We start from the raw sequence: 72,089 nt of genomic DNA, 5'->3' as shown, positions 1-72,089 counted from the left end.
GGTAGATAGCATGCCTGTAAGCCCATTCTTAGATGTGAGATAGCAGCGTTATTTTACTGAAGTATAGCCTGGGTTAATAAGCCAGCATAGTCTTCCTCAAAGGTTGAGGAGCAATCGTGGGGAGCAACAGAGTAAGTATTTTTGTGCCAAAAAAAAAAAAAAAAGGACTCCAAATCAAATTATTCCCAGTCTGTGGTTTGTTCTGTCCTTCATTTTAAATTTCCTTTTTCAGGTGAATTTGAGCCAGCCCTTAATGTTATTTTCATTTAGTTTTTTGTATGTAACACACGCCCCCATCAGGTGAATGCACTTGTCATGATTGAAGTCAATAGATGGTAATGACCTTTTATCTTTATTGCGGAGCTCTAGATCACGGGAGGCAGAGCTGGCTTGAGTAGCTCCAGATTGGGAACGGGCTCTAATTGAGTCTGCATCAATCTTTAATGACAGCATTGTTATCGTTGTTGAATGCGTTCTTCCATTTGCCTTTCCCCCTTTAGAGCAATTTTAAGCCACTTCCCCGGTGCTTGAAGGTTAAAGAAATGGTGACCCCTGAGCTTCCGCCCGGGAGACAGGTGCCATGCCACGTGGGCCACGTCCTCTGACGGCACTGGCCTGGGGCTCTTCCTCACGGGGCGGCCGCCGGCGCCCGGGACTGAGCCTCCGTGGTAACGGGGTGAAGGCACGGACCCTGGGGAGCAGCCCGTGCTTTGGCCGCTCACAGAATGGTGGCCAAAAGCAGGCAACGGGGCTGAAAGAGACCACCGACATAACGACCGTAATTCTCAGATTCAGAAAGAGCCCTTGGCTGGTTTTGATCTTTCGAATTCTCATTTGGGTAAAACACCCAGACTGCACAAAGTAATAGCGGTAAGTGTGCACTTACTTATACAATCAGACCCGTGTGTTTATAAGCATGGACGTGTACATTTGCATATCTATGGCCATAGTGGTAGGGCATTTTGAGTTAAGTAAGATTTCTTGGATTTTGAAAGCAAAGACTAAAAGAAACTCTCATCAAATTTGTGGCAAGCGTATCGGGGATCAGAAATGTTTCTGCAATGCCCCTCTGTCCATCGTTGCTTAACACGCGGTCCAGCAAGTGCGCGAGAATGCCTGTTCTCTTTGTATTTACAAATTGCAACGTTGTTTTATCTCTGTCCGTTTGAGTTTCCCCATTTCTGCCATTTGGCTGCAATAAATATTTCTGAAAGTCCTGCTCTCGTGTGCGCGATGGTGACCACTCCATGCAACGGCAAGGCAGACGTTTCCATTGGTGGCGATTAGTGAACTTTCTAAATCTGCAAACCTTCAGCAGGCCTAGGCTTCCAATAAATGCCAGTGTCTATTTTTAGACGCCAGCCCCTACTTAACAGAAAGCCAGTGCACCAACCTCAGCTGCTAGTGTCGCCGGAGCCAAAAAAGGGATTTCTGTCCTACCTACCGTGTCGTAGGAGGGCCGTTTTGTCGCATCATCTCCAGATTGTTGTTTACATTTTCTGTTCGATATTCTTACAATAGGGAGGGAGAGGCAACGTTTTCCGGAATGACATTCTGATGCCTGCCGGGTTCCTATCGCTGGGAAGGCGTCAAGACGGAGTGGAGAGGGTCAGGGAGTCGTGGGATGAACAATGTTTTGTTGATGTAGTTCACTTGCCCGAACAACAAGCCTGGTTTTTCATAACGAAGCGCAGATTATCGTGGAGAATTTCTGCACAGTGTGCTCTGCTCTGGGGAAGCGGCTTCCCGGAGAGCTTCCTCTGGCAGTGACAGATCTGGCCTATAGTTTTATATTTCATTGTACGGGGTGCGTGCATCCGACTCTGAAATCCCTGTAGTGGAAATCAGCAGTAAATTTGTAGAGGCGTAGATTAATCTGCTAAAATTACTAATCATGTAAAAATTATTAGGAAAATTAAAGAATCCCAGCTTTAACATTTGAGGAAGTGACTTTACGAATTTTAAGCCCCTGTTTTCAAAATTTAATTTAAAATGTATTTTTAAAAATTTTTGTAATGTTTTATTTATTTTTGAGACAGAGACACAGCATGAGGAAGGGGAGGGGCAGAGAGAGAGGGAGACACAGAATCCCAAGCAGGCTCAAGGCTCTGAGCTGTCAGCACAGAGCCCGACGCGGGGCTCGAACTCATGAACCGTGAGATCACGACCTGAGCGGAAGCCAGACGCCCAACCGACCGAGCCACCCAGGCACCCCTAAAATATATTTTCTTTAAAACCAGAATGAGTTTCTTAATGAGAAGAAGGAGTTTACCTTCCATGGTAAACACGTTCAGGGAATGATGTGATCGGGAATCATGGGCCCCTTCACGATTACTAGTTTGAATGAAAATATTCGAGGATTTGGAAAGTCCCAACGACAGTTACTCAGTCAGAAGGCCATCCTACAAGCGATCTGTCGGCCGTGCTCTTTCCTCTTCACTGTACAAGGGCGCGTCTCTGCTTTTCAGGGTCGTTTCTCACCTTTTCTTTTCTGCTCTTTCAATGTGATGATTATTTCAACAATCTGAAGAGGTAAACTTTAACACGTCTCTCTTCAGACTACCCACGTGGACCAGAGCAAAACAAAAGAGGACAGAATCACGTATCTGGGGCCATTTCAGCCTGTAACAGGATTGTACAAATGAGTCGGTGTCTGTGTAAATTCTGCCGACCAGTTACACCGCCCCTTCCTGTCCCGTAAGGTCCCCCGCCGTCCCAGGACCTGCCCCGTTCGTTGCCCGTGCTGGTCCCGGACCACGAAGCCACCTGGGGAGTTGCAGCGAGCCCCCGGCACCTGGAGCACTTCGTGACGGACCCGCAACCCAGCCTGTGCACCAGCTTCCCCCGTCTGCTCGGGGAGCTCCTACTTTTCTGCCTGGGCTCCACCCTCGAGCACACCCACACTTGGGATCTGATGACGGTCAGTGTGAATCCCGCCAGGGGTTCTGGTGTCGCCCCAGCGCGCATGCCTCTGATTGGGCAGGTGAACCCTTTCTCGGCTGCCCGTCCATAACTTCCACAGCCCCTAAAACCCGGCTCTTGGCCCGTGTGCCTGCGGGTTCGGAGTTGAATTCATCAGTCCACCCACAAGCTCAACCCAAGGCTTCCCGTCTCTGAGCACAGCCCCTTAATTGGCTCTTATGAATCTACTCTGTTTGCACCGTGATCTCAAATTACCAAATCCAGCTGACTTCACTCAGCCTATTAGCCTCTTTATAGTTACATTTGACTTTCTGAGATAAAGGACATATAAGTGCTTTATAAACTCTAAAGCACTCACTAAAAGTAATAGATTCTTTGCCAATCGGATGTTGTAATCAACTACTTAAATAATATCCCAGATAACGTCCTAGACTCCTGGGCCCACTTGACTTTTGTCCTGTTTACTAAATCAATGCCCTAGCAATCGGCCGGCATTTAGTATCTCAGCTCTTGGTCCCCATTGGACGGCACCTCACTGGGACCCTGCTGGCAATCGCACTGTGCGCAGGGGTCCTCGACTCCGCGGAGACAAGGGCTCCCTAACTGCAGGAGGCACGATGAATTTCCCAACACGGAGCCCCCTCTCCGCTCGGCACGCAGTAGGTCTGTGGTGAACACCAGTGCTTAAGGCACCTTCTCCCTCCCGCTCTCCGCTGAGGGTTTCTGGCTGGCTGCACTACCCGGCGGGCAGGTAACCACACTGGGCACTGCAGTCATCCTCCCTCTGCGGGAAAGTCACTAGGCACCAGCCAGGGCATTTAATCCTTCTATCGGCCTTGGTAGAAGAATGTCTGTCTGTCTGTCTGTCTGTCAATGGCTAACACGTCCATCGGCACTCTCTCCTCTGCACACTCTTGTTCCTACACTACCTGTACGACATTGAGTAACCGATTCTCCAGTTCTGTCCCCTTCAGCTTTAAGTTTGGCTTCAAAGCTCCATCTTCCAGACTCGGGAAAAGTACAGAGAACCCATTTTCCTACCCTATTGATGGAGCTATTGATCCTTGCTGCTACTGGCTACTCTGGCTCTTTCCCTTGGCCAACAGGTGTCTCAGACACAGGGCCAACCCCATTTTCCCATTCACACGCCCCCTGAGGGTCCCTAACTCCATGCAGTCTGGCTCTCTTTCTCTTATTTTATTTTTATTTTAATGATTGTTATTTATTTTTGAGAAACTGAGAGAGAGAGACAGAGAGACAGAGAGACAGAGCAGGAGCAGGGGAGGGGCATAGAGAGGGAGACACAGAATCCAAAACAGGCTCCAAACTGTCATCACAGAGCCCGACGTGGGTCTCGAACCCACGAACCATGGGATCATGACCTGAGCTGAAGTCTGACGCTCAACCAACTCAGCCACCCGGATGCCCCACTCCATCTTTCTCTTAAAGTTTCCTCCCAGAGGTCACCAGATGGCAGAGTGAGCAAATTAACGGTCTTTCTCAATTCCTACACCTCTTGGCTTCTTTCTAGGCCTGCTGGGTCGGGCCGTGCACCCTCCTGCGGGCACCTCCACGTGGACCTGGGGCCCGCAGCCCACTCCCCTCCTTCGCCTCAACCCTCTTCAATTCTCCAGGCCTCAGTGGTGCTCAAAGCTTCCCTGTCTTTGTGAGAGAGAAGTGTCCATCCTGAAGGTTAAAACCGTCACCTCAGCGCGCGTGAGTGCCAAATCAGGGTTCCCACCCTGGAGGCCCTACGTCCCCGTGGAGCCTCCGCTGAGGCCAAGTCCCTACCACTGAGGCGCACAGACTCCATGTATCAAGTCTGGACTCTTATTCTTATCCTGAACACCAACACTTCTTCCAAATCACTTAATTTCAGGAGAAGCTTCAACTTCCCATCAGCCACACAGGGGCCAAGTCTCATCAGCTACGACTCCTTCTTTTCCCACGGCCCTTGTCCCCTGTTTGGCAGCAAGTTAATTCTGAGAATCACCAGGGATTTACCCTCTTCATGTCATGGTACGACCATGTAATAACCTGGTTGAAAAAAACCCTGTAAAACCAGGTTCCTACAGGAAAATTTTACGTGTCTCAGCTCAGTGCTCATCGTCCCCTGCAAGCATCACACCCCTATCTCTCATTATTTCCGAACGAAGCCATTCACTTGCCCCAGAATGGACCTAATGTAGCGCGATCTCCTTCTTTTGGTCAACCAAGTCCCATCGATACATAAGTGGATAAAGACGCAGTAGACGTGTATAGTAGAGTATCACTCATCACAATGGAAAGAATGAAAGCTTGCCATCTGTGACGTGGACGTCCCTGGAAGGTGTTATGCTAAGTGAAATAATTCCAACAGAGAAAGACAAATACCGTAGGATTTCATTTGTGTGTGGGATCTACAAAATAAAACAAACGAAAAATAAACAAACAAACAGTCTTAAACACAGAGAGTAACCGGGTGGTTGCCAAAGGGAGGGAATAGAGGGGTGGACAAAATAGGGGAGTATCACTTCCAGTGACAGAATAAGTAAGTCACAGGGGGGAAATACAGTCTAGGGAATACAGACGATAGTATTGTAATAACATTTTGCGGTCACAGACGATGAGTCCGCTTCTGTGATGAGCACCGTGTAGAATTCCTGAATCACTATGTTGTCCACCTGAAACTAACGGAATAGCATCCTGTCAACCACGCTTCAACAAAAACATTATCAAATTCAACAAAAACATTATCAAATGGATACTACAGTTGCCATTGTATTGGTGAAACCTTTGCTATAGTCTTAAAATGAAATGCAAAGCACATTCACCAAAGGAGGGAAAAAGTCTTCTACCTGCATGGATGCTTCTCTGGGACTAGCCTTTGGTGTGAAGTGGCTCCACTTTAGCCAATGGCAGTCTCTCCCAAAAATCCACTTGAGGATCTGTCTAAACAACCACTTGGGTATTATTGTCTCTATGGCTATTTAATTATTCTATTTTTTTAAAAGGAGTAGGATTATTCAATTAGGACAGATCTTGGTTTGAACTCTGGCTTCGTTATTTATTACCTGTGTGAAGTTGAGTAGATTATCTGACCCCATACAGTTTCCTTTCCAAATCCACAGCAAGAGAGTTTCTAACCTCATGGTGTTATGGACAGATGGGTGGGTGCTATCTTCAAGGACTCAGCACGTAGTCCCAGCTCCTGAGCCGCGTTCCTACCTGCAAGGACTCAGCACGCAGTACCAGCTTCTGAGCTGAGTTCCCTGCCTCATCTGTGGTCTAAGAGCCGAGTTACCGTATTTCTCTTCATATCCATACCACCTGGACCAGGCACAGTGCTTACATGTTGAGCACAGGTTCACTGGGAGCAATTCCGAGCAGAATCCAAAGGAATTAAATTTTAGTCAGTGTGTCAGTCTGGGTGCTTTTGCCCAAATGGTGAACTTAAGAAGCATTTGGGGAAAAAAATACACACACACGCACACACTCATATGCACACTCACACATGCACTCACTCACACCCAGCTTAACGAGTATATAATGAATAAAACAGTACTGTTATCTAATACAACATTATCCACGTTTCTTTCATTCGAATGACTCTTCAGAACACCAGCAGATTTGTAGGTAGATGCTGATATTTATAATAAAAATAAAAATAATAAACATGTTAGAAAAATATAAAAAGAAGCAAAAGTAAGGTCTCTAAAACATAGGGGATTTCCTCTTAGGGTAAAGTTTGGTTGATGATTGTCATTAAAACTCAGACCTAATTTTGTGATGGTGTAAGTTGAGTTCACTTTCATAAGGAAGTTTCATACATGCATTCCTTCCCATCGACAGTGCTCCAGAAGGAGCTAATAATTATGCGCACAAATGTGATATTTTCATTTTAACCTGATTTGGGTGTTCTTCTTAACCTTTCATTAACATTGAAGCCTGAAAGACCGTTGAAGTCGCTACTAACCACATCCAAGTACATCTTCAAGAGCAGTTAGCTCTTTCTTTCTTTTTTTAAAGTTTATTTATTTTTTAGAGAGAGAACACAAGCAGGGGAGGGCAGAGAGAGAGAGGGAGACACAGAATCCGAAACAGGCTCCGGGCTCTCTGGGCCATCAGCCCAGAGCCCGACGCGGGGCTCGAACCCACAAACCGAGACATCGTGACGTGAGCCAAAGTCAGACACTCAAACAACTGAGCCACCCAGGTGTCCCCAGAACAGTTAGCTCTTAAAGGACATGCCTATCAATGAAAATCTCATTTTGAGCAAAACCATTCAGGCCGCATGTTAACCAGACAATAATTTTGCATACTTGAATTTTAAAATCACGTAGACCGTCAGAAGCACGGCGGCCCGGGACAGGACTCTGGCCTCCTCTGAGATGACCCCTCACATCAATTATTTCTACCTATGTCCACCCGCTGGACTGCTCTTATCAGCAGTATAGTTTTCTGCCTTTTAAGCATTCATACAATTTGATGGGATCCACCGCCATGAAAAGTCAGAGTTGGAAGAGGTCTTTTAAACAAGTTTGTTCACGCTCCTCACTTTACAGATGAGGAGACAGAAGTCTGGTTAAGTGTCATTGTTTTGTGTAAGAAAATCTGTCATCTTTCTCCCTGGTTGGTGACCTGAGGGCAGGGCTGCGGCCAATCATCTACACAGGACCTTAGGAAACAAAGCCTTTGCAAGTCAATGGAAATGTTTTTATATCTGGGTCGAGGAATATAAAAGGGCAAATCAAATGTGGTTGCATCCAACCACAGCAATGACACACAGGTTCTAGAAAGTCCTATTTATCCGAGTTATGTTGGTTATGAGTCGAAGCATCTCTGTATGATGAACATATGGTGAATTTTAACCAAGGGGCCTAGTGTTTCTCTGATTCCTAAGAAGTTCATGGATTGATTTCGGGACTTCCAAAACTCCTCCGAAATTAGATTGGAAGGGTCTGTGTGAGACTGTGTTTCCGAGGTCCGGTTCTGTTGCCGTCATGAGGTTTTTGAAAGCGTGTGTGAGCCAAAACACGTCAAGGATCCACTGATTATGAACATCTATTACAAGGAAGAGAGGTCGCTTGAAGACAACCAGGGCCTCTTTGTTCTATGAGGAACCCTCGCGGGCACATGTCTGACAGACCTTCACCTGCCTTTCCAGCTGCAAAGCCACAGAGGACTGTCGGGGGGCCGCAGAGGCAGGACGATGCTGAGAGCAATCGAAATCAAAAGGTAAAGAAAGTGTGGCAAATTCCAGAGGAAGAAATCCGATAAAATTAAGGTGTAATAGACACTTCAAACTGTGTGATCTGACCTAATAAGTTATTAATAGGGAACCATTACTCCTCATGCATTTTTTATTAGGAAGGCATTGCCTTTTTGTCAAGATTAGTGGATTATAAAATATTTGTGCTACACAATATAAATGACCCTACCTATTAATAAGTCTCTAGAAAGATATGCTTAAATTGAATTACATTAGGAAGAAAAGTGCCAACAGAAAATTAGGCATAATTAATGGGAGCACATAAATAAACCAGATATGGGGGGAAAGGACATTCTGCCCATCGATCATTTTGAGAATTAATCGCCGATATGCTCCAATGACATACTGACTATTACTGTTTGCATAAGAGCTGTATCACGGAAGGTGAAATTCCCGTAACTATGAATAGATATTATAATTTATAGCTGGGAAGTAACAGAGGATCACATGCCTCTAATTAGCGGGCATAATTTCGAAGAGCTAAAAGCTCCCACTTAAAACACAATATTGTAACGAGGGCTCATTATACTTTGTTCCACTCCCGCAGAATGCTGGTTTCCCTGGAATCCACAGCGGCTGCTCCTTGTGAGCCGGGAGCGAGGCTGCACAGGCATTCCTGACGAACGCGGCCGCGCGGGTCACATCACCTTATTATCTTCCGCGGGCTGGAGCCAGCAATCCACTTAGTGCCGGGATGCCCCGAGATAGAGGAAATTATTTTTCACATCTCATTCCCATAATGGGCAACGTGAATTGAGTTACATGGTGGACGAGCTCTCTGGATCATCTCCATTTGCAAACATATATAAGGTTTCCCGATGTCACAGGCCACGTCCAACAGGCTGGGAAGTAAACGGTCTCACGTTCCCGTTTCAGACGCGAGGCCGTCACTCCCTGCCCTAGTTCAGACAAGAATCTCTGGGGCTATGACGCGCTGATTGTATCATCGCCTGTATTATTATTTGTTGTGTGTTTAACGTAGTCAACATCATACAGTATATCTTCCCTTTGGTTCACAGTAAGCAAGTCTAATTAAAAAAAAAAATGCCCAACATCCAATTTAAAATAATTGCCAATGCTAAACAAATACAGCTAATCACCTCTTGCCTGCTGGTCCATATTATTAGTGCAGAACAAATGCATTAAAGCGACACTCTTGGCCAGACAGAGTACCAGATAAGCCAAGGAGCTCTGAAGCCCTGACGCCCCATGAGACTCTTCCCAGGGGAGCCCACGGGTGGCGGGGGCTGGGCAGCACGGAGTCCGGAACGGGCCTCGTGTGGAGGTTGGGGGGCACTTCGGGTGGAGATCCACATGGACATGGTGGGGGGCACCAGCAGGGGCCCGCTGGCCTCCTTCTCTTTGTGGTTTGGGAGAATGTACGTTTTAATAACCCTTTGAGTGTAACAGCCTCAATAGAAGTCCTTAATTGTGTCACAGCTACTGTTACGAGGTTTGAGATGATGTCTTTCCTCCCGGATGGACAGAGTCCACAGACACATGTGCAAAGCCCTCTCCATCGGCCTCCCTGGAAATATGAGTGACCCTCCCATGATACCGCAAAGAAGGTCAGACAGGATGAGAGAGGTCGCTCCGAAATTTAAAAGAAAGAAAGAAAAAAAAGAGCTGAATTCTTTTTCTGAGGTTGATGGAGAAAATCGCATTTTGGGGATAAAGATTAATTATAAGAATTGTTAGATATACTTTGGAGAACACTGAAGTTTTGCATTCCAGTCACCGAACCGCATTTCTTCGCCATAGCGGCTTTCCCATTTAATTTTAGATTTATTTGCTTATTTTGTTTCATGGCTTCTGGTGGTCCCATTCACAAGTCCTGGAGAACGCCCTAACTTTGTGTTTATGATGGGAAAGTCAAGGTGGAAATGTAATCACTCATCATTCATGCGCTTTCTCTTTCCTTCGAGGTCTTGTGACCTGACCCGAGCTTTGGCCCCGCTTTGGGATCAGTCACCTGGCCCTGGAAAACCCCTTCCCTCCCTGGACCTCACTTCTCTTCTCTGGAAAGCAAGAAAGTCGGTGCTATTATCCTCCTCAGTTCGGAACCTGACTCCTTTTGGCCACAGCCTTGCGTGTCCTTGGAGCCGTTACTGAAGGAACACAGGCCTACGGCCTCGCGAGCGGAGGTAAAAATAAACCAACGTGCATAGATGTACAAATGTGCGCTGTGGGAGACGCCGTGATGAATGAGCACATACCTTGGGGACTAGAGCGTGCTGAGGTTTCCCTGCTAGCTGGGCCTCATGCAGCAGGTGCAGAGACCAGTCTGTAGAGAGTTTTCACGGGGCTGCACCTGCTGCCAAGACGCTTCCTTAGCACCCTAGCACACGAGCCCCTCCATCGGACGGCGTAGACATGGTCCACGCACCTGTGCCAGCTGCCAGCTCCATCCCACACGCACACTTCTGTGGACTGGGTGCCCCAGTGCCACCAAGAGCCTGGCTGGGCTGTGCTTCTTCACTGTGGAGCAGAACGTGGCTGAGGGTGCTTACCGGCCTCCCTGAGCAAAGGACTGTGGTTCTAACCGGGGCGCCTGGGGGGCTCAGTCGGTTGAGCGTCCGGACTTCGGCTCAGGTCATGATCTCGCGGTCCGTGAGTTCAAGCCCCGCGTCGGGCTCTGTGCGGACAGCTCAGGACCTGGAGCCTGCTTCGGAGTCTGTGTCTCCCCCTCTCTCCACACCTCCCCTGCTCGCACTCTGCCTCTCTCTCTCTCTCTGAAAAATAAACATTAAAGAATTGTGATTCTAGCCAAAAAAAAAAAAAAAAAAAAAAACAAACAAGCAAAAAACCAAAACAAAAACCCAAATCCATTCAATCTGCTCTTGTGCACGTTGTTACAAATGTTTCTAGGATTCTATGGCAATATTACTAGCTTTGTCCTTGAGGAATTTTGATTAGCACTTGGAAAGAGTGGGAGCATTTGGTGAAGCCAGCATGGTGGGTCCCCATCATCACTGCCATCTCTGTGGAGTGCGAGGCTTGCCCAAGCTGGAAGAAGACAGAAGACCTGGGCCAGCCCTGCCAAGGGCATGGGACTGAAGAGCGTCTTTCCCGCTGGGGACAGGTGATCACCTCAAGGGGTGTTCGCAGCTTCAGCAAAGCGAGGAAAGAAACGAGACAGCATCCATAAAATGGAGTGCAGATTAGTGGCGAGGAGAAGTCAAGTTACCTGTGGAATTGGAAAATCCTGAACAGAGGTTCTGAACGTTCACTCTAGGAAAAAAAACATGTCTCCCACTGTCCCTAATGTCCTGAACACAGGCTCTCCTTGCCAACAGAAAAAATCCAAACCACTCAAAATCCATACATAACCCATGACTAAACCGTTTCCTTCAACGTTTCCTGAAAAATCTCCCCCGTGCTCAGCAACCCCGTCCTGCTCTGTAGATGTTGCGGGAGGCTGGGGACCCGACCCTATGGATCCTTTAGCTGCTGTGCTGTTGACTGATTCTCGTATTTGTGTCTCTTACGCAAAATATCCATTTCCCCCCATCAAACACAGAGTTCCACGAACGCAGCCTCGGTCACTGATTTTATGGAGGGTTGTGTTTCTGTTTCTGTGGGTTGTGGGGCACAGTTCCACCTTTTGGAAGGATGGAAGAACTCACCGCCTCCCGATTCTCTCCCGGGGAAGGAAGGGATTTGACTGACTACTTACCTTCAGTGCTAATACTGCATGAGTTTTAAAACACAGCTCGTTCCTAGCTACATAGGTATTTCATTCCTCCTTCCTAATGGTAAGACACAAGCACTGTTGTGTTGCAGAAGTCTTGTGTGTGGTTCTCTAGCCACAGGTAAGAAAAGTCTCCAGTAACCACAATTAACGTCATTGTCTTTTTTTTTTTAATATTTTTTTTACATTTATTTATTTTTGAAAAACAGAGTGAGACAAAGCGTGAGCGGGGGAGGGGCAGAGAGAGAAGGAGACACAGAATCCGAAGCAGGCTCCAGGCTCTGAGCAAGCAGTCAGCACAGAGCCCGACGCAGGGCTCGAACCCATGAACTGTGAGATCGTGACCTGAGCCGAAGTCGGACGCTCAACCGACTGAGCCACCCAGGCACCCCTTGTCTTTTTAAAAAATTTTTTAATGTTTGTTTATCTTTGAGAGAGAGAGAGAGAGACAGAGTGCAAGTGGGGGAGGGGCAGAGAGCATTTGACCACAAAGAAATGCTAAAACCCAGCGGTTCGCTTCCTTCTGATCCCTTTCAGAAGGGAAGGGATGCCTTTCCTCCTCCAGAGCACATCGTCACGCTCTGCTGTCCACGCATGTGTCCACACGGACTTCTGCAAAGATTCACGTGGCACAGTTAGTTGAGTGTTTTTAAGAACCATTGGATGGATTGCTAGAAAAGATCCCTTTCAGACAACATCCAACTGCAGACGGTGGAAACATGTTCTATGTGGAAAACACCAAGTTCATCTTCGCCAGTTCACTGGGCTCACAGGCCGACGAGAAGCACGTGTACCCACAGGCTCGGGCCCACGGCCCCCAGCCCAGCAGCGGTGTCCCCACGAGAGGCCTGCGGCTGCCTGACAAATGGCACAGGCCCCGTGGCCGGCCCAGCGGAAATCTACTCTCCCACAGTTCAGGAGGCCAGAAGTCGGAAATCAAGGTGTCCAAAGGGCTGGTTCCTCCTGGGGGCTCTGAGGGAGAATCCAGCCTGCCCCGGGGCCTGCGTCCGTCTCCCCTGCACCGCGTGTCTGTGTGTCTTCTCTGGTGAGGACACCAGCCATTGGATTCGGGCCCACCCTAATCTCAGCTACATCCGCAGGGATCCTACTGCCAAATGAGGTCGCATTCCAGCATCCCAGGCGGACACGAATCCGGAGGCCCCGTGTGCCCCGGGACAGGCCACCAAAACTTCCATGCGATCGTTCTCAGGGCCGTGGCCCTCTCTTCTTTGTGCAGCACTTACCCAGAAATTTCTGCTGGTGTCTTTCACTCGTGTGGGTTTTTTAAGTTCCCTCGCCTGTGCCTTGACGGTCCAGTTCCCATGGAATGAGGCAAGCATCTTGCCATCCCCCAGCCAAAGTCCACGAGGTTTACAGCGTTTCCATGGGGTGACCTTGTTTGAAATTCTTTAATGGGATCCACGCGAACTGTTACATATTGCAGACAAGATGTCCCAGAGGAGCCCATTAAAACGAGGAATGAATAATGCACCTGGAACTGCAGACTATGTCTCTCCATTATTGTGCCATATTGGCAAGTTTTAGCCCCAACCGCATCAAGAAATGTCCCGCTGTAGACTTTCACTTGTAACGCAGATTTAACTTATCAGGAAGACATTTGTTTTTGTTACGTTAGGGTAGGTCTGAATTTTACCCTGTGTTCTCCAGAGGAAGAAACGGAGCGTCTGAATTCAGTGAGAACGCTCTCCCTTTTACGAACAGTTTACATCCGCTCTGTCTTAACCGGTCTAAAAACCCTGTGATATGACCTCCTGTCTGGAAGGCATGGGCATTAGGAAATTCCATACCCTTGAGAGAGATGACGGGGTTACAATCAGCGAAGCCCACGCTTGTCGGGCTCCTGGCTTGAGACAGTTCCTCCTCGCTGGACGTCTACCATTCGTCACGGTATTTGTTTGGAGAGGGGACAGGGAAGCCGTTTGATGGGTGTCTGCCAACCTTGAAAACCAAGCTCTGTATTGTTAAACTTAAGAAATAAGAAACTGGGACACCTGGGCGGCTAAGTCAGTTAAGCCTCTGACTTCAGCTCAGGTCACAGTCTCACGGTTGGTGGGTTTGAGCCCCGAGTCGAGCCCTGTGCTGACAGCTCAGAGCCTGGAGCCTGCTACGGATTCTGTGTCTCCTCTCTCTGCCCCTCCCCTGCTCGTGCTCTGTCTCTCTCAAAATTGAATAAAAATACATACATACCTACATAACATAAAAATCAGCTTCAACAGTAAAGATCCGGAAGAGGCGCGGAAGACAGAACACATTTTAAGAGAGTTACCTGTGCTGAAGTCACACCTGATTTTTATTTTCTTCTTCCGGCTGGCCTCCGTGTTCCAAAGCTTCTACGCTGAGTCACCAGGGCAGAGAGTCAAAAACAAACAGGAACTCCAGAACACCCCCGGGGACCTTCCCTACCTCGTGGGGCCTGCAGGTGGCTCATGGTTTCCACGTGCACCCCGCCCCCGCCCCGGCACGCCTGACCCTTTGGCCCATCCACCTGCCGCCAGCCTTCTGGAAGACCTGGGCCAGCGCCCCGGTGCACCTGGACCAGGCACGCGTGCGCACCAGCAGCAGCGGCGGGCTGACCCCCTCCCTGGGGCCTGCGACCGGGTCAGGGCCCCATAGCTGGACGCGCGCCGCCGGGGCGCATCGGGCTTTTTCCGCGGAGTCTGACGATTGCAGAAACACCAGAGATAACTATGAAGGAGTAACTCCGCCAGAGCCCTGGGAAAACGAAGTGAGCATTCTGCAGCTTTCCTAATACCCTCCTGTCCCTGCTGGCAGTGGTCGAGGCCCAGTGCAGGAGCAGGGACAGAGGGGACAGGCCTCTCCAGGAGCTTTCCGTGCCTGATTGCCAGGCACACCTGGGCTTCTTTATTTAGCCCTGCGCCTCCCTCTGCTTCCTTCTGCCTTTCTATTTAGGTGGCTCCGAGTGGCGAAACAGCATTTATAAGCCTCCATCAAACACACGCATACACCGTTCCTGGGAAAATATCAATTTGTGGGGTTTTTCTTAACTCTTTACAGAAATCAGTACATACAAAAATAAATTTATACCAAAAAATGCAAATGTAACTTTTTTCCTCTACATGCACCTTTATCAAAAAAAAAAAAAAATTGAAGCTGGTATTTAGTAGCCCCTATTCAAACTTGTTTAAAAAAATAGGGAATTATGGTAATTTCCGGCTTCGAAACGATGCGTACCTGCTCCTTGGCGAAGATCACTGTAAATTCTCCAATTTAAACGCTTCCAGGTTTGAATCCTCCCTCCTCTTATCTTGGGTCTAGCGCCCTCTGGTGGTAGGTCCCTGAAGTGCACTCCAGGCCCCTGCACGCAGGGGTCTGGGCTGGAAGTTTTGCCCTCCGCTGGCCTTCGCTCTGAGCTCTCTCATCTCTCTCTAGATGTAGAGGTTGGGTTCATCTTCTTTTCTTACACGGACTAGGTGCTATGGAAACCATATAGAAAATGCTGCCTTTCAGCTGCGAGTCCTCAAGAATGGTAGCCTGACTGTATTAAGATCATTTTCTCGGCAAAAGAATCATTCTCGGATGCTACATAAACTATATTAATACAACATATTAAATATTGTATTTAATATTTACTGGGAAAATGCAATCCAAGGTGACCTCCGAAAAAGTCAATCAAAATTGTTCATTAAAAATGTCGAAAGAGATATACACTGGGAATATGGCACATTGCAAACCCATTCCCCAGTCTGATGATTCCAACTCTTCCTTGGAAACACCGCTTTCTTGGCGGTAATTCTTACGGAAGACTAGACGAAGACAATTGCTTAAGGAAGAGAGCCGAGAACCTCTCAGGCCACCGGGGTTCTGGCCACTTTATTGCTAAGAGGAGAGCAAAGGAGACAAGGCCCAGAAGATCTGGGCTCAGAGAAGGAGAAGAAACAAAAGATCCATATTTAAAGGGACTTGTGTGCCCAGACTTGCACATGGGGAATTTGAGGGACCTCTTGCACAGAATCTGTCTCGGTAAGCACTAATTAAATGGGCAAGTTAATCCATGCGATCTTTTGAAACTCTGCTAAAGAAGGTGGGGCTCCAGGACTCAACTTTTTTTTTAAATTTTTTTTAATGTTTATTTATTCTTGAGACAGAGACAGAGTGTGAGCGGGGGAGGGGCAGAGAGCGAGGGAGACACAGAATCCGAAACAGGCTCCAGGCTCTGAGCCATCAGCACAGAGCCCGATACAGGGCTAGAACTCATGAACTGGGAGATCATGACCTGAGCCGAAGTCGGACGCTTAACCGACTGAGCCACCCAGGCGCCCCATCCAGGACTCAACTCTTGATTCAGCTCTGAAGGTGCTAATCCAGGCATGGCCCATGGAGGGAGCCGCTCCTGTGGACGATCGGGATCTGGACTCTTCCGTTGTCAGTGGGCCCAGTTTGGAAATGAACGCATGAAACGGCACTGGCTCTCACTGCACCTCACTTTATGGGGTCTGAGAACCTTTCACCCCTGAGGGCAAATTAGACTTGATGGCTCACTGCCTTGTGTGGTGGCCTGGTTAGAGACGTTGCCAAGATGATGGCTCGGGGTGGGGGGGGGGGGGTGGGGATGGGGAGGCCTGATGTCTGAGACGTGTGACACGACGTTGACCAGCACCAACCATAGGCTGTGGAGTCGGAATAAGTTCCTGTGATGATTAAATTACATGCTGCAAACAGAGAGCCTGGCGAAGCCAAGGAATCGTGGTGAGTTCTCAATAAATTCTAGACCTTCTTTTCCTGTTTTCAAGATTTGATTCGGAATTCCACATTCTTTCCTCCACTAGCTCTTGTGCTGTGCGTCTGTTCACCCATCCACATCCAACCCTGTCTTGCTGAGCTATGTGACATCCACTGCTGCTCCCTCATTCATCTTCCGGGCCATCAACTTGCTGCCCTTGCTCCTACCAGGACTTGTGGTGTCTACATGCAGTTCCCAAGTCCACTCAGGTCAGCCTCACCCGGGGAGTCTTCCATGTGGCCTGTGCACTCCTCCCTGGCTGCCCCAGCACCCGGGCTTCTCCGGTGGCACTTTGGAAATCAGGCACCTCTCTCACCATCTTGTAATCCTTCAAGGGCAGTGTTTGTGTTCCTGTTGGTTTTTACGTACCTTGAGATTAGACCAACGCCTTGCTATGGTAGGAAGCACAGTAAAAACACACATTAAGGACCCGACAAATGGGCAGACTAGATATATATCCTAGATATAGCTGTATATGTGCATTAGGATATATATTTGTGTATTTATGTATAGTTGTGTGTATGTGGGTATTTCCATAGGTAGACAATAGATAGATAGATAGATAGATAGATAGATAGATAGATAGGGTTTAAATTTAATGACAGAATTGTTTGTAAGAGCCAAGGATCAAAACAATTCAAAAGTTTAAATGCAGACAAATCAGAGAATAGATACGTAATTTGTGTGATAACAATTTCATACTCTAGAAACATAGGCGTAAACTGGAATCTAGATCTATCCATAACAACATAGATGAGCCTGAAAAACAGTATTTGCAAACTAAGAAAGGCACCAAATAATACAGTATAATTCTGCTCATGTCAAGTTAAGAAACAGGTGAAAAGCACATTATACACAGTTCAGTAAACACGGACGTGTGAGGAGATTATAAAGGAGAGCCAGGAAATGGCGGTCCAGGCCCAAGGACTGGCCGAGGCCCCGTCTGGGAGATGAAGGCACCGGGGACACCGATGAGGACGTACTTCTTCACCCAGACTTGGATGGATGTTTATTTTAGGTCTTGGAGAACCGATGCTATTGCTAGTATGAGCTTTCTGTATCCCTGAGAATGTTCCTTGGCCCCTGGTCTCCTCTGATATTAAAAGCACGACCCTGCTTTCTTTTGTGTTTGCAAGACCTGTCTTTCTCCTCATTTTTCTTTCAACTTCTCTTTGTCTTTATGTTTTATGTTTATTTATTTATTTACTTTGAGAGAGAGGGAGGGAGCGAGAGAATTCCAAGCAAGCTCTGTGCTGTCAGCACTGGCGGGGCTCGATCCCACAAGCCCTGAGATCATGACCTGAGCTGAAATCAAGAGTCGGACACAGGGGCGCCTGGGTGGCGCAGTTGGTTAAGCGTCCGACTTCAGCCAGGTCACGATCTCACGGTCCGTGAGTTCGAGCCCCGCGTCAGGCTCTGGGCTGATGGCTCAGAGCCTGGAGCCTGTTTCTGATTCTGTGTCTCTCTCTCTCTCTGCCCCTCCCCTGTTCATGCTCTGTCTCTCTCTGTCCCAAAAATAAATAAACGTTGAAAAAAAATTAAAAAAAAAAAAAAAAAAAAGAGTCGGACACAAACCACTATGCCCCCCAGGCGCCCCATCAACTTGTTTCCATCTTTATATTTAGGGTGTGTTTCTTGTGGGTGCAGGGAGCCAGGCTCTGTAGTACAAGCTCATGATCGTAGTCTGGAGCGTTCTGGCAAAAAGTTCGCATCTGACGTGACGAGTAATTTGACTGCAGTCTACCATCTTGCCATTCGTTTCTTTCCCTCTGTTCTCTTCTCCCGGCGTGAGGTCTTCCCGGCAAAGTCAGAGCCCGAGTTGCAAACGTTGGCGGACAATGTGTAAATTCAGTCCTGGGACGTTCCTATTCTTAACTATCGAGTGGCTCTGATGGAATAATTTTTGTGGCGGAGAAACAAATGATTGCTCTTCACCTACAAGATGCCAGTGTCCGCGTCAAGGTAGCAAACTTATCAGAGTTTCTACGACCTTAATCGCTTTTCTTCCCGAAAGGTATGGATCCCTGGAATTCTGCCTGCACTGGCACGTGATGAGCAGGTACAACAAGGCGGCCGTGCGCCTCCATGTTGATCTCGATAGCATTTCCCCTTCCAGATGTGTGGTCGCTTCTTGCATCAGAAGCAAAAGGCAAAATTAGCTCCGCGCACAAAGTAGCTTCTTGATCGTGTGCAATTTAAAGTCAGTTTGACAGTTAAACATCAGTGTTAAAATGTTTCTCTCCCAGGACGCATCCTTCTGCCTACATACTTCATTTATGGTCAATTTGGTAATTTGGGGCCAGTTCATCTTTTCTTAGCTGTTCCTACTTCTGTGTTTTGTTTATGCTAATTTCCTCGTTCACTTGAACAGCACTTGCTAAAGTTCCGGAGCCACTCACGGGATGAAACCATTGTGCACAGCCTTGTTATTTTCCACGTTCATTACCTCCACTGTATGATGCCTTTTCAGTGTTCACCCCTTTGATAAATTTACGCTGCTTATTTTTTTCGGTCAACTTTTGAGTAGTACTTGTGTGTTTACACCATCATTATAATACCATTGCCTTATTAGTTAATTGTGACTTCAAAGCTTTACAGGAGTCAGAGTTACTAGTTTTATTTTAGAAAGACCCCGTGAGACAGCAGTGAGCCCCTGTTCACACATTTAATAGCTTGTCAGATGACACCAAGGTTGACGTGACTCATCACACGGTGAGAACCGTCAGTTCAGATTCCCAAAATAGAACCCACAGCACTAGTTCCCAGATCGTCGTTACCTTGTGCGATGGAATACAGGTTACGTGACTGTATCGTATGTATCATCCACCCGTGTCGTATGCACGTAAAATATATATGGCAATGAACATAACCAATGTCACTAGGATCTGTATTCTGCATGATCTCAGAGTCTCCTTCAGTGGATGAGAAGAGAAGCAGCAGCCGGCTTTCTGCCATGGGGTTAACTCAGGAACCTTCATGTGCTTAAAACATTTACATCCGGGCACCTGGCTGGCTCAGCTGGTAGAGTATGTGACTCGTGACTCATAATCTCAGGGTTATGAGTTCAAGCCCCGTGTTGGGCGTGGAGCCGACTTTTAAAGAACGAAAATAAAACAAACAAACAAACAAAAACAGAAAAACCATTTGCATCAGAGCACAACAGCAAAAGCCATTTTTATTCCAGCTCTTTGCTTTGACAGGGTCAGAGCCAAACCCTCAGCAGCTCAGTATTGTATCATTGTTTCAAAACTCTAAAGAAGGAGATTCTAGAATATCCTTCAATAAACCACTCCAGTGACCGTCAATGTCTTATCCATATTCCAACTGGAAGCCCTCACACTATTAACCAAAGACGTTCTCTTGTTGTCTTCATGAGTACCAAATTACTTTGAAGTCTTTAAAAAAACGTGTCATTTTAAACCACCGAACTCCCCTTCCAGTGCCAGTCAGACCAGCCACCGCCCTGAATTTTGGTCCGTCTTGTTTCCCATTGTGCAGGTGTTTCCACAGTTGGTTGGAGGGAACGTGATCCTTCCTTTCCAGCACTCAGGCTGAGCGGGTCAACGCGGGGCTGTTTCCAAGTTTGTTGGAATTTTGAGGAGGTCTCGCCGAGAGCCTTGCAGATTTCAGAGAAAGGACTCCAGTGAACTCACAATGGTCCAGATTCCTATCAGAGACTCTGTGTTAACGGAGTTATGTAACCTGTAGACCACAAGTTCATACAGGCATAATCAGCGTCTTTATTCAGTTAACGAAGCAGGCGGGGTCAATACTGGAAAGAATCTTCCTTGGTTCTGTTTTCCAAATTCTCATGTCTATTAATGGCAATTTCAACTAAGTGTAATTTTTATCATTATTTCAGTTGGTTTAGGTCCCTATAATTGACTTTTTTTGTCCCCCCAAACAACATTAAAGATCAGCTTCAAAATGTATGTCCCTTTAAGGATACTGTGACTCTATTCTCTAGTGTTTTCTGAATTCGGTTAACCCTACTTTGTCTCACATGGAGCATTCTCGCACATTACTTTAAATAACTTTGATGAAAGCAATAAAGAAGATACAATAACCATACGATGCAGAAAACACGATAAGACACACCCCAAAACGTCCATGATATCTTAAGCTTACGTGTTTAAGGTTTGGGTGTTTTAGTTCAAAGAATTGGAAAATATGTAGATTTTACTATAGTTTCACCGATCACTTCTCAAGTGATTTTAAGAAAGTCAAGACTCAACTACATACCAATGACAACATTTTTCATAAAAGGTGAAAATCTTTTTTCTAGGCAACAGAATGCTCCAGCAAACTATTTTCCTTCCATTTTTCTCATTGAAAATCGTTGCATTTTTATAGCTTAAAATGGAAGCCATCTATGATGGGCCCCTTTAGCTACTTTGAGGATAATGCGATTCTGTTTTATTTATGTTCTTTCTCCTTGTTGATGGGGAAAAATGTCTATGTCACAACAATCCCTATAAAATCGGTCCAAATCAAAAACTCTATTTTAATTTTTTTTAATGTTTATTTATTTTTGACAGAGAGAGAGAGAAACAGAGCATGAGCGGGGAAGGGGCCGAGAGAGAGGGAGACACAGAATCTGAAACAGGCCCCAGGCCCCGAGCTGTCAGCCCAGAACCTGACACGGGGCTCGAACCCACGGACAGCGAGACCATGACCTGAGCCGAAGTCGGACGCTCAACCGACTGAACCACCCAGGCACCCCTCAAAAACTCTATTTTAAATAACACACTACCTAATTGTGAGAAAAAAAAGTGTTCTTCTACTAGCTAAATAAAAACTGTTTTAAGTAGCATATTGGATAAGTTAGAGAAAAAGAGGCGCTTTAATGTGATCTGAACAGCTTCTTGTCTGATTAGTTTAATGGGATCTGATGTATTCTTAGGCTCATCAATCACATTATATCTGTGTCAAGATCTGTGCTCCAGATTCAGGACATGCTGCTGACATGTGAGAGGTCAAACAGGTACCCTATGAGTGATTTCGTTTCTCAAGCTCCAATTCATGCCCTAAATCTGTTCTATTGAAATTTTGACTTAAAAAATAATAATAATTGATAGTATCTTCCTAATGACAAAGATCTGATTGTATGGGGCATTATTTCCGTGGGTTCTATGTAATTCTAAATACGGGAGGATGGTGCACGTCTATACGCTTTCAATGTATATTGTTGGATAATGCTAATATTTAGAGTGTGGTATCTTTGAGTTTGTTTTGTTCATCATCTGAGAGTCACTGGACAGTCTCCGTTTCACCAAGTGCACATTTTAATCACCTCACTGGCCCCCCGCAGGCTATTTGTTTTCAAGTCAGATGAAACTTCTCCCTGGCGATTCCTATAACTGCCTCCATTGACCTTCTCTGGGGTTTTCAATCTTAGCTGCGTTTTGGGGACATGGCCCTATTAATTTGGACTTTATACAAGTGTTAGATTATTCTGTCCTTAATTATACTCTGTCAGTTTCCTGGCTCAGTGATCTGTAATTATGGAGGTCTTTCCTTATGACTGGGTACCATGTTGGTATCTTTCCATTCTTGAGAAACAGTTTCTATTCTCGGAAATGCAGAGCCACTTCCTTCAATTTCTGTTCCCTCAGGACACGTGGGTGACTTCCTCTTAAACCTAGTAATTTAATAGCCGTAACTTACACCAAAATACATGCTTTAGAACTTTTCACTCCGTAGGTCAGCTCGCAACGTGCTATGTGACAGGTGACAGCTACTCTCAGAAGTTGTGTGGTCGTATATTTCCCATCATCTGACAGGCCAGCAGCGAAAGTCTTTGCCTTTTTTGAGGGGTCCTTTTCTCTTTGGTTTTATTTTATTGTATTTTAGTAGGAATCAGGAGCCTGTTTTCTCTCCCAGAAAAATGCAATGTCACAAAGAGAGGTCTTAATCCAAATAACACATTTATTTTCTTTCGGTTCAAATTACATTACAAAAATTGGTTTTATATTTAGGAATTTAAAAAAGGTAACTATTTTTTGCTTCTTAAGCTTCTCACAAGGTGTTTCTATGTGATAATTTCCCTCATTCGATGCTAAGTGATATTCAAACAAATCGATGCCCCAAAATGTCTTAAAACATCGTTTTCCCTTTTAAAGATGGTCTCACAGGTATCCTAATTTCTATCTCACATCAGGAAGGACTTTATAATGCCTTTGATTTTTGCCTTATATTTCCTAGTTAATGAGTTGTATAAATATTTTTTAAATAAGTTTTGACCACTTCACATGATGTACTTTCCTTCATGAAATGGTGGAATTATAAGTACATCTCCTCACATAAAGAAAGGCACATTTTAGGACACGTTAATTTTTAATTCATTTTTAATAAAAATAACTTCTAATTTATTTAACATTTTATTTACTTCTTTATTTTTGCGGTCTTTACAAATAATGCCCCCCCCCCTTAGGAAACTGTACCAATTCTTAAAAAAGATAAAGAAAGGAAAATTATCTGAAGAGTTCATTCTCTTTCATTGCTGGTACTGAAAGATTAGTAATTGATCATAATTTTTATGTGTTTTTCAAGATAAAGTCATATGATTTGCTGCTTTTAAAACTCCGTATTTATTTTAAAGGTCCAGTTTGAGTTTTATCGGTTAAGTAAGTGAGGGTTAGTCTGGAGTGGAAACGACTTTACTCAATATGTTGCATGAAATATGCTTTTTTCTCTAACATCTTACATTTATTTTTTTCCTGTGTCCCAATTTACTATATTTCAAGGTGTTCTATTGGCTGTGTTGAGATGAAAATGTCTCCACAAAGCACATTCTTCAAGCGTCCTGAACTACTCATGCACAGATGTGGTAACCCAGTGCCTATAAAAGTGCAACAACATTATAATTTTTTCTGTGCATCAGTGTCTGTGCCAATGACATTGACTCTTTTTTTGTATAAAATGGTTTTATAGAATATTCTAATGTTTCCTCAGCCCTAGTGTTACCTCTGTTGAATTGTATTCATTAACCTGATCTTCATGGAGTATGCAAGGATGTGCCTTCTTCTTTGCTTTAGAAAATTATTCTCTAGAGCGTCATCAACGGGCATGATGCTTCACACTGAACACAATACCTTGAACTAATACTTATCTTGCAAGGAGCTCCAGCTGGGAAGCACAACTTGCCATTTATATTCTCAGCAGGGCCATGCAAAGCTTTGCAAGTGAGAAGCTAGACATGAAACGGCTTGGTCACTTCTCCAAGGCAGTCATGGAATTGAACTTTCCATTGGAATATTTCAAGAGTGAATTTGTGTTTGGGCAAGAGGTCCTGCAAAGCACGGATTTGCACACAGAGGAGAGCACACCCAAGTTTCCAGCTGTCACATCCTGTTGAAGAGCTGAATGAGACAGAACTGAATGTTAGATTCATTCCTTAACCAAATGGAACGTTATTCATTAGGAATCTACTCATTCCAAAGCTTCCTTTAGCTAAGGAAGGCTGATGCTCGTGTGATGCCTGTTGACTCCTTAAACTGTCTATGGAATGACATCTCAAAACATAAGAATTTTGTTTTCAGATACTTTGAAATAGTTCAGAAGCAGAGAAAATAAAATTTATAAATTTCCTATCCCTTTTGTGTTTATTCATATGGAACAGCCACCAAATGACATAGTTAGCATAGCTTGGTTTATATTTGACCAGAGCTATTTTTGGAACTATCCTGCAATTTAGAACTTCCTAATTCAGTTCTGTTTTCCTTTACATGTTTTATTATTAAGGCCAATTCATTTCATTCACCATTTTTATCAACCTTCAAACAAATACTCATCCTCACCAGGACACAGTGACAAATGTCCTGGTGTCACTCTTGGTCACACAGCGGTTATCGAGGAGACCTTGGGTTATTCTCTTAAACTCTCTGGCTGTCTTATCTTCAGCTGTAAAGTAAGAGAGATGTTATCTGGATGATTTCAAAGCTTCTCTGAATTCCAAAATTCTATACAGTCATACTTCCTTGTGTGTCCCCGATGTTGGATTTTGTTTTTGTTTTTGTTTTTGTTTTTGTTTTTGTTTTTGTTTTCAACTCTTCTAAGGTGACATAGAGGAAGGCTACAGGAATCAAACTGGAGATTAAGGAAAAGTCATGTTTTTCTTGAAAAAAAAAAAAAAGCAAGGAGTGCCTGGGTGGCTCAATCGGTTAAGCGTCCAACTCTTGGTTTTGGCTCAGGTCGTGATCTTGCGGTTCGTGAGATCGAGCCCCATGTCGGGCTCTGCTCTGATGGAGTGGAGTCTGCTTGGGATTCTCTCTCCCACATTCTCTGCCCCTCCCCTACTTGCTCTGTGTCTCTCTCTGTCAAAATAAATAAAGAAACATTTTTTTAAAAAAGGAAGCAGAAGGAAAGAGGGAAAGAAAACTGAGCACAGAAAGGGAGAGGGAAGAAGGGCTGGAAAAGGGAGGGAGCAGCTGCCTGTCTGCCAGGCCGGGGCCCTGCACCTGCTCCTTGGGGACGTGATGCCGCACAGCATCTATCTACCCCAGTGCCACTTGGTTTCCCAATGCCAGCCAGGTGGAGGAGACCTGTGAGCCTTGCAACCAACAAACCTTGATAAGAGCGGATGGAACCCATAAGAAGGTGCATTGTGATGAAGACACAGAGCTCTGGGTGCTTCCTGCATGGATGGCATCCATGTGGGCAGCGTGAGCCCGCCGACCCGCCGACCCACAGACCCACACGCCAACAGTGTCGCCCATCATGTTTGTGTTTCCTGGGACATAAGGCACAGTCGTTAACCTGATAACAGAATTTGTAGTGGGAGGATACATTACAGAAGTGTTTCCTCGATCATAAGACAAATCAGAGCCCAGGTCCCTTTAATGTACAGAGAAGACCTTCGGGGCGGAGACACGGGCACTGTGGCTCTCACAGAACAAACAAGCGTTTCGATTGACACGGATGGCACTTTTTTCATTTCTTCGTTCCTTGAAGAGACTTTCTGAAATCCAAGTAAACATCTTTAAACTGCATCACACAGTTGGTAAGACAGCATTGCCATCTGAGACGCTAAACCTTCTAGGTGTTTCTCATGTTTCCTCACTGCCACCAAAGTCTAGCTGGAATTTGTGGAGTTTTACAGCGGCTATTAAACCAACCAGGCACCAGCGTTGAGTTTAACAACTGTTCAGTAACCTTTCTCTGCGGAGAAGCGTTTCTTACCTTCTCTTCCTGACCTTGACCTCTCCACAGACCTTGACGTGTAAGGACACCTGTGGTCTGTGGTTGTGCTAACCACAGAACCCGATCTCCGGAGCGGGCGCAGTCCTCCAGCACTAATGGCATGCTTGGAATCATGAAAGACAGGCTTTACACAAGCTCTTTGTTCTGCATTTTTGTCGCTGTGAATAAGAAAAAGTAGATGGAGAAAGTGAGATGTGTCAAAGGACCTCAACACAGAACTCAGACTCCTTGTTATTGTGTATTTGTCTATGTGGGGTGTCTCGCCTTAGCTCAGGATCAAAGATCAACCGAGTCCGTGAACACTGTTGCTTTAACATAGTTGGATCCCTTGATTATGGTTCCAGTTATTTGATATTGGCTCTTTGAAATAAAATCTCTCTTTTTTTTCATTTTAGAGAGAGAGAGAGCACATGAGCAGGGGAGAGACAGAGAGGGAGAGAGAAAAATCCCAAGCAGGCTCCACTCTCTGCACTGAGCACGGAGCCTGATGTGGGTCTCCATCCCGTGACCTAGGATCATGACCTGAGCTAAAATCAAGAATCAGATGCTCGGGGCACCTGGGTGGCTCAGTCAGTTGAGCGTCCGACTTCGGCTCAGGTCACGATCTCGCGGTCCGTGAGTTCGAGCCCCGCGTCGGGCTCTGGGCTGACGGCTCAGAGCCTGGAGCCTGTTTCTGATTCTGTGTCTCCCTCTCTCTCTGCCCCTCCCCCATTCATTCTCTGTCTCAAAAATAAACGTTAAAAAAATTAAAAAAAAAAAAAAGAATCAGACGCTCAACCAACTGAGCCACCCAGGTGCCCCAGAATCCCTTTATATGTTAACAACTGAGGAGTAGACAAGCATCGGTGACCCTTGAAGCGAGGCTCAGAGATGTTGGTGTGCACAATTTTAAGAAATACTGCACAAGCACTGTGCATGGGGCAGTTACATAGAAAACAAGGATGTTCACGAGTCTGTAAATGTTCCTGGTAGGAAATAGTCAGAAGTGGAAAGAATCATTATGGACATGCCAATTGATTTCATTTATATTTGTGTTCCCTTCTCTCTCTCTCTCTGTATACACACACAGAGCCATAAAATATATGCATGTATATGTGTGTGTGTGTGTATATATATATATATATATGTATACACACACACACATATATATGTATATGAGATATATATATATATATGTACATATACACATATATTTATATGTATATGTATACGTATATGTACATATACATATACATATAGGTATACATATACATATATATATATATGTATATATATACATATATATATATACCTCAGCATGATGTATTATTTTAAGAAATAGATCCAGATAAGTCTAAGTAAGCTCTTTCAATAAATAAGTGAATAATTAAATGAAGAATTGCAATCAATAAAAAATCTAATAAGGAAAGATCGCGTTTTCCCAGAATTTTCTACTCATTAGGCACATCTTACTCCCTTTTGTTGTTGTATTCTCCCCTTGAAACTTGAAACAGCAGCGAATTTTGTTGTTGCCATTTGCCGTATATTGGCTGCCAAGGGGCTTGTTACGAATAGGGCCATGTGCAAAGTAGCTGCTGACTAACTATTTGAGCGAATAATTGTTTGAAGATGTTAGTTGATGATACAAATTTTAAACTACGTAAGCACAGTTGTTGGCGGGAATGCACACTGGTGCAGCCACTATGGAAACAGGATGAAGGGTCCTTAAGAAATTCAAAATGCAACTACCACGTGATCCAGTAATTTGACTCCTGAGTATTTATCCAAAGGAAACAAAATCCTTGTCTCAAAGAGATATCTTCATTCCGACGATCACTGCAACATTATTTATAATAGCCAAAACACGGAAACAACCTGTGTGCATAGATGCGTAAAGAGATAAAGAAAATGTGGCTCCGTCGGTTAAGCGTCCAACTCTGGATTTCGGCTCAGGGCGTGATTTCATGGTTCGAGAGATTGAGCCCCGCATTGGGCTCTGTGCTGACAGTGTGGAGCCTGCCTGGGATTCTCTCTCTCCCTCTCTCTGTCCCTCCCCTACTCTCTCTCTCTCTCTCTCTCTCTCTCTCAAAATAAGTAAAAATTAAAAAAAGAAAATGTATAAATACATGTATATCTATCTATCTATCTATATCTATATATAGATATAGATATAGATAGATAGATGCATATATTTTATGGCTCTGTGTGTGTATACAGAGAGAGAGAGAGAAGGGAATAGTACTCAGCCATAAAAAAGAATGAAATCTTGCCATTTGCAACAACATGGATGGACATTGAGGGCATTTTGCTAAGTGAAATAAGTCAAACAGAGAATGACAAATACTGTATATTCTTAATTATAAAAGCTTGGTGGTTGCTAGAAGCACAGCGGTGGGGGAAATGGGTGAGGGAGGTCAGAAGGTAAAATCTTCCAGCTGTGACATAACTAGGTCCTGGGGCTATAATGTTCAGCATGGTGACTATAGTCAATAATACTGTGTTAGTTCCTATTTGAAAGTTGTTCCAACAGTGGATCTTAAAAGTTCTCATCTCAAGAAAAAAAAATAATTGTAACTATGAGAGTTGTTGATGGATTCTAATTAAACGTATTTTGGTGATGATCATTTTGTAAGATCTAGATCTATCAAATCATTATGTTTTATACAAACTGATACAATGTTACATGTAGATAAAACTGGAAAGATACCAAAAGGACTATATAAGCACCATCCAATCAAATAGATGTCCTCTCGATGCACATACGCTCCTGGTTTTTATTTAGTTAGGATTATTCACCAGAAAGAAAAATCTCTATGTTCTCCAGGATGAAGTTAAAAGAGTTGACTATGCTGTCATTTCCTACTAAAGCTGTATTTTGAAAAGGTGAAGCTTTGCTGGAGGTTCTTTCTCCAGAAATCACATACTCTGATTTCATCAGAAGAAAGATATTTTGAACTAGGAGATTGTAGAATTAAAAAAAAAATCCTTTCTCTTTCAATACAGAGTCTCGTGTACATAAATTTTGAAGCATATTTCTCCGAATAAAGAACCCATAGTCTGATATCAGTCCTCCCGAGAACAAAACCTCTAAGCCAGTAGTTGTGATAAACAAGGAAGGTGAAATTTTTACAAATGCAAGGAAATTGAAGGGAAGAAAACTAGGAAAGAAATCCACACCAAACATAGATAACAGGCTGGATACTGGCCATCCTTTACAGACCTATTCTAAATAATTGATGAGGAACTAATTAATAGTGAATTTTGTGTCTCTTATAATTACTAACATTGGTTAAACTGAACCCTAATAAATATCACATTAGCTATTGAAAAGTTCATTTTAGTCAGTATCACTAATCCTGCCCTCAAACATCCACATAAATTATTTCTCTGAAGCTGAAAGATTCTTGCTCTCTTTTCTCCTGTAAAAGGGGGCATTGATTGATTCTTACCACCAATAATTTTTACATGTTTGTAGAAATAACACAAAATCATTCTCAGTATTTGAGGTCGCACTGTTTAGTTATAATTAGGTGAATCAAATCATATCGATAATGAGTTTTTCAAATGACACTTTACATTTAAAAGGAGATTTGTACCTTATCACAACACCATCCTTTAAAAAAAAAACGCAGCTGAGAAGTACCTTCCCTTTGAGATGAAGTTTGAATTGACCTACAGGTAACACTACAATATCAATCATCCGTTTGCTGCCTAATTTTGCCAGGACGTCTATTGTTGATTCCAGAAATAGATATTTCCAGGTTCTGATGAATTGTATTCAGTAAAGCTAATCCCAATAGCGTATCGTTAAGCACCTCATGTATGTGACATGTTTCAAGCCCTGTTAAGGTGCTCACACTCGGTTCCTTTGCAGGATGAGGTATAATGTCTGGTTCTGGCTGAAATAAATCTTCAACCAAACTATCCTCTAGAAACTAGTAAGTTGGGATTATATAAAACAATAAAAACGTATCTACGCTATTTTTCTTCGGTAAACCTCTAAACAAATTACCTCTTCAATGTTTCAGAACCGTAATAAGTCTAATTTGGCTCATCCTGTGTGATGATCGTAGCGATAGTTTTGTAATACGTTGAACACGTGTGTTTTAAACGTGAATTCCATGAACCACGAAAGGGGTATTGGTAAAATTTTGTGAAGGCTCTTCCGATGCTACCAAAGTTGTTCTTGGGCTATTTCTTTATCCATTATGCAAATATTTCAGCTTATTAATAATTAAAATGGCAACACATTAATAATTAGGATCTCCATTACAAATCTGACCTTTAATTGAATTCTATAAGAATAGTCTGAAAAATGAGCCTCTTGATTTATGCTCGGAATAAAGGTTAAGCACCGTTTTGCCAGGCACTGTAGAGCTCTTTCTTGCTGAACCAGAAACACGGAGACAACTTGCTTTCTCTCCGTTATGCTCCGTTTTTACTAATGAGCTAACAACAGGGCAGCATATAGAAGCACATCTATTGCACGTTCGGGCTCCCTTGCCTAGAACGGATTGGGAAGCTCCCCCTTTCCAAGGGCTTAAAAACCAAAACCAGATATGAATTGTGTCTACACAGAGCTCTCAGTGAGGCATTTTAAATGAGTTCAGTCAATTCAGACACAGGCCTGGGGAATCCAATCAATCAATGTGACTGCATTTTTTTCTCATTTAATTAGTCATTGAGGTACAGTGATTGACTCGATCCCTTGTATAGACACAGCTTTTGTTACATACGCAAATTCAGGCCGGCAGACCCTGCGGAATGGGCTTGTAATCTGAACTCAGTCATGCCCCTACTTGGAGGCAGCATCTGGGACCTCACATCTGTGTGGACGTTGGGGCGGGGGAGGGGCTTGTGTTGTGACAGACAGAATGACAAGGAAGGGCCTCGGATTTCTTTGTCCTCCACTTAGAGAAGCATCTTGTCACAGCCCTGAGCCTTGTCCCTGCCGTGCGTCTACACGGACACCTCACCACCTGCAGGCACTGTGCTGACAGTCAGAATCGAGATAGGGAGGAGGCGACTTCGTACGTGGGAGGAAGCATATGTGCTGAGAAAGAGGTGCATCCAGAGGAAAATCAAGGATGGGGCGGGACAGTGCACAGCAATGTTCCCTCTGATGACTTCTGTGGACTCCGTGTTCAGAGGGACCCAGCAAGGCGGCCAGTGATACCGCTGTGTGAACGGAAACTAACCGTGGACTGAGGTTGTGTTAAGGAGCTCAGATCTGGGGCGCCTGGGTGGCTCGGTTGGCTAAGCACCTGACTTGGGCTCAGGTCACGATCCCGCGGTTCATGAGTTCGAGCCCCGTGTCGGGCTCTGTGCTGACAGCTGGATCCTGGAGCGTGCTTTGGATTCTGCGCCTCCCTCTCTCTCTGCCCCTCTCATGCTCTGTCTCTGTCTCTCAATAATAAATAAACGTTAAAAAATTTGTTTCTTTCAAAAAAGGAGCTCATATTTATGTCGTAAAAGAGCTAAGGAAAGGGGTTTAAACATCGTCGACTCACAAATATGTCTTGTTCGGCCTGCTCAGTTCTGTGTATATTTTAAAAAATTAACCACCGATGTTTCAGTATGAAGATTACACAGTGATGATTCTTTTTATTGTATCTGTTTTTTAACTTTTAATCTGGGGCTGCAAGTGAATTGACGACACAGCACCACTATGATATTAGGGAATCTGCCTGGACAGTATAGTCACCATTACCAGGGAGTTCTACACAGTCCTATGCTTTTGTGAGGTTAATTCTCCTCCTTGTATTTCTGTTTTTGATCCCCCAATTCCACTTTTCGGTTTTTATCCCAAGGAAATAAGATCAGTATCTCAAAGAGACGTGGGCCCTCCGACGTTTATTGTGGCATCATTCACAATAGCCAAGACATGGGAACAACCTAAGTGTCCTTGACGAAGGGATAAAGAAGACGTGGTGTTCGTACACAATAAAATACTACTCAGCCATGAAAAAAGGAGGAAATCCTGGTATTTGCGACAATGTGTGTAAAACTTGAGGGCATGAAGCTGAGTGAGATAAGTCAGTCAGAGAAAGCCAATGGCTCTATGATATCTCATTTGTATGTGGATCTGAAACAACCGAATGCAAAGAAACAGAGGCCAGAGTGGGTGGTGGGGACATTAGGGGGAGGGGGTTAAAAGGTGCAAACTCCCAGTTATAAGATGAGTAAGTTCTGGGCGCGGTGACTGTAGTCAGTAATATTGCATTCACATTGGAAAGTTGCTTAGAGAGTAGACGTGACAAGTCTCAGCAGGCACCTAAACAAATCGGAACTTCCGAGGAAAGGGAAGGAACTAACCCTATTGCCGTAATCCTTTTGTGATATATGTGTGTATAAAATCGCTATGACCTTAAATGATGCAAAGTTGTATGTCGATTACACCTCAATAGAGCTAGGAAAAAACCTTTAAAAAAAAGGAAAGAGAAAGATTATGTAGTGAACTTTGGATTTCTGCATTCTTTGAGAACATTCGGGTAATTTAGCAACATTAGCACCCTCGTTTCTGCACGTAACAATCGACCCAACTTGGGTGGAGGTGTGCCTCTTCTAGAAGGTTCGCAGTAGGCCCTCTGGGTTCATTTCATGCTGTCTGTCTGCCTTCCTGAGATGCCTGGATTTGGATCTTAAAGTACCTGCTATCAAGCTCACTGATCTACTACAACGCAGACCTGTCCGAAATTGCGCACGGCCACTTTTGGTGTCTCCCTTGTAAAATCGGCTGGGCACAGGTCACTCCTGACTCCCTTCAAAGATGATCCAGTGGCCGTGGGCATCTACTCATAAAATGGACTTTAATTCGGGGGCGCTGGGTGGCTCGGTCGGTTAAGCGTCCGACTTCGGCTCAGGTCATGATCTCGCGGTCCGTGAGTTCGAGCCCCGCGTCGGGCTCTGGGCTGACCACTCAGAGCCTGGAGCCTGTTTCCGATTCTGTGTCTCCCTCTCTCTCTGACCCTCCCCCGTTCGTGCTCTGTCTCTCCCTGTCTCAAAAATAAATAAACATTAAAAAAATGTTTTAAAAAATGGACTTTAATTTGCATCTCCGCCCCGAAAGTACTGCATTAAATTAAATTCTAGGAAATGCAGTAAATTAGTTTTCTGCATGTAGAAAAATGTAGAAGATGTAAACAGTCACAAAAGTAGTTACGAAGAACATTGTGACTGATCACAGCCAGTTCTTTCCTCACTCGAGGAGGTAATTCTGGAATTTATCTGAACAAACGATTTGTTGGCATTGCTCATTAAGGGCGATGAGGAGAGTTACCATCTTGGACATCATTTCCTTTCTTATTTCTTCTCAGGGTGATTCCGCTTAGAACCAGACTTGCTCCCAAAGAATTCCCCACCCCTGGTCAAAGTTCACTTAAAAATGAGTGTTTCTCAGCTCTGCACACATTCTATGAATAGTTCATTATGATAAAGCTATTAATATTAATGTGGTATTTATTGCACACAGTCAACTTCGGATGAGGCCACTTATCTGTCGTCCCAGACGAATAATAATTCGTGTTGAACAAGTAGATAAGCTGGTAATTTAGTTAAATGAATGACTTCTCTGATGTTACTCCCATGAGGGAGGGGAGGCTAGATTGTGGAAACACAAAAGACGTATCCTCTGGTATTTTCCCTACTTTTTCGGACAAGTGTATGATGTTCTGCGTACTCCTGGCAAGAGGCACGGCCCACACGGCCGGGAAGTGTGTCACAGACAGCACGCAGGATTGCTTGACCTGGTGATGGTCAAAGCGGGTCGACCGACGTGCAGGCGGCTTCATTATTATTTTCACATTCTCTACAAAGCCCCTTTTCAAAAAATTTTTAGTGTTTATTTATTTTGAAGAGAGAGACACAGAGCATGAGCAGGGGAAGGGCAGAGAGACAGGGAGACACAGAATCCGAAGCAGCTCCGGGCTCTGAGCTGTCAGCACAGAGCCCGACGCGGGGCTTGAACTCACGAACGGCAAGATCATGACCTGAGCCAAAGTCAGAGGCTTAACCGACTGAGCCCCCCAGGCGTCCCAAAGCATCTTTCTTTCATTCGTGTACTGGGATCCATGGTCCCACTGACTGTTTCTCTGCACGCTGCTGGCACGTGGCTCCTCGACACGGAGGGTGAAAAGGAATCAGGGCCCGGGGTCTGTGCCCAGAGCTGCAGGGAAATCAGGTCTGCCCAGGGCACTGAGCATCATGATTTGTTATCTCACTGATCACAGTGTGCCATGTGTATTGCAGATGGCACGACAGTGTGTGTGTGTGTGTGTGTGTGTGTGTGTCCAGAAGGAGAGAGGAAACTATGTGAAACAATAAATAGAAGGAGTCACATGTCACCAAATTCCCTTGAGAGACATGTTGTGGGACACTGGGAAAATACATTAAAGTGGCTTCTGGAAAGTCTTTCTCTTATGAAAGCTGAGCAGTTTATGCACATGATACAGTTTTTCAAGGGCCATTTAAATGGTCACACTTGACATCAACCTGTCACCATGTTCTCATGACTTCACTCTTTGCAAGGTTGCATTTCGACATGGCCGGCTCCCCGCGTGGGGGTGCGGTCCCACAGCCTGAACCCACGAACGCGGCTCACTCCTGCCGATGTCTGGAAGCCCCGTGCTCACCTCTGATGTAACCAGGAGCTCAGCATCACTGCTCACCGCCGCTCACCCCGCTCTGGGCATCTACGCGGTCGATGTGTGCTTTTCGCAGCTTTTGCAAAAAACACTAACCAAAAACAATGAGAATGGATAATTAACTGGGGTCCAAAGTGACTGCAATCCAGTTGGTGGTGGCCACGTGTGCGCTTTAACTCTGTTCTCTGTCTTGTCCTGCGAGTCTCAGAGATGATGTGGCAAATACGGAATGAAGTCTTTTCTTGCTTCCCATGTCAATGGGTACTTTAACAAATACGATAGAAGGACTTTGCTTATTTAGTTACCAATATATATGATAACGAATGAAAAGAAGTTAGAAAACTCTCCAAATGATTAAAAGCATGAGAATGGTCCCAATGTGGATTTCTACTGACCTGCACTGCGCTACGAATCCTATGTGGAAGGACGCAGGGTCTCAGGTGACTTACCATAAGCATGGTTGGTTCATGTTTGGTCATGTAATAATGTGTTTAATTTTTCTTCGTTACCAACAATTCCTACTGAGTAAAATTTGACCCAAATGGACATCCTCTTTACGTGTCTGAAGCAGAGACAAGCAGGAGGCAGAACTTTTACACCCTGAGGACTTGACTCTCCTATTTTTTTCTCTCAAGGCAAAATGGTTTGCCTGATTGGGATTCTTTTTGAACCAAAAGAGTAAGTCTCCCCAGACCCAGCTTGTCATTTCCTTGTACATCTCGTTGGCCACAAGAGCTGTGTGGCGGCCTTCCCGGAAGGGGGAGTGGGCCCATGGGCCCTCACAGCACCTGGACCGGGGTGGCAGGGTTGGAGGGGAAGGGGTCTGTCACAGGAATCTGGTTCATCCAGCCTCGGCCACCATCGGAACCCCCACTCACGACACACTCTACGCGTGGTATACGTTGTGGCTCATTTGTGTTACTTATTTTTTTCCCCTAAGAAAATATTCAAAATAACTTTTTGAAGCTTTCAAAACCCACTAACCTCAGAGTTTTAACAATTCATAAAAACAGTTTTCATAATCTTGATTTAACATAGCAAAACATACATTTTATTCCAAACCTGTAGCACAGCTAAGGAGATGTATAACATTTGACGATATTTAAAAATCCAGCTTTCCCATGCAATTGTTATAATTTAACTTATTCCTTTTGTCTTCATTCTTCAAAAATCTGTAACTTGATACATGGTCTCAAAACAATGAACTCCCAATACGTAGCATCAATTTTGTTCAATTCAACCTTTTTCAACAGCATGTGCGTAAGAACCTGGGCATGGAGGGAGGGAAGAGCTCAAGGAGCTTATGAGAAAGAATGGAATTAATGGAATGAATCCACAAAAAACTGAAGTAAACTTATAAATAGTATGATTTAAGAATGTGCAGGTGAGCTTGGAGAAGTACAGATAAAGTACGCTTGTGATCGTGGTAATAATAATGAGACAACATTTACGGCATTATTACACATCACCTCATCAGCCTTCATAACAGCCCTACGAAACTACCACTATGGTCACCACCGCCTTTCCGGTGAGGAAGTTGAGGCACTGGCTACACAGGTAATTCCCCGAAGGTCATACAACCCAAAAGCTGTGCAGCTGAACTTGAGTGCTAGGGGTCTGCTTGGGTGTGCAGCTATAAGACACGTCACTTCTGAGTAGTGGGTTCATGGCTGGAATGGGTGGGGATGTGTGGAGAGAAGCAAGGATCTCCCTCCCCCTGTATTTTGGAATCATCTTTTAGCCACGTGAATAGAGTGCTCACCTATCCATCAGTCCTCTGCTTATTGGGTTGCAAAGGCCTCTGAATAGTTTTTGTGATCGAAGCTACTCTCCGAATAGGGCAGCTCTGAGCAGGTCTATCACAGAAGGTCCACTGTGGATGCTGGAAGACTCAACGTGGGGTAGGTGACATTTACTATCTACACCCCAAACACCAGGCAGTGTGCAAGCATTTCTCATAGCGACGCTATGCAGGGGGTCATCTTACAGGCAATCAGCTGGACCCAAAGAACAGGTGCACCCCCAGTGTCTCAGAGTCATTAGATGCCGAGCTGCCACGGAGCCCCCCCCACCATCTGATGCCAAATCCTCAACTCTTCCCTCTCGGTTCTTGTGATGTGTCTCATTGCTCACATATGAGCCCAACGTCTTTTCCCCAGATCCTTTATAGGAAGTGCATTTAGAGGCACTTTCTTCACCACGCAACTTTGGTTATCACTAGGACAATTGTTGGAGGAACCCCTTGAATTGGCGGGCTCTATTGTTACGTAAAGTGTTACAGGAACACAGATTCGAAACAAGCCGTCCGCTCACCTAGTTGAACAGTATTGTTGGTCTCGAAGGCCAACTTATACAGAAATTCTGGAGTCGTCGCACTCACAAATTTGTCCAGCAATGGTGGATTGGTGTGCAGACTGACACAGCAGAACTCTATGAGGTGTTGTCGGTGTGGGGGAGCAACGAAGACTCAAGGGCTCTTTGTTTGATGTTTTTAGGCAAACGTGAGATAGCTAAATAGGCAGAAAAGTTGCTGGAAGGTGGTGATATCCACCGGGACTTCATAAAAGTAGACTGTTACTTTAGACTGTCAGAGGGTGAGAGTGAAAACACGAAGCACAGTGATGGGCATGACGGTGGCGCTGGCCACGGAACATGGGTGGAAGGAAGCACCTGCTGGTTGAAGGGCAGGCAGCGTCCACAGGAAATTTCACGCCCACTGATGAAAAAGAATGGGAAAAATGTCCACAGATAGGTAAACCTAGAATGTTCTCAGCCACGGAAAGTTTAAGGTTCTGACTTCATTTTTTACAAAAATGTTTATTTATTTATCTTGAGAGACAGAGCAGGGGGAGGGGCAGAGGGAAGGGGAGAGCCCGATGTGGGGCTCAAACACATGAAACATGAGATCACGTACTGACTGAGCCACCCAGGAGCCCCCTGACTTTACTTTTAACAAATGGCCTCGAGAGCAAGAATGAAAACAGGGAGAAATCAATTGAGTCCCTGATGTCTGGGGAGGGCGATCAGTCCTTGATATGGGAATCGGAGGGCATTTTGTCAACCACCTGATGGATGGATACACCAGTGAATTTAAGGGGCAAGGATTCAAGTATAAGCAGAGATTTGGGATTGCCTTAAATGTGTTATTTTAACCTGTGCTTGCCATGGATCTGCAGATCTGAGTACAGGAGTCTACTGCTCAGCTGGGGGCACCCCACAGGCCTGCAAGCCAGTTCCTGTGGGGGATTCCACTTTGCTCACTCAGCACCAGGCACCCCCAGAACCCCTCACTCTGGGTCACACACAACCTCGTGCTGAAGACCACCCTAGGACTTTCCTTCAGAGGGTCTGGTCCAGCATTGCCCAGGGAACAGAGGGAAGGAGACCCTTCATGCCCCCCAAATGCAACAATTATAAGCAAGCAAACACATTCTGAATATGATCTTGGATCCTTTGGGGATGGGACAGTGTGTGTGTGTGTGTGTGTGTGTGTGCGCACATGTAGGGTTTTTCAACAGTTTAAAGATAGCCAACCTGGAAAAGAAAGCCCAGGTTGTATGACCCTAGAAAGTGATTCGACTCTGCTTGTCCCCACATCCCCAGTCCTCACCTCGCAAATAGGGATAGTTGCACGAGTGACTTCATGGTTTGGGAAGAACTGGTTGAGTTAACCCATGGAAGGCCCTTGGAAGAGTGCCTGGCATATGGAAAATGCTCAGCATTGGTTAGTTTATGTTAAAATTAAGTTCTGAGAGAAATTTGAACATGCATTTCTTTAGATCAGATGCATTACCATGGTTCGGCTGGACTTGTATAGGAAATATATATGAAATACGTGTAATATGTGTACATGCACACACACGCACACACACACACACACACACACACACACACACTACTGGAGTTAGTACCATTTTCATCACAATTTTAAATGTAGCATCACCTGCAGCCAGTAAGCAGCAGGTTGAACATAAACTGATATCATCGGACTGTAAGTCTGTGCCTTTATATCGTGTATACATAAGAAAACACACTATTAAGAATAACAGCACATGACACCTTAAATTTGTGCAAGACAAGGCTTTTAATTTTCTTTAGCGTACCTTTGCAATGGTCACCTTATTTGATGCAACTGAGAAAATAATAAATGTTTAAATAATTTGAGATTCAGATGATGTGAGTGAGGTTAATTCTTTAAAAAAAATTTTTAATGTTCATTTATTTTTGAGGGGGGGAACAGGGACAGAGAGAGAGGGAGACACAGAATCCGAAGCAGGCTCCAGGCTCCGAGCTGTCAGCACAGAGCCCGACGCGGGGCTCGAACTCACGAACTATGAGATCATGACCTGAGCCGAAGTTGGACGCTCAACCGACTGAGCCCCCCAGGCGCCCCCAGTGTGACGTTAATTCTACAAATGAAACCATAAGATCCAAAAGTCAGTCATCTGAATTTTGCATTGCCACTTCTGCTCTTCCTTTTTCCTACTATTCACCCTTGAGCCATTTCATGTGACAGAGGAAAGAGAAGGAAAGGAAGGTAGGGAAAACGTCAGGTTTTATATTGCATTGGTAATGGTTCTTCCTATAAGAAACTCGGTTTTTGACCCAGTGACCATTATTTGCCTACTGTGCTCATGACACCGTACTGACTGTCTGCATTTCCGGGCTAAGAAGGTCATCCAGTTCTACCATTTCCCCATACCCTACATTTCCTTGTAAGAGTTATTTTTTATTTCTTTTAATTTGGGGGTGAAAACATATCACTTTCTCTGCGTGGCTTAAGAGGATCTGAGAAAACTATATAAGTTGTCAAAAAGTATGTAAGTATCGTGTGCTCCTCACCGGAGAACTGAAGCTTCTGTTTTATATCAACAGCTCTCTGCTCCTTTACTGATTTTTGAGAATCAGGGCCACCTCGAGGACAGAGGCGGTGGCGTCTTTCTCATTGTATCCTTAACCCTGAGCAGAGTGGCCGGCAGTCACTAGCACCTCCAGATGGGCTGTATTTGAACTACAGCCTATCTGAGGAGAACTGCCCATTCTCCATTTTGATAGAAGTCAATACCGAGAAATGAGATTGGATATCAAATCAACATCAGAGAACCATGGGCGTTAAGTTCATGTTCTGATCTCCTGAGGCTAGTAAAGGGTAGACCATGGTTTAAATAGATGTTTAATGTGAACAGATGGTTGGTTTCTATATATTAATAACTCACGAATCCTCCCCCTAAACCTAAAACATAACCAAATATGTGACCTCAGGGGCACCTGGGGGGCTCAGTCAGTTAAGCGTCCAACTCTTGATTTGGGCTCAGGTCATGATCTCACGGTTCATGCAGTCGAGACCCACGCTGGGCTCCATGCTGACAGCATGGAGGCTGCTTGGGATTCTCTCTCTCTCCCTCTCTCTCTTCCCTCCCCCCCCCCCCAAAAATAAATAAACAGACTTTAAAGAAATATCGAGGTGAACTCAATGTAACTGAACTAGTCATAAATGAAGTTTGAAGGAATATCGATTCTTTTAATCTCTTCCCATCACGGTTATGAAAGTTGTTCTTTATTCGTTGTCTCTTTTCGAATTAAAAGGTCGGTCGGGAAGGCAGACGCGCATGAGGGGAGCTTGCAGATTGAGGCCACACTCACAACCGCAAATGTGGCAAACGCATCCCGAGTTAGAGGACGTGATGGGGGAGAATTACCACCGGGAGAGCGATGGCTATTTCCTATATGGAACTGAGTAAATATGAAGCCTCCGAGTTGGTTGTTGTATATATTCTTTTTCCTTCGTTTTCTTAATTCTACGTACAGATGGCTTTACGTATGGCCACAGACCACTCTAGAAAGAAATAAGAATTTAAATTGCTTTTTTGAATGTTTGGACATCCTTTCTATCTTCTCTGGGGAGACGTTCATTTACAAAGCAGCCTAAATGATGTGTCGTGTTATTTATGATTGACGAAAATAATAGTGACAGAACCAAAGAGTTTGTTTATGACCAGAGGTGGGATATGTGCAGTGAAAAATTTGCTACCCCTCATGAGTTAGGTCAAATGGAGTTAAGTTTTTTTTTTCTATTTATAATATTCAAATTATATGGATTATTTAATTTGAGGAAGCGCGACTTTGCAAATATAATTCCTACGCCAGATGCAAAACCGTACCCCTTCGCCAGTGATCTGAGCAGCACCCAGGGTGTGTGGAATTATCACCTGGAGAAGCAGATTTAGTCATTTTTCGACTTTGATCTATCAATTTCACTAAGCTCTGAAGCAGAGAGAATACAAAATAATATTTTAAGGAAATTTGATTCTTGTGGCTGTTGTGCTTCCGTATACATAAATTACCCTTAAACCACAGTGGTTATTGAAATAAAAAAATCCATTTCCCTTCCATTGACAGTTCCTTTGGGGGGCAGGGAGGTTTCCTTCACCGAGTTGGATAAGCAAAATTGGCTGTGACACCAATGTGATTATTACAGTCGTGCTTTTTATTTTTAATATTTTCCTCTTGACAGATTTATTTCTTTTCAAATCAGAAATATTTCTTCTTAGCAAAGGATATATAGCCCCCTTATATTTTCTGATACTGAAAATTACCAGATGCCAAGCTGTGAACATAAGGAAATTGAAGACCTTTGAGGGTGACCTTAAGAACCACAAAGGTGGAGAATTGTGATATAGTGGTTTAGGCAATTTCATTGTAGCTGCTTGGTTCGTGAAAAATGAGAAATAGGTTTTCTATTACTAAATATAATGAATTTCCTTTCTACCCTGTCACAAATTGTCAAACTTCATTAAATGGAAGAAAGATCTGGACCAAACATTTATGGAGGGGTGGTATGAATATCCACGTTGTACGGTGGATAAAAGCCATATAATTTTAGATAACTGCTTGATTTCAGCCTGAAATTTTAAACTAATGAAGTTAGTCAATGAGGTCATACTGGACACGCTTTGACCTATAAATAGAATATTCTTAAATGCCCTGCACTAACGTTATATATGCATATATTATGTCACATATATTAAATATTACATCGAAGTGGTTCCACGAAGAGGTTAATCATTTTCTAGGCAACCACAGGGGTTTTATTGAGTACCTGTCATGAAACAACACCGACAATTTCATGGGTAATTACATACGATCCGATGATCTATAATACTGTAAGGAAGGAAGAAATGACAATGTTAAGTACCTGGTCACCAGCTGATATATGCCATTTTACTTAAAGGTCAATAATGTCCAGTGAGTTAGAATACTTGTATCATCATCTTTGGGTTCCATATGCTCTCAAGGTTTGCAAATTAGCCTCAGTGAAAATAAAGCTTCATAGTTACTTTTGGCCACTTCATCCCTCCAGAAATATCACGTTTTGTTGTTAACTTTCCATCTCCTGTGTGATCACCTCCTAAGAGGGAAAGAGTGGGACTGGAATTAGATGACCCGATTCCCGTCCCTGGTCTGTCTGTGACCAGCTTGTCAAGATTCTTAGAGCCCCAGCCTCCTCCTGCGAAACATATGGGAAGGACAGGGCCTTTTTCTTACTCGAAGGACAAATGAAATATCGGCAGGTGCTCCTCTCAAGGTTCCTGGCACCTAGGGAACCTTCACACGTCTGATGGGTATAGACACATTTGAACTGAAATCAGAAGGAGTAGAGGAATGGGAGAATTTTACCCAAACAGTATTGAAAAGCAGATTTAATAGAGCAGTTCAGATAACCACTAATTCTCAGAAAATGGTAACGTAGAAGACTATTGTTACTCTTGGACAGATAACAACTAAGAAGTGTTTGGTTATATGACAGTCCTGAGAGGCTGGGAAGAAACTGATGATGTCCCTCAACCATGAGTTATGCAATGGATGTCACGTGCAACTCAAATATGTGAGCGTTATACTTTCCTAACGGTAGATGGTATAAAGTCTGGAGGAAACATCAAGTTGGCTCCATATCTAAAGGCTCTGAAAGAGAAGACAACCTATGAGACAAAGAGAGACAGAGACAGAGAGAGAGAGAGAGAGAGAGAGAGAGAGACAGAGAGACAGAGAGAGACAGAGAGAGAAAAGAGAGAAAGAAGGAAAACGAGAAAGGAAAGTTATAAATATTGAAATGTTAGAATACATACAACACAAATGAATGGAAAGTAAGGGAGAGCTGTCCAAAGAAATCAACAAGGCAACAAAAAGACATTTATTTTGTACACAGAGTTTAAAGAGGCGGATTTCATAAACATCGTTTCATCTGATCCACAAATGAGACATGAGCATTTATAGCATTTTACAGACAAGATCACAGAGACTCGGAGAAGCTCGGCTCATCTACTGATGAAGCTCGGAGAAGCTCGGCTTTCTACTGATATATCCAGTCCCGCCATCCATATAGTTAAGCATCCAGTAAATTCTAGAAGCGGAGACTGTCAATTAGCAGCAATGTCAGGAGCTGGAGCTGTATATCCAGTCGGACCCAATTTCAGGATTTGGATACTGACATTAGGATATTTATGAGTCTTTCAGTACCAATAACAGAGGCACCTGCTTAGCATTTAAAAATTTTTATTTATTGTGTTATCTTTCTCTCCTACTGGACACTGGAACATTCTCCCTAAAAGACAGCCTCAGACGAAGGGCCCTGAGGTTCATGACCCTGTCTCCCTAATTCTCATTCCTAATTTGCCTACCTCACTCCACCAAGCACCTGTTTTTAAACACACACCCCCTCCCCGCCCCGACATCCCCCTGCTCAAATTGGTGGCTGGCTTCATAACAAGAGATTGGAGGGGTTCCCTCTTCTTCACTATTTGGAAAAATTTTGAGAGGGGGTGTCATTCTTCATTCAATGTTTGGTAGAATTCACCTGTGAAGCCAACTCTTCTTGGACTTGTCTTTCTGACACGTTTCTGATAATGATGCCGTCTCCTTATTTGTTATTGGTCGGTCAGTTTTGCCATTTCTTCATGATTCAGTCTTGGTTTTATGCATTTATTGGTATTATCCAGGAATTTACCGCTTCCTTCCAGGTTGTCCAGTTGGCTGGCAGGTACTTTGTCATAATAGTCTTCTATGACCCTTGTGTCCCTGTGGTGTCATCTGTAATGTCTTCTCTCTTATTTATGACCTTGTTCACCTGAGTTCTTTCTTTTTCTCTTGGTAAGTCAAGCTAGAGGTTTGTCAAGTTTGTTTACTTTTTCAAAAATCCAATATTTTCTGTTTTCCCTGGTTCTATTTCATTTATTTCTTCCTTGATGTTTGTCTTTTCCTTCCTTCTCGAATACTTTCTTTGTTCCTCTTTTTCGAGTTCCTTCGGTATACAGTTAGGCCATTTACTTCCGTTTTTTTTTTCTTAATGCAGGTGTTTATGACCATAAACTTCCCTCTCACAGCTATAGTTGCCGTATCCCACAAGTTTTGTTACATTTTGTTTCCACTGTCATTTATTTCAAGACCTTTTTCGATTCCTCTTTCGACGTCACCTTCGAACCATCGGTTATTCCCGAGCGTGTTGTTTAATTTCTGTATACTTGCGAATTTTACAGTTTTCCTTCCGTGACTGACTTCTAGTTTCGCAGCGTTGTGCTCAGAAAAGATACTTGATATGATTTCTATTTAAATCTTCTTAAATAATAAGATAAATCATTAAATAATAAGATAATCTTGTGTGTGATCTAACATATCGTCTCTCCTGGCATATGTTCCGTGTGCACGTGAGAAGAATTTGAATCCTGCCACAGTTAGACGAAATATTCTGTATCTTCCAGGGAGCTCCATTTGGTCTAAAGTATAACTCAAGTCCAAAATTTCCTTACTGATATTTTTGTCTGGATGGCCCACCCTTTGTTGCAAATCAGGTGTTAAAGTTGCCTCCTGTCATTATATTGTCTGATTTTTCACTTTAGATTTGCTATTATTTGCTTACTAGATTTAGGTGCTTCGCATTGGGTGCACATCTAATTGTTATATCCTCCTGATGAATTGACTCCTTCATTTTGTATATAATGACCTTGTTTGTCTCTGGTTACAGTTTTTTGTTGTTGTTGTTGTTGTTTTACTTAAAGTCTATTTGCTCTGACATAAGTATAAATACTACGCCTACTTTACCTTTCCGTTGTGGTTGTCATGAGGCTTTCATGAAGCATCTTATGGAGACTTTAAGCTGGTAACAACTTTGATTGCATACAAAAATGTGACCCTTTTAGGCCCCCTGCCTTTTATGTTTTTATCACACATTTCACATCTCTTTATATTGCACACCTATTAAAATAGTTATTTTTAATACTCTTGTCCTTTAACTTTTGCACTAGAGATAAATGATTAAGACCCCACCATTGGAGAGTATCAGAGTATTGTGAATTTGACAATGTCCTTACCTTACCAGTGAGTCGGACGTATTGTTTAAGATTTATTTATTTTTTAGAGAGAGAGACAGACAGAGACAGAGCATGAGTGGTGGAGGGACAGAGAGACAAGGAGACACAGAATCCGAAGCAGGCTCCAGACTCTGAGCTGTCAGACACAGGGCTTGAACCCATAAACCATGAGATCGTGACCTGAGCCAAAGTCAGATGCTTCACCAACTGAGCCACCCAGGTGCCCCTACCAGTGTATTGTATATTTAACATGTTTTCATGTCACTGATTAGCATCCTTCCATTTCAGCTGGAAGAACCCCTTGCAACATTTCCGGTAAGGTGGGTCTCGTGATGAACTCCCTCAGCTTCCATTTGTCTGAGAAAGACTTTCTATGTCCTTCATTTTGAAGTATAACTTTACCAGGTAAAGTATTTTTGGTTGGCAGTTTGTTTGTTTGTTAGTTGATTAGGTAGTTAGTTAGTTAGTTAGTTAGTTTTAGCATTTTGAATACGTCATGCTATTCCCTCCCACTTGCAAAGTTTCTGCTGAGAAATCTGCTGATAGCCTATGGGGTTTCCCTCATCTGTGAGAAAATTATTTTTCTCTTGTTGCTTTTAAATCCTTTTTTTTCTTTGATTTTGGACAACTGTATTATAGTTTCTAAAACATAATTATTTGGGGCACCTGAGTGGCTCCGTCGGTTAAGCGTCCAACTTCAGTTCAGGTCATGATCTCGCAGTCCATGGGTTTGAGTGCCGCATCGGGCTCTGTGCTAATAGCTCAGAGCCTGGAGCCGGCTTTGGATTCTGTGTCTCCTTCTCTATCTGCCCCTCCCCTGCTCGCACTCTGTCTCTCTCTGTCTCTCAAAATTGAATACACGTTAATTTTTTTCAAATAAAATAAAATAAAATAAATATAAAATATAAAATAAAATAAAATAAAATAAAATAAAATAAAATAAAATAAAATAATTGCTTTAAATAAGCCCTCCGTCTCTTTCTCCCTCACTTCTTCTCCTGGAACTCTCACAGTGTGTAAGCTAGTTCTTTTCGTGGCGTCCGTAGACTTTCTTCACTTTTTTTCTTTTTGCTCCTCTGACTGGATAGTTTCCAATGAGCCGTCTTTGAGTTCACTGTCCTCTCCTCCGCTTGGCCGAGGCTGAAGCTCTCTATTTAACTCTTCTCGTCAGTCATCACATCTCTCCTTTCCGAGACGTGTGTTTGGTTCCTCCTCCAGTTTTGTCAAAGTTAGATGGTGCTAGGGACCTGATCGGTGACTTGGGTGGCGTGGGACGTGGCCTCTGTGGCCGGGCTTCCTGGTCACACTCCATTATTTCCTTGCATAGTTTCTCTGCAACCGTTCCTCCCAGCTCTCCTTCTGGTGTTGTCATTACACTGTGTTGCTGGGCTAACTGTGCCTTACTTGTTGCTAAGACTGCCCCGTTTGCCTCTCTTGTCTTTGGATTCTATCCCATCTTCAAGGTTACCGATTCTTTTTTTCTTAACTTAAATCTACGTGCCATCCCCTTAGTGAATTTTTCAACTCAGTTATGGTGCTTCTGAAAACTAGTATTTCCATTTGGTCTGTTGTTTTTTTTTTATATACAGTTTACATCTCCTTATATTGATAGTTTCCATTTGGTGATTATCAGCAGCATCGTACGATCCTTTTTAATTTTTTAAGCATGGATCTCTTCAGTTATCAGAACATATTTATAACTCTGTTTGGAAGTTTTTGTCTCTTAAATCTAGAGTCAGATCTCTGTCCCGGGCAACATGCTTCGGCCCTCCCCCATGTCTAGGTTACATTCTCCTGTTTATTGAACACTTGATGATTTAGAGAATACATTGTAGGAACACTGGGTACTGACCCCTTCTGCCCCTTCTGCGAAACTTGCTAACATTGACACCTAAAAATGAAAAAGCCTGCTCAAACACATTGACAGATATAACAATATACGGACGCTTATGTAAAAAACAAATGTCTATCAAGTTCACATCACCTTTTCCTCTGCCATTTAAAATTAGATGAAAGGTAAATAGTGAAATCTGTGTGAGTACAGATCCCATCTAAGAACTCCCATTCTGTGTGCCATACATTGTCAGTAATGTTTTCAAAGTAATCTTGGAATAGTATTAAATTAGGAAAGAGCTGAGTTTTGGAGTATCAGTAAGGCATTTGTTCATCAGAGAATTTCAAATTCAAGGATAATTAGTGCTGATCATAACTCCTGATAACCAAAGAAAAGGATAAAGATTCGTGAGAGTGTAAACATGTCTCAGAGCCACTATTAACAGTGAGGTAAGAAATCAGGGGGAAAACAGTATCTGGAGATGTTCAGACTTTACTATTTCTTGGTTTCATAAAAAACAAGTTATCTTTGAGTATTAAGCTAAAATCACCAAGAGATTATGACTGGTAAGGTGGCAAACGTTTGAAATAGCTTCGAAAGCTAGGATTTTAAGAATTTTCTTTTATCCACAGGGCCCTCTGGTGGAAGCAAGGGTGCCAAACCTGAATCTGCAGAGAAATCAGGCTTTCGTTTCCCACCAATATAAAATCTGGGCTCGGGAGACCTCTCTAGAAGTAGCCAGCTTCTGGGTCATCCCTTTCTTCATCAACAATGCATTTGCTTAGGGGAAAAAAATGCCAATGTAGGTAAAAATTATAAAAGCTGATGTAATTTAGAATAAGACATACTGTTTACATAGCAGGTAAACATATGACAATAATCTGCAGGTTTCCGGGAAATCTTTAAGTTGTAAGTTGTCTGTTGCTGAGGTTTTTTGTTGTATTTTTAAGACAAAGGATGTTAATATCACTGGGCACGCATAAATCGCCTCTCCGAAATCACTGGCTAATAAATATGCTGACCCTTTTAAAGTTATCAAATATTTGAATTTTTTGCTCAAATTTGTCTCTTGTTTGTCCTTGTATTTCTTTGTAACCTCTTATTGTGGAAAACTTCCAACACACACAACATCCCGCCTATTCATTATCCGACTTCAAGAACGATCAATTCACCCACTCCATCAGCGCATAATAATTTCAAGTCTGGCTAGACTTTCTCATAAGCTAATGGATGAAAAATATTTCCGCCCCTGCTGTCCCTCTATATGCTGCCTGAAGACCAGGCGACCCTGAGTCTAGACTCAAAGCTCTCTGGAGCCTCGCTGGTCCCTCCAGCAGTGACTCACTGTGGCTGCAGGGTCTGTCCACCCTCCCTTGCGGGAGGCCTCCCATCTTGGCCAGTTGTTTCTGCAAATGCCTTTCTCCCTTGCTGCACGGAAGGACAGAGGTTGTGCCCTATGCTCTTCTCCGTGCCCCACGTCTACTGACGTACAAAGATACCGGGCACGCGGGGAATTTCAGGAGACCTGACCTTTGCCTCAGGGAGCTCTCAGAAGGTGTTTCTCTGCCAGCGTTAGGGCACCTGTGGGTTGTCCAAAATAGAGCTCTTTTCTCTCTGGAATCCAGTTAGGAAGAGACACTTCTTGGCAACCGGCCTCCAGCACGTCCCTTCCCTCACTGAAGCATGAACTCGCGGACTTGACAAGAGGACGTACGCCTGTCCACAAGGCTGCTGGGGGGCACAGGGGGCACACGGGCCAGGCAGGTTGCTGGAGGGTAGCGGAACCTTGCCCTCTGCCCACAGATCAGACAGAAGTAATGCTCAGAGAGGATTCCGCGGAGAGAAGATGCGTCAGCAGGGAGCACGAGTCTGCAGTCAGGGCCCTAAAAAGGGAGCTGGCCTCCTTGCACAGGTGTGTGGGTGACAGAGGCAGCTCTAGACTATTCCCCAAACCACCCCACGACACTCGCCCAGCCAGCCCCGGAAGCCTTGGGCCCATCACTTGAGCTTTATGGTGTCTTCTGACCCTCTGTGTGTTTTCGGTGCGGTGTGTGGATTCCATCCCTCTTAGCAAATCCCTTGCCTTCATCAAGCTCCAAGTTGAAGGCACTTCCGGGAGATCATATTAGAGCGGAGCAGATGCCTTTGCAGGTATCCCTCTGTACTCTCCTCACAGTGCGGAAGCCGGAAGACACATTCCCTCGTCCCACAGTGGCCAGCCAGGCTCCTCGGCGATGCACAGGTGTGGTCGGGAGGCGAGCTCTGGTGGTGAGCGGACCCACAGGCTCCCGCTGCCGGGGGGGCTGTGGTGGGGCCGGCACCCCCACAGCTCTCGCCCTCGGGGACCCCACTGTGGGCTATGAGGCGGTGATGCTTTCAGACATCTAGGTCACCGTAGCGGTGACATGACCCCAACGGCTGCTTTCCAGGTTTTCCAACAGTCTTGAGCGAACTTGATGTCTATATGAAGCCCTGTTTTAAGCTTGCATTGTTTGTGGTCCTGTGATGGTTGCTGGCGAACGCACAGCTCGTTGGATCCCACTTCATAACGATCGCCACGGCTCAGGGCGCAGAACTGATGGAGGCGGGCAGGAAGGAGGGGAGAGGGGCCCGTTAGGAGGTTATCCCGGAGCCCTGGGGAGATTCCTTCACGACTTGTACTGATGTGCGGCCACAGAGCCGAGGAGGCGGACCGATTCCTGGGCAGCTGGGGGACAAAATCAGTTGGGACTGACTGGGCGTAAGGGGGGCGCTGGTTCCCAGGATGCTTCCTAGCCATCCAGATAAAGCAACTGAACAGGCGCCTGCTTGCCACCGAGATAATGGATGATTAATTCAGCCTCAGACGTGGACTGTGAATTCAAGGTTTCATCGAGTCTTGCAAGTGGACACGTCATCTAGGTCGTGCAATACGCCCACTTTTGTAGCTCAGGGGAGAGGTCAGGATGTGATAAACATCCGAGAATTATCATCAGGTGAAGGCGGGCGCAGTGGAGAAGGGTAAGCGTAGACAGAGAGACGGTGGCCAGCGGGCTCCCGTGTCATCAGTCCAAACAGACTGTTCTTGCGTTGGTTTTCGTTCTTCCAACTTCCCGTCTTGTCTCCGTCTGCCTTTATCGCCGTAATCCGCTATCCATACCGTTGGCCGCTACACTTTCTGCAACTCTTTTCCTTCCTCCGGTCCCTCCCCAGCATTTGACGAGTCCCCCGAGGTTAACTCAGAAGGTTTGCTTGCTCTGCGCACCACCCAAGGGCTGGTCTTGCACAGGGTTCTGAGCCCCGCTTGCACCTGCCGCGGCCTCCAGACCAGCACCGACTCACCTGTGTTCACCCTCCGCCCAGTCACTGGCTCACCCGTGCCGGACAGAGCACAGCCCGCAGCGGCAGTAAGACATGGGGCTTGTCACAGACCGGGGCCGGCATCGGTGACTCGGGGTGGGGTGCAGGGAACGCGCAGGGGGTGATGGCAGTCATTCTGCCTCCAGCGGAAGGCCCCGGGCAGGACCCAGGGGGTGAGGCAGTTGCTAGCTCTGGTCAGCAAAGGGGGGCCTTCTGGGCTGATGCTCCGGGTCCCATCCTGCTGGGGCCAGACCAGCCCCAGCTCCCAGCCTGCCGTAGACTCTGCCGGGCCACGCACCTGCCGTGTGGCTCGCTTGCCTCCTGTGCTCGAGGCACTCCGAGTGGCCTGTCCAGCCTCGTTCTGTCACCGCCCCTCCCTGCCCGGTGTTCAAAGTCTGTGAGTCCCAGAGAGAAGGACTCACGCAGTTACTCCCAAGACTCTCCGGCACAGCACCGGCCTCTGGAAGGGCAGCCTGCCGACACCGGCTCTCCTGGCCTCCCAAGCGCGGTGCGTACCTTCAGAGTCCGTGGCGCGGGCAGCCGGGGCCCCATCTGGCGGGCTTGCTCCTGGCCTCCGTGCCTGAAATACTTCTGCTCGTTGTGCACGGCCTCATGATGTACTCCTCATATTCAACTTCGTCCAGCAGAAGTCAGGTGCTCTCCCCCACGTCCAGCCCCGGATCCACACCTCTGCATCTTTGGAGACATGTTGTTAATCCCGCGTCCCTAGTCCTCCGTCCTGGGAATGTGAGCCCTCGGCAGGGGCGGGGGGGGGGGGGGGGAAGGCAGTGCCACCGTGCCCAGGAAGCCCTCCCGGCCTGAACACACCCTCTCCCACCCCAGCCTTGGAATGAACCCTAACTTCCCCTGACTTCCTCTTGGTCCTTTTTGCTTAACAATGAAGTAACGGACTGTGTGTAAGGCATCATTTTATATTTTACAGTATTTAACCCTGATGTTTAAAACATATTAAATACCTAATAAGTACAATACTCCATATTAAAGACGTGTCAATGCATTACATCAAATGTCACTTTTGACCATACGTTTCACCCTGTGTGATGATCACAAGGCTTCACCGGGTTATCTCGAGTCTCCTGAAGGTACAAGTGTCTTCTCTGTCATCAACAAATGGCACCGATAGTCAGTATACATGTGGCTCTTAGTTTATTTTCTGATACGTCATATGTTTATATTCTTAGAAAGATTAATAAAGGCCACTCTCTTTGGGACTGGGAATAGATTTTTCTGGAAGCTGAATAAAACCTACAAGTACGTTTGTCAAGTGCCCCGAGCCAGCAGATGGCAGTAGTTTCACACGGTTTTGGAGTGAAGGCCCCGGCGTGATCAAACCGGAGGTGAAGTCGCCTTTTTCCAGAAAGCTTCAATGCCATTCATACCACAGTTGACTTTTCTAGTGGAATTAGAACAAACTATAGACCAGCACTCGTCAAACCACCTAATTGTTATTTGTTCAATTTCCATTGTTGGGAATGAAATTAAATGATCAAAACCCACCGATGTGCTAACTTTGCGATATTTACCATTGGCGTCTGCGTGAAGTCGTGTTATCTATCGCCCAGGCACGTGGACCGCACGCAACAATGCAGGCCAGAGTCGTTCCCAAATCTACTGTTTATGCCGACACGGAGATGCAGTTGTGTGTCATGTGCGATTTGGGGGAATAATCACTCAAATAATATGTCCTGGGTATTCCAAGAGATCTAGGTAGTCTTGCTGTGATCATTTGTCTCCTTCATGATGTCTTAATATTCAAATAATCTTGACAAAGTGTAAGATTTATTGTAATGGAGCAGTTAACGCACATCGTAAAAATATTTAGTAACGACTGTGCCGCCGTGTTCTTGAAGACCTTGCCCCTTTGGAGTGACGAGATCATGGAACCAGAAGGGAGTTCCAATGCTTCACGGCAGATGCTGCGTTTTCCCTGGACTGTGCTGGGTCCGTGCGGCCCATAATTCCTTCTCAACCTCCCGGAAGAGTGCCCGCCACCCCCAAAACGTCAGCACTCATAAGCCTTAGTTCTAGTTTTATTTGTCTTCATCTGTGTGCCTTCCCTGGTACATATGTCTTCCCCAGCTTGGTTACCAGCTTAAGTCAAATCAGATCAATTTTTTAAAATCGGTTCATATTTTCCCCCAGCAATTAAGAATATTTTCTATTGGGAGGGGTTTATCATAACTCTAGTTGCCACACGACCAGACACAGAAAATCTTATTATTTTTAACCTGTCGATCTGATCAGAGATATAAATAAGTAATTGTCTTAAATTTATTTTTCTTTGTCTATGTAGAGCTTTAACATCTTTCCATGGGCTAACTGAGCCCTTATCTGTTTGAATGCATATAGTATTTTAATATATCTTTGTCACATTGAAATTAAAACAAAATCCATAGTTGGTTAAACAGATAAGTAGTGAACTTGACGATGAATCTGAACACATTTCTAAGACTAAAACACAAAAGAAATAAAGGCAGGGGGAGACAGAATAAGGTTGAGGTCCAAAGACACAGAGGCCAGAGTGAGGGTGCCCAACACATCTAGTCAGAGCTACCGTAGGTGTTAATGGGGAAGATGGAAATGGGGGAGAGATTATATTTCCAAGAATAATGCTGAGAGCATTCCAGAATTAACAAAAATATTAATTTTTGATGTATCCAAAATACTACCTCACTGGATAAAGCAGAAAAAAATCCACAACCAAAGACTTAATGAAACTTCAGAAGACCCCAATCCCCAAAATAAAGGTCTTAGTAGCAGCTTGAAAGAAAAGACAGTTTTCCTGTGCCTGACAGCTGGCTTCTCAACAGTAAACACGGAAGTTAGATCCCAGTGTAATAGCGTCGCTAAAATACTCGACAGAGTAACTATCGGCCTACGATTCTAAATCCAAAGAGACGGAATGATGAAGCAAGCGTGAAGTAAGTATGTTTTCTGGCCACAAAAATGGAGACCATTAGCTGCCATAAACACTGTGATCAAAGAAGGTGAAAACCTTGCAGGCGAATAAACACCAGGCTCAAAGTTGTAGTGACGTCTTTGCCACACCGACTAGGATGGCCGTTGACAGTGAGTCCCGCGTTTGGATCGCTAAGTGTCCCGCAAGGACAGAAGAGCTCTGAGCAGTGCCTGGTCCCGCTCCGTGCTGCAAACAGGTCCCCACTGGGAACCACGCCTGTGAGCAGACCAACCTGAGCGGACCAAGCAGGCTCGGCCGTACTGGATTTCTGAGACTGGAGCAAAACGAATGCGTAGACAACTGAAAAGCGCGTCAATCAGGGGAGCAAATTTATGTAGTGCTCCCTAGGGCCTCTATGTGGGAGGAGAGAAAAAGTATTTTCCGATAGGGGAAGAGTCAGCCACTGCATCACAGGAGGTCCTAGATTCAATTCTGTCAAAGACAGGCAGCCGTGAACGCTGTGAGGCAGCTAGCGTCCGGGTTACTATATTACTTATTCGTTACTATTCGTTACTATTACTGTTTCGTATACTATTTCGTTACTATTTCGTTACCATTCATTCCTTACTATTCGTTACTATGTTACTTATTTTCCTTAATTTCCACACATCTGTGTCCTTATGTCTCACATATGCATTATCTAAATACTAAAAACTGTAGTTTCCATCTCTGTGTGTGTGTGAGTGTGTGTGTGTATGGTGTAATTAAATTGTACAAAGTGGTTTGGAAATCCATTCTGATTCATTGTCTTTGTTGATAAATGTGAACTTCCTGCTACATTTACCTGCTGTATTCTACCTTTGTCCCACTTTCTGCTTCTTTTTATGCTCATCGTTTGCTCTTTTTAATCCTTCAGGTTGAAAAGGTACATGCTGCTTGTTTTATTTGAAAGACACGCTGTGTAATCTCACCACATATAAGACATCCTAGAACTAATCATCATTCTCTTCCTGAAAATATGAGAATATAATCACCTCCTCCCGGCTCAGGTATTGTTGTTAGTATTTCAGTTCTCTTATTTATTTATTTATATATTTATTTATTTACTGAGAGAAAGAGAAAGAGAGCGCTCTATTTTTTAGAGGGAGAGAGAATCCCAAGCGGGCTCCGGGCTCAGTGCGGAGCCCAACGCGGGGCTCGATCCCACGACCCTGGGATCATGACCTGCACTGAAATCAAGACCCAGGCGCTCAACCGACTGAGCCACCCAGGTGCCCCACTCCTTTTAAAAATAGAATTGTTTGACACAGAAACCGGTTCTTTATCTTTACCGATCTATTCACTATTTTCCTTGCTTGTCATTCCTCCTTGTTTCTCAGACCATCTAACTGCCAAGTGCTTCTTTCTTTTACAGGTAATTTCTTTACGAATCGCTTTAGAAAAGATTTATTTTTAGAAACTCAGTTTTCGTGGAGCTCAAAGTATTTCATGTGAACTCAGCGTCCAGCTTCCTGTCTTTGTACCTCTAAGTGTGCCATCACTGGAACAGTGTCCCTTCTGTGAGCGTTCCCCACTTGTCTCCAGGTGCTGTGAAGTTAGGTGTCTGTCGTGAGCGCCATGGGGCTTTACTAACACGCAGAGGGATTTGGGTTCGTTTGGCCTGATTTGATGTAAACTGTGCTCTCTGCACTTTAAGGCGTCGACGGCTTCCCAGACAGGGCCCAGGAGGCTGCCGGCACCGTTCTCTTCTCTAACACTGAGCAGGTGTCCCCAACCTGCCGCCTTCCCTCCCAGGAGCCTCGCCCTTGGTCTTCCTGGCACCTTACATCTTCGTGCTGCTCTGAAACTTGGGGCGGCTTGTTCACGTCCCGCTCTCGCCCCTTTCTCGATTTCCTATTCCGTCCACTGTGTTTCCACTGGGTTCCCGATGTCACTAAGCGTAGGTTGAACACTGTATACATGTATTTCACCATTTAAGATTTTTATTTCATTTTTTACGATCTTCTTGCTAAGTTCTTATATTTTTGCCCCTTGCTCATTTTGCAGAGTCCATCGTTTATCGCTTTAGATATTGTACCCACTTTCTTTGTACGCGCTGTCTGAAAAGGGACTACCTGAGGTTTCTGAGGGTAAGTGTGACACCTGCTGTTTCCTCTGTCCCCCAATAGCAGGGTGCCACTCACTGTGGTGACCTCATCTGCATCTGGAGCCACCGGGGAGTCTGTGCAGGTGGACTGGGGTGACAGCAGGCCAGTGCCAGCCCCAGAACCGCTCTGGCCCCGGCAGTCCGGGCCACAGGGCCCTCACGCCTTCACCCCCAGACTGGGCTCCGTGCCGCCACGCTGTCACCTGCGCCCGTCCCCAGGATAAACCGGCTGTGCCTTGGACGGCTCAGGCTCACACCACAAGCTTCCAGGGCTGTTTCGTGGCCGGTGTGGCCGCCTCGGTGGTTTCAGTCACTTCTGTGCATCCAGTGCTGTGTTACTCGCGCCTGTGGCTGGGGTCTGCTCTTCCTCACTGCTGGAGGGAAGCGGTCTCAGCGCGCCGCGTGACCCTGGCCTCGAGAGCTGCTGCTGGGCTCGGTTCCCTTCCTTCTCAAGGAGTCCTTCACGGAGCATCCGTGTGCGTACCACGTCCGACAACGTCTGTGCGTTACTCTCAAAATAAGAATACGGTGTTAACTATGATGAAAGCTTTACCTGGAATGACAGCTGTTTTCCACCAGCCCCGGAACCCAGTTTCTCTGTGCCTTCACGGCCTTAGTTGTCACGTTAAAAAGTCTTATTGCCCTAACCGTCCTCCATTCCCAGTTACAGGTATTTTCTCACTGTGCATTACCTGAGAGTAAATTCATCTTCATTCCTTTCTTTTGGTTTTCATTACGCTAGCTGGGCCGTTGATATCACATCTCCCATCAATTCCAGAAAATTCTCAAGAACTGTCTCCCATATGCCGCCTATCATCTCCTTCGAACATTCTCACTAAATTGGTTTTGTCTCTTTTCTTTGTATCCACTTTTGCCCTTGAACTCTCTCTTATATTTTGATCGCAATCACGTTTTATAGTCACACACTTTGTTGTAGGTTGTGCTGATGTGCCCCGGCTGTTCTAACAAAATACCACAGATTGGTGGGCTCGGACAACAGAAAGGTATTTCTCACGGCTCTGAGGCTGGGAGTCCAAGATCAAGGCCGTGGCCCTGGTGAGGGCTCTCCACCTGGCATGCAGATGGCCACTTTCTAGATGCGTCTCCACGTGCCTTTCCTGGGCTTGCACACATGTGTTTCTCCCCTTTGATGAGGACAATGAGCCCAGCTGGAGGGCCCCTCCTCAGGACCGCATCTAAACTTAATCACCCCCTAATGCCACTGCACCATCAGGGCTCCACGTGGGGTGTGGTGACAGATGTCGAGTCCGCACCACAGCTGGTGTCCTTGCCCACCTCCTGCAACTCACTTGCTGTCTCTCCAGTCACTTTCTGTCATGCGACCCATCTGTTGAGTGTTTTAGCTTAGTGACTATATTTGTATTTATTTCCAGAAGGCTTTCTTCTAAGATTACGTGTGCATGTTTGTGTGCATGTAGTGCACACGAGACGATCTTTTTCACACAATCTTTTTCTCTGACGACGGGGAGACATTTTCTTTCTATTCCACACATAAACCGAGAGCTCACAGGCAGACGTCGAGGATTCCCACTTCCGATCTGGTCCTGATTTCTGCACTCAGGCAGGCTCCCGTCCCAAGCTTTGGTTCCATCAGGGGCTACAAAACAGAAGCTCTGGGTTGCCCCATCTGGAACCGCCCTGCCTGTGGGCTCGCTCTCCACCACGTGCCCATCTCCTTGCAATGCAGTCAAGACACTGGAATTGCTAATCAGCTTTTCATGTGGCTTCTAGGGAAGTCCTCTCACTTACCTTTGTACGAACATGTGCTTCTTAGTGTGTGTTTTGAATATTATTTCAAAATACCCGTAGAAGGTGACGTGTGACACTGGATTTTCAGTTCTGACTTTGCTCTACAGCAAGAAATACTTTTTAAATTACACTTCAGAACATAGGCACGCACACCGTGTGATGTTTTCTGATATTCTGTGCTTTCTTCTCCTTCGTCTGTACTCGTGTGGTTTCTGTCAATCAACCTAATTTTATGACCCATTAATAGTTTTGACCCACCAGTTGAAAAGCACCGATCTCTCTGGCTGTTTTGCTGGCGTTGTTCTTAAGCAATTAGTTTGTTTACCACAGAATGGAGGTTCTCCCAGGAACAGTGGACAATGGCAGTAAGGAAATTCGGCCAGTATGGGAATCCGTGTAAAGGAGCAGACAGGGAAGGGAATCTCTTGCTCCGTGCACGACTCATTGGAATTGGCCGGGAAGCAAAGGGTTTTCAGTTCTTGTGTTTGTGGCCAGTGTGGCTTGAAGTTTAGAGGCCATGAGGCCAAGGCTCAACCTTAAATCTTTACTCAGCCTTGAATAATAAATGCAAAAAGAAAAGTACACTTCTCCCTGGGTCTTCCCACACAGTTGACATAGGGCATTGCTTAACGGAGAGGACCTGACGGGAGGGTCGGGGATCTTGACCGACATGGAAGCACTGGTCTTCGCTCGGCGGATGATGTGCGCGGCTCTTCCGGTGCCACGTGGCCTTTTGATCTTACGACACCTAAGAGACGTAGGTGCAAATGGACACATTTGCAGTGGGCACTGGAGTAACTAGAAAAGGTTGCTCGTGACGGAACGCGATCGGCCGTGGTTTGGGGAGCCCCAGGCACAACTCGACTGCCAAGAGCTGAAAAGATATACAGCCACATAACCCAAGTACGTTCAAGACTGTGGAACGTTGGTCAGGAAGTTGTGTCAGACTCCAAGTGTTACAAGCGCCAGATGTACGAAGAGAACCCTACCCAGCGTTTGCGGAACGCACTTTTCTTGTCCTCGAGTTAATGGCGATACGTATAACATATAATTGTTTATGTTTATGTTATAAATATAAATGTGATATAAATGCCATGTAACATAAATGTTATAAACATAAGTGTGATATAAATGCCGTATAACATAAATGTAAATGGTATATATATGTCGGCTTTGTTCTAAGTGCTTCATTAGCATTTATCGTTTACAACAATCTTACGAAGTGGTTACCACTACCGCTCTATCTGACAAGTGGATATATCTTACTATGAAGATAGTAAATGGTATAGATGGGATCAAGCTTTGGGTTACTGAGACCCGAGAACAGAAACTGGATCCTAGGCTGGCTACCTCTGATGGAGCATACTTCTCACATCAAAAAAGTCCATGATGGAAATGTGCTCTTACATGTTCAAGAACTTAGAAAGACTCTACTACAGAAGGTATCTTCAACAGAAGGCTTCAAGGACGCCCTTATTGGATATGAACAGACCTGCAGCTCCTCCTGGGGGCTCCCCCTTTGTGGGTGGCTGGGAAGGGAATTGATTGAGTCTGGGACAGGCCACACACCTCATTCAGGAGCTCCCCAAATGTTGAAGTGGAACCCAACTTTGAGAACAGGTATCCTAAAGAGAGAAATTGGTGGTTGACATCCATAATAAATTGAATGTTACATTAGAACTACGTTATGTTAGAAACTATTAGAAAAAAAGAAATAGGCCAATAGGAAGAGAAAGTCAGCTTATCATGGCAGTGGAACGGCTCCTGTATAAAACGTCACCACGGGGCAGATAAAGGAGGCAGAAGTGAAGCGCAGACAAGGAGACTGTCTACGGGTGCAGGACCCATTCCCGCAACATGATCAGGCAGGATCAAGCCATGGTGTTATGTCAGTCATGAACTCAGAGGAATCCAAGGCCACAGAAATCTGCAAGGGGGCGATCACCGAGGATAAGGCTGGGCACACATGAGGGGTTTTTCCCTTGACTGCTTTTGCATTCCCCACACTTCTTTCTCTGTTTGTCTATGTTCATCAGGTCCTTCTGCCTCCCTAGCACCATAGTGAGTCAGAAGAAAATGGCAGCCAACAAGTGTAGCTGCCCATTATTAGTTATTATATGCAGTAACGGAGGAGAAAATATTGGCTGCCTCCGTAAAGATCCACATTCCACAAATACACAGGTGTCTTCACAGAAAGACAGCTCGGCTTGTGGCTACCAAGAGTGATGAGAGATGGCCCCCAGCTCGGAGGGTCCAGGGCGGGTCTGGGGTGGCCCATGAACATGGCATCTGCCGTCCGGTGGGCCATGTCCCGAGTCATCCATCCACTTCTGAAAGGCAGAAGAGGAACAAAATGGCGCATTCCCTTATTCCACTTTCCCACCAACTTTGTCAGCTTGATGATATTGGGAAGAAAGTGACAGACATAATTGCAGAGGAGACTTTAAGTTTTTGTTTTATTTTTGTTTTGAATGGTTGTCTGGTTGTTTTTAGCATTTTATGCTGCTTAGTGTAATGGCGCCTGAGAGCTATTAAGACAGTCATTTGTGTCTAGATGTGAGGGAACATGGCATAATCATTTTACAGATGAGAAATCTATAATAGAAAAAAATGTGATTTGCCTAAGGTCACAAACTGAGCCAGAGCTGGAGTCTGAAGGAGTTCATCTGCCCTTGTCGGAGAAGCGGCGTCCGCGTTATGGGAAATGGAAGAATGTGCATTAGCGTTCCTTGAATTGACTCAAGAATATATTCAAATTCTTATGCTTAGTCAAATCTGTAGCTTGGGGAAATGAACGGGCGATTTGCGGGATTCTGCGTTGGGAAAGTAATGAGTCCGACTCTTGTTTTCCCCATAGAATTGTACATCCCCGTGTCGACTTGGTTGCCCATTTCGGAGCTAATCATCTCAAAAAAAATTTTTTTTCATTTAGGGAAGAAGTTAAACTTTTGATGAGGAAAAAAATCATAATTTCTACTGCTTTTGAAATTTTCGGAGTCTCCGTTCCAGACGTAGCAGAACTACGGCGCTGATATTCTGAAAACAGAGTACGAGCTGAAACTCTGTGTTCATCTCTTTCCCTGTTTAGCGATCAGTGTGACGGAGAGAGATTAGTATCAGCGCAATAAAATTACCATATGTTCGGAACGCACGTGTTTTGTTTTCCAGCACTCAAGTTCACGGTCCTGAATCCCTACACCCCACACCAATAATAGGTGTGACATAAACGCCTCTCCACATGGCCTGTGTGCCAAAATTCACTTCCAATTTCTGTTGCCTCCTACCTTGACTCTAGCAGGAGGGTGAGAGATGGTGTCAGAGCCAAGGAGGAGGTCACGGGCAGGAAAAAGGCGGAAGTAAAAAGTCGAGTTTACCATATACGTATTCGGGATGTTCCAAGTGCAAGAACCAAACTTCACATTACCTCATATATTTTAGGATTAATAAGCTTAAATAGCTTCTAATCAGTCTTAGTCAAATAAAAAATGTGTATCGATCACATCCTTCTCTTTTCCATCATGAACCAAAGCTGATGGAATGAACCAAAAAACCTATTTACCTGACGTGTTTATGAGCATTAATTCAAGTGCCCCTAAGATTTTAAAGACTGAGCAATGTGTTTGTTGCAGAAAATAAATAGGTTATAAGGATAGATTAGAAATTACTCCTTCCCAACTTGTAATAGCCTATAATAATGTCCATTTTATCACATCAAATAATACCCTCAATCTAAAACGTAGGGGCGGCCATACAGTCATTCGCTTTAAATGTCAAAAACTGTGGGGCAGCTCGGTGGCTCAGTCAGTTGAGTGTCCTACTTTGGCTCAGGTCGTGATCTCAGAGTTTGTGAGTTCAAGCCTCATGCTGGGCTCTGTGCTGATGGTACAGAGACGGCTTGGGAGTCTTTCTGTCTCTCTCTCTGACTCTGCCCACCCCCCGCACGCTCTCTCTCTCTCAAAAATAAATAAATAAACTTTTTTTTTAAGTGTCACAAACTGAAGAAATAATTACTTGAATTCACTAGGAAGTGTTTTGACCTTGCTGAACCTCGAGATGTGGGCAAGGACATCATTTTCCCTGATCTACACCACAGAGTCCAATCTCCATACAATCTTGAGATCTTTTTCTCACATTTTCTATCCATTCCTGCAGGAAACCTTGTTGCTCTGCCTTCGAGGAACATCTGGAATGTCACCACTTCCCACAATTCCCACCGCTAGTGGGCACCGCAGCAGAACGTCTGCAGGGCTAGGGCACCCCATCTGGATAGTTGTCCCCACGTCAACCCTGGCAGTCCTGCCTCTTCTTCCGAAAGAGAAACCAGAAAAACGTGAGCCAAATCGCGGCCCTCCCCTGCTCTCCCTTTCAGAGAAAGGTTGGACTCATGTTCAATGCGGTCCGGGGGGCTCGGCCCTCTGCCCTCTGCCCTCTAACCTCTGCTCCCATGTCCCCGTCATCCCGCCTTCTCCAGCAGAATGCCTGCTTCGACCTTTCTCAGATGGGCTGCCCTCCCCTCCCCTAATGACTTCCTTCTGCAAAACACACTCACTCAGATGTTGGTTTGGCTAAGTGTCAGCTCAGAGGTCACGTCCAGGGCCAAGGTCTTGTCCTGCGTCACTCGCTGATGTCTCGTAAGGTCCTAGGACGATGGAGGTATTCAAACAGTATTTAAGGGAAGAACGGAATGCATATTAGAACTGTTAGTAAAAAAATCTATATCAATAGTTTTTGGCAAAATCAAACCAGATTGTAGTTCTGTAGCATTTATTTCGGAAGAGCATTTTAAAATAGAACTTCAAAGGGGGAATTTGAGAGCTGCTCTAAAACCTGTCATTATCAATCTCCACCTGACCCACGCAGAAATGGGCACTGTTGGTTCTTTGTAGTGTCCTCTGGTGAAAGCTAAGCAAAGAACAGACAAAAAAAAATCATAATTGACTTGTGCAAGAGGCTATTCACTGCCTCTCGTTTTATTGTAACGAGGCTGAAAATAGCCCCATCAGCAGGGGACCATGACATTCGAGGAGCTGTAGGTACAGGACGGGGAGATCCCTTGTCACTGGTGGGGAATGACCTCTGGGACACACTGCTAACTGATTAGCAAGGGCTGTACGATTTTCAATGTCTAGAACCGTATTCTTTCCCCGTCCAGATCCGTGCTGCATCTGTACACGCAAGGAGTTCGAGCCCCGTGTCAGGCTCTGTGCTGACAGCTCAGAGCCTGGAGCCTGCCTTGGATTCTGTGTCTCCCTCTCTGTCTGCCCCTCCCCTGCTTGTGCACTCTCTCTCTTTTTCTCTCTCTCTCAAAAATAAATAAGTGTGTATTTTTTTTAAAGTCACACCTAGATAAATAAGTAGATGGAAATTGTTTTAATTTTTTAAAAAAATTTTATGTTTATTTGTTGAGAAAGAAAGAGAGACCAAGCCAGGGAGGGGCAGAGAGAGAGAGAGAGGGAGAGAGAGAATCCCAAGTAGGCTCCGTGCTCTGAGTGCAGAGCCCCATGCCGAGTTCCAGCTCACAAACTTTGAGACCATGACCTGAGCCAACACCAAGAGTTGGACGCTCAACTGACTGAGCCACCCAGGACACCTGAGAGAGAGAGAATTTTAATTATTCTACCAATATTTACACATTTGTTTGCCTCTGAATAAGATAAAAATTAGGGACAGAAATCAAAACCATACAAATGTTTCCCTCTAAGAAAAGAGAGCAAATCGTGGAGACTAGAAACCTTTAGAGTCTGTATTTTAATATTCAGAACCATACAAATGGTTTACATTTTTTAAACTGTGATTAAATCAAAATGAGAATGAGCAAGTCCTGAAATTTGAAACTGAATCCCGATGAAGGCACCAGTGGGTCAGGATAGTGGCTGACCCACACCCACCGCAGGGGAGTGTCCCCAGGCCTTGAGAGCGTGGCCGAGCGCACGTCCACAGCCCCATGCACCCAACGCCAACAAGACTGACAAATCAGTATATGCTCTGTGTGGCTGTTCTGGTTGTTTATGGCGATGTTGGTCAGATGTTTCTCTCTATATCTATCTCTCTATCTATCATATATATATATATAGAGAGAGAGAGAGAGAGAGACATACATAGAGCAAGAAAATTAATATGAAACTGCTATAATACATCATGTTAGCAACCAAGCCATTTTGGGTAATGTTCAGATTTCTCCAAAGTGAAGGAAAACCTGACACTCAAAACTCCATGCTGTTCATAACCCTCTTGACGTTCACACAGCCCTCGACTTTGCCAGGATCATTCCTTCCTTTCGCGAAGATCTGCTAATACGACCTCCATTTCTCAAACACCAGAATTGGGGCCTGTTTGTTTAAAGGATTTTTTTTTTCATTTTTTTATCAGTCTTTTGGAAGACTAGAAACTTAAATATGCACATTGTATTTTTTTTGGCTTTACTAGTCACACATTGTTTTCTGCAGCCATTTCTCCTCAGCAAGCTCTTCTCTGTACCCCAGGGACAATTCCAGGATTTCTAGAAGTCAGTGACTTTTCTCCCTATTGGCCTTGTTTCTAAATTTTATATGTTTAAATGGCTTCCTCCTAACAAGAGGTGTTCAAAAATACTTGCCGTCTACAAAATCGAGCAAGCTGTGTAAAAACAAGTTCTCTAAAAAGCAACATGGAGCCACTTATGGTTTTTAATTTTTTTGTAATGTTTTTATTTATTTTTTGAGACAGAGAGAGACAGAGCATGAGTAGGGGAGGGGCAGAGACAGAGGGAGACACAGAATCTGAAACAGGCTTCAGGCTCTGAGCTGTCAGCACAGAGCCCGACGCAGGGCTCAAACCCATGAGCCGTGAGATCATGACCTGAGCCAAAGTCAGACGCTTAACCGACTGAGCCACTCAGGCGCCCCCAACATTGGGCCGTTTCATCCGTTAATCAGAGTCTGAGCAAACAAAGTGGAACCATGAGGTCACTTCCCCAGAGATACTTAGGTTACGTTCCAAGGTTATTGCTAAAGTGTAAATTATAGTTTAAAGTCTGTCTGAAACCCTGAGCATGATCTTATGAACACAATAATATTAAGTCGGTTAAATTAATATCACACATCGTAAGGAAATTAAATTCTAAAATGTATACTTAAAGTATCTTTATAAAGCTTTCTTTGCAATCTGGATAAAAGCGACCCAAGATATAATTATGGGTTTAAGAAGTAATCATATTAAAAAATGCTACATAAAATATGTGACAGGCATCCCAGATCATTCACATTTTGTGCAGATTGCTGACTTATAAACTGCACAAAATCTGTGAGTATACTCTCCTATGTGTTTAGTAGGAGCTAAAAGTTTATTTTTTTCTGTTCCACAAATCAAAATGGAACAGGAATAAATGTTAACAGAACTGAAGTGGCACTTTTTCAGAACAAAATACAAATTTTCGCCAGTTATGGGAAAATTACCAAACTGGAAGCAAAGTCAGGTGTAGACGTTCGCAAATCAAACAAAATCAGCTACAAATCTACATTGATCCAAAGCTTGTGCGTGAAGCTCTCTGAAATCACTCACTCAGACTCATTATTTCTGGGACAAGTGGCATCTCCTGAGGGCACATTAAGTGATGCAGCTCCACAGTGTCTTCTGGAAGGATTGGAAGGATTGGACATGCGGCCCCAGGAAATGTTTTAATATCCTCCGGCGAGGAAAAGTTTATGAGTCAGTGTTACATTGGCGCAGGAAGATGGCCTCCCCGGCCGGTATGTTGTTAATATTATTTCTGATAAATCTGCTCTGTGGAAAGCTCTGATCAATTGTGCAATTGGGGTGTGCACTCCTGGGGCACACACGAAACTCCCCTGGCTGCCTCCTCATTTACCCCCTAAATGCCAGTAGCCAGTCGCCCCGGCAGGCGTGCCCTTAAGCAAAGACTGAACACAGTTTAATGAAGGTGAACTTCTTATGTCTTTCGCACATAGACGTCAAGTTTAGAACCTTGTTGACAAATCACCCATGAAATTAAAAATAAATAAATAACTTCTAATACAACGAAGGCATCTACTCAGGATTACACAAATTTAGGGTGTTATAGAGACACTCATGTTGATGCTTCAGTAAATATTTTAAAATGCTGGGGGTCGGTTTCGAGAGCAGTGTTCTATGGTTGACAACGTATTCAAATTTCTGTTCAAAAATCTTTTTTACGGATAACATCTTCTGATGACAAAATAAATATATGCTTATTTGAGAATATTTAGAAAAATTAGAAACATGTAAAAAGGAACACTGCACGATCAAACATCCCGTCACGAATCAATAACCACGACTATCATCTTAGTTTTCTCCTCATTTCTTTCCTCTGTGCAAATCTGTACATATCTGAAAGAGATTGTGATTCTGAGATGCGATGGTGAACTGTGTGGTTTTCACTTAAGAAATCATGGATATTTTATATTGCTACTAGAAAGCATTTTTAAAAGACTACTTAGTATCTCAGTATTAGATAAAAGATTTGCTTATATTCTTTTGTTGGGTAGATGATGGTGTGATAATTTAACTTTACAACTTTTCACTGTTGTGGGTGCATATTGGAGAATTATTTAGGTTCAAATGACGGGTTTGCTGGAAGAAACACAAGAAACAAGTAGGATGACAGAAGAGTAAGTTTGCCAAAATGTTTGTAATTGTTGAAGCTGGAAGATGGCCTCACATTCTTTGCAGATCTGTGCTTGTCATAGTATTTATGTGACGGTGAGAATCCAATGTTATCCACAAATATAGTTCATTATGCTTATGCTTTAAAAATAAAATCTATCTTTCATGTCTAAAATGCACTACTCCTTATAATTCTAAAGTTAATTTCTGGGGCGCTGGGGTGGCTCAGTCGGCTAAGCGTCCGACTTCAGCTCAGGTCGTGATCTCGCAGTTCGTGAGTTCAAGCCCCACGTCAGGCTCTGTGCTGACGGCTCGGAGCCTGGAGCCTGCTTCGGATTCTGTGTCTCTCTCTCTCTGCCCCTCCTTAGCTCACTCTCTCTCTCTCTCTCTCTTTCTCAAAAATAAACATTTAAAAAAAATTAGAAATTTAAAGTTAATTTCTGATTCTTTCTTTGTTCCACTGACCTACCTGTGTTCGCATTAATACTGTGCCCCGTTAATGTTACAGATTTTAATTAAGGTTAATCAGATGAGAACAAGCCCCACGTTCAGGGCAGGCCCCTTGCCCTCGTGTTCGGTCTCCACGGCTCTGGTCTGGCCTCTCAGCTTCTGCCTCTACCTCCCGTTTCTCAAAGGCCGGCGTCCGGTGTGACGGGTGGGCTTTGGCAAACCCTCTGGCCCGGTAGCAAATCATCTCCGGCTCCAGATTTCCTTCCGACCTTCAGGCTGGTGTGGCCTTCTCTTTCTGGCCCGAAGATCGGTTGACTATCCCTTGTTTTCAGTTTGCTCATAACTGAACCACGTGAGCTCTCCTCACTCCCAGGGCTTGCTAGGTGCCCAGACGTGCGGCTGCCTGGCCTCAGCCTTCCCGCTAAGCTGCTGAGCTCCTCTGGTCCCACCACTGGCGGTCTGTTGACTTGAGATGCTCACCAATTAAACCCACATCCCTGAGTGTCCTTTATGGCCACCCTTTTGGACGGAGAAGGGATGGTCTCTGATTCCCCCTCTCTGGTCTCCGTCACCTTGGAGTATGGACCGTATTTGCGAAAAGTCCAGTCCCCCGACCCCAACACTCTTGCTGCTTGTTGCAGAGTGTGGTTTACAAAGCTCATGTCCAGGCATCACCCGCCTGTCTTCCTCCTGTTCGTTTCTGGAAGATGCAGTTTTCAGTGAGATTCTAGTTGTTTTCTCTCGTCGTGGACAAACTAGCCCGTTGAGCAGGGTGACCACAACCCGCCCCTCGGGCATCCGGCTCAGTAGGGCGCGTGTCCCGCCGGGCTCTCGGGGCGGCTGGGAGTGCCATCTGTGGCTGCGGCTCTCTCCCCAACTCACCCCTGCTGTTGCAACAAGTCCCTCCTCATGGCTGTAGGACAAGTGTCCCTGTTTCCCGGCGGGTGTCAGCGAGTCATTGCTGCCCCGTGTGTCTCCATCCGCCGGGCCAGACACCTGGGTCCTGCCCACACTGTGCATTTCTGGCTTCCCTTTCTGTAACCGGACAGAGAGAACTCTTCCCAAGTGGCTCCTGCGAACAGGCCAGGCCCACACGGAGAACCTCCTCATTTCATGGTCAACGGTGCCTCACAATCTAAGTTGGCCACGGGAGTAACATCCCTCACACTCCCAGCCCCGGCAACGTTGTACGGGTTGTGCACATAGGAATGGGAACACGATGTGCGTTGGCTCCGACGGGAACGAAGCTCTGGGAGGGTCTTGGCTGACTCTGGGAGTTGGTATCACGGGCTCTGCTCTTCCTGTGCACATCTTCATAGAGAGAGAAAGGTTGTACGGTGGGTATGAAGTGACGCTGCCCACGAAATACTTGTTTTTTAAATGTTTTAATTTTTATTTATTTTTGAGAGACAGAGAGAGACAGAGCATGAGTGGGGGAGGGGCAGAGAGAGAGGCAGACAGAGGAGCCGAACAGGCGCCAGGCTCCGAGCTGTCTGCACAGAGCCCGAAACAGAGCTCGAACCCACAAACAGTGAGATCATGCATGACCTGAGCCGAAGTCGGCTTTCTGGAAGTCCTTCTGGTTGACTGCCTACTCCATTCTTACCTGAGGCAAAGGAGCTCCAAGCCTGTCTACGTGGGGTGGGGCGAGAAAAGGCAGCTATAAAGAGAAAAATACACCCGAAATAAGACCTTGCACGGCTACACGGAGCCGGCTTCCCAAATGTCAACTTAAACCAGAAGCTCCTGCCATATGCTGCACTGCAAAGTTCCACAGGATTTGTGCTGTTTTCATCGATCGCCAGGCGCCTTGAGTGCAACCAGTGCCGGCAGTTTAGGGAGGGGTGAGAAGAGCCCCGTGTGTCACAAAGACGTGTTTGTACATCATCGCGGTCTCCAGGGCACTGCCACAGAGCTTCTTACTCGAAACCCCCAGTTATCCTGAGAAAACGTATGAGATTGCTTTTCTCATTTTAAAAATGATACAGATTAGATTTAGTGATGTACTTGGTACGTTTATGTAAGACAGAATAACATAGGTAAATCTTCTGATATTTATTCCAGAATTTATTTTTCCATTATCACTCCATCTCAGCCAAAAATCTCATTGGCTTCTAATATTATCAAAGTAAATAATGGTCGTTTCTAAGGAAAATCAGAACTATTACCAGATATGGCTTTTTGAAAGGAAAAGAAACAGACATTAGCGTTCTTTGGAATAAAAAAGAGAGAGAGCTATGAGAAAAATAACTAATTACATACAAACAACCCAAGTTTATCCCATGAATATTGGTGTCTCCATATATTGTCAGGTGTACATAATAATACATGTGTACAGGGTGAATTGTGAAAGAAACAAAGTTTGAGAATTAAGTATGACTACATACTAAAGATCTAATTAAAACACAGAGAAGTGTTACCAATATTATGTTCCACAGTTATGCAGTTATAGTCTGTTCTTTCTTTCAAGTTCAAATGAATATAATCCAACATAGAAAACGCATTTAAAATCTTGCCATGTTCAATCTGATATATCAAGAGAACAGCCTATTCTTCTATAGTTTTTGCGAATCCTTTGGACACAAAATTCAATACATGTTTAATTATTAATCCTTTTAAAGTGCGGACTTTCAGCCATAAAATTCTGACTCCCCATTTGGCTTGTGTCTCATCCTGAAAGCGTATCGAGTGATGGTCTCACCGCTCTGGTCAGGTCAGGTCGCCTCACAATGGGTATTGATCACCATTGGCACGGCTCGGGAGGAGCCGGACTTGTTTGGGAGCCATTCACTTGGGGCTTCTAGAAATGACCTTCAGATAAACTAGGGAGATTGACAGTGATGTACCTCTGTCAGTCTCCATGGAAACAGCCATGTGATTTCCCCCCCAGAATGTCCTACCATCCAATGTCCTTTTCCAACACACGCTAAAGGTAAAAATCTCAACATCTCAATAGAATCCATTGTTTTCATAAGTGTGAAATGTATGCCTTGTGAGAAACAGATATTAAAATAAAACCTTTCTCTGTGAAGTTCAGTAAACTTAACTGTCTCTTTAGCTTTATCTGACTCATTTTTTCTAGTGCTTAGATAACCTCCCAAGCATGGAGAATGGCATATTTAAGAGCGGTAGCAAGATGGAGAAAATACTGACACTGATACAATTAAAACACAGATTACTTGGGATTGATTTTCTTCTCAAGAAGCCTCCCAGCGACAGAAAGTATCTCCTTCATCACTGACTACAAGCTGCACATCTATTTTCGATGGTTGCAACTATATCCCAAACAAAATAAATATAATGTGAACAAGCACATCACGTACTTGTTCATCCTATTTAATTGATGTAACATTTCCCAGCCCAGTTATTATATGCTCCTGAAAACATCTGAACTCGCCTACAGAAGGCAATCTCCCTGGCTGAGTAGGTTGAGCAATTATTTATTTACTTATATTTAGTAAACGGCATTACATGTTGCAGATGCCACAAGGCACGGAGACAACCAACCGGAGAGGGGATTCCCTGCAGGCACCTTGGGAACCAACTGGGAGAATGAGAGGCAAGAAACAAATAAACCGTTCAGTACGCCACAAGTTAATAAATGAACACTGTAACTTCAGATGTCCTTAGATACTGTGGAGAACATAAAATGGGACGGTGGGTGTATTATTTTATGTCATGCGATCAGTGCCTTGTGTTCTGAGAAGAAAAGACGGAACTGAAAAAGATGTCAGAGGAGGAAGGAGGCAAAGTCCCCCCAGAGTCCAGCGCACCGGGGACAAGGAGCATCACTTCCCTGGGTGGGCACGACCTTGGTATATTTGGGGATAAAAGAAAACCAGACCGGCTAGGTCTGTGAGAGCACGAGAGGGGGCCCCCCATGAAGCCAGACTTACCATCGTCTGGATTTTGTTCCACGAGTGGTGCAAAGTGCTTGGGTCTCTGGAAATTTCTGAGCGCACAAAAGAAGTGTTTCCCGTGGAAGGTATCTGGTTGCTGTGTGGAAGTAGGATTTCTCGACACACCCACGGTTACAGGGTGGCTTGGACGTGCGATGATGGGGACCTGAACCGGGGTGAGAGGGAGAGGAGATGGCGTCACATCGATGCTTTTGATGTATCAACAAAGGTTGATAGAAATTGCTGATGCATTCAATGGGGGGGGGCGGTGAGGGAAAGAGAGGACGGGGGGCTCCTGGGTTCCCCATGAGCCAGGGGGAGCTATCAGTAGCATCCGCTGAGACCCCAGTAACTCCCACTTGAATGTGGGCACCAATCCAACCACCGGACCACGGTGAGGGGAAGCATAGACAAGGGAAGCTTCTGTGACTGACTCCCCCTAAAACCTGACCCCGGTATTCCTGGCCACACGGGAGCTCCGAGGCTTCTGTGTCAAACGGTGCTTGTTGGAGCAGAGCAAACGCTCCCCAAGCTCCCTGAGGTTGGAGATGAAAAACACTTGAATAACATAAGTACCCACACGGAGCCACAGGAGAAGCCACGCAACTTATTAGAGAAGGTCACTGGAAACCACTACCTCTTGTAAAGAAGAACGTACCCAGGAAGAACCAAATGGTTCTAAATGGTTTGGGGAGAAGGCGATTGGGAACATTTTTATATGTGAGCTTCCAAGAACCTTATAGGCCACTTGGAAGTCTGACCCACGGGCATTTCTCCAATGGTAGAAACAGAACAAGTTAAAAATAAATAAATAAATAAATAAATAAATAAAATAAAGTGATAGGAAATAATTAAAATAAATAAAATAAAATAAAATAAAATAAAATAAAATAAAATAAATAAAATAAAAATAAAATAAAATCTCCACCCCGTCAGAAAAATTGATGAAGCTATTAAAATGGGAATCCTCTCCAATTTGGGTGCCTTTGTCTACTGCCACACTGTAATATAATTATCACATATATTAAAATACTTTTGTTAATAACAGAAAGAAGCAGAACAAATGAATAATCAGGGAACTCTCTCTGCTTTTTGTCTATTCATATCCTTCAGACACGTTTCAGGGTTTAAGAGAGCTGAGTGCCCATCATTTTCGAAAGTTAAATTCTATCCCACAAATAGACTAGATTATTCAGAGTACTAGAATACTAGTATTATTCAGAATACTAGAGCATTCAGATTCAATATTCAGAGTGTCTTTCTTTCTTTCTTTCTTTCTCTCTTTCTTTCGTCTCTCCCTCTCTCTGTCTTTTTCTTCTTTTCTTTCTTTGTCAGTAACATTTCTAATTATTTGGTAAGACGGAAGAACATTTTCAGTGGGGAAATGATGAGCAAGGTGCTTGAAGGCATATTGGTTTTTACCATCGGACAACCATTCTCACCAGAAACTATAAAATCTCACCCGATCCATTTTCCTTTTCACCTCCATGTGGTGTTGAAAGCATGCGGAACATTTTCTGAGGGCCTCAGGTGGCCAGTGCCTTCAAAATGTAAGGAAAACAAAAGCGGTTGAAAACAATTTTTCTGCCCTGAAGGAAGGGATTCATGACAGCCTCCTTCCCAAGTGAGAGAACAGGCACTTTCTGCAAACTCTCGCTGAAAATAATAGGATTTGTGGGAACAGAAAGGCAGGGCCAGTGCTCAAAGTCTGGGGGACCCAACAGAAAGGTGGCCACAGAAATGTCCCCACAGCACACCAGTCACTGAAGACTTAAGCGCAAGGTTCACCCGTGTCCTTTGTCTCATCATTCCTGGAAACACTGTCGTTAACGGAGACCGTGTTTGAAAGAACTGAAATTCTCGTCCAGGTTGGACTTTCGTCATCAATCTGTGGCCTTAATGGAAAACGTCTTTGCTGCTTATATGAGTTTCCTGCAGCTGCTGTAACAAATTACTATCAATGGGGGGGGGGGGGGACTTAACACAACCAAAACTTATTCTGTCTCAGCCTGGGGGACAGATGTGCCAAGTCATCGCCATGCTCCCTGTGAAGGCTCTTGGGGAGAGCCCCCGGTCTCCTCCCGCTTCTGGCGTCTCCAGAAATCCTCGGCATCTCTCCAATCTGCCTACGAGGTCACACGGCCTTCTCCTCCATGTCCTAGACTTCCAGGGACACCGATCATTGTGTCACGGCCGCCCTTCTCCAGGAGGGCCTCGTCTTAACTCGATTACATCCGAAAACCCATCTCCAGATAAGATCGCATTCACAGGTTCTGGGGGGTGGGCACAGACATGTC

The 72,089-nt window shown here is 44.8% G+C and overlaps 1 long non-coding RNA gene across 1 annotated transcript; it reads right to left on the bottom strand.

Moving 5' to 3' along the window:
- Positions 1–40,009: 40,009 nt before the first annotated feature.
- LOC125149626 (uncharacterized) lies at positions 40,010–43,459 on the bottom strand. Its single transcript, XR_007145985.1, has 3 exons — positions 43,303–43,459; positions 41,644–41,856; positions 40,010–40,284 (listed from the first exon to the last, which is right to left on the bottom strand). It is a non-coding gene; the product is annotated as an uncharacterized LOC125149626 (long non-coding RNA).
- Between the last annotated feature and the right edge of the window lie 28,630 nt (positions 43,460–72,089).

The sequence above is a fragment of the Prionailurus viverrinus genome, chromosome D3 (assembly GCF_022837055.1).
Source record: "Prionailurus viverrinus isolate Anna chromosome D3, UM_Priviv_1.0, whole genome shotgun sequence".
Lineage (NCBI taxonomy): Eukaryota > Metazoa > Chordata > Mammalia > Carnivora > Felidae > Prionailurus > Prionailurus viverrinus.
The sequence above is the reverse complement of the archived record's forward strand: the minus strand, read 5'-3'. Positions and strand labels throughout refer to the sequence as shown.